We start from the raw sequence: 71,305 nt of genomic DNA, 5'->3' as shown, positions 1-71,305 counted from the left end.
GAGCGATTTAGTGAACATTTGCCTTTTCATGTCGTATTTGGACTAGTGTTGTTTACTGTAGATAATAATTTCAATGTCGAATCCTAAATACCACGCTCATGGTGCACTCAATGCAACATCCATAGGCAAGGGTGGGCGACAACGCCCTGACGAGTTCGTAGATGACATCGAGCAGATGCAAGATGAATTTGCAGATGGGAACACTATCAGTAATTTTGTAAGTATTTGTCCACTATCAATTTCTAGGTCATCGGTTTGTATGTTTTGAAGTTCGTAAATTTGTGCAACCAGACAATGTGTGATTTTGTCAATTACATTCAGAGCAACCCAACGAGCAATACAGTACGCATCATCAGCCCTTATTTCATGGTATGTCTGGGCCGCTGTTGTTTTGTTTGCTTTTATGACGTACTCACGTTTCTTGGTGGTTAAACCTTACTATTTCGTGCAACAGATGTACGTCCGGCGAAAGCCATACGACATTGGATTCGCAGATGCACTACCTTGTTGGAACAGCGATGATGAGTGCGTAGACATTTCGAAATTTGGAAAGGTAAGTGAACAAACCTCTTCTCCAAGGTTTAGTCGTAACATCCCCATCACGATATATCTCTGGAATGAAAAATTATTTTATCGATTCGCAGATTTTACTTCCTACACTCTGGCAAAATCCTGACCATTGGGTCCTATACGAGATGAATTTTCAGGAAAAACAACTATGGTGCTACAACTCATTGGACTGCCACAGTGGCGTAGAACGCGACGCTATGCATTTGGTAAGCTTGTGCCCAAAGGTGAATCATAGCTATTCGAGGTGGATCAGACTGTAATATATTATCCCTTTATCACAGGCGGGATTCCTTAACGGGCTTATGGGTGTCGACATTGCCGAGTGGATGTTGCTCTGTGCTGACGATGCTCCGTTACAAAGTAATGGGGTCGATTGTGGCATATTCGTAATGAAGCATATTGAAGCAATATACAATGGAGAAGAACCTTGTTTCCACGCTGTATGAGCTTTGTATCCGATGTTATTGGGTATTCCTGTTATATATTGGTTTCACATTACCTGTTTTGTTGCAGGAACATATGCCGGTAATACGCGACGAAATATGCGGAAAATTGATTGAGTTTAAAAAGAACGGCAGACAAAATATGTAAAGTGAAACCTATTGATTGATGTCTATACAACCTAACGAGCCCCGCCATCACCGTTCTCGCCCTCCTCCTCGACAGCAACCCAGTCGGTGCAGTCGCGCTGAGGGTGGCCAGCAGGAGCTCCACCACGTCCTCTTCCTTTCCCTAGCGAGGAGGTCTCAGCGGAGCTGTCGTTCCGATGACGGGTGTTCATCTCGTTCCGGTGACGGGTGTTCTATGAAAAGTAAATCGTATTCAGAAATAGTTTTGTGTTGTATACGCATAACCAATGCTGGTAAAGTTGTTCTTCAGCAATGAAAAATACTGTACGGCGAAAGATATTTCTAAATATCGCATTCCGTGTATTGCTGAACCGACGATAATGTACACCTAAGGCGATTTCTTGGGACGCGTGTGGACGTACTTGTGGATTTATTTGAGATCCAAAAACTTGGTCCAATCGCATTGATTACGATTGAGAATAGCCCTCTGGCATGACATTGTTCAATTTCATTAATGCGGAGTGCATTTTTACTTAAGATTTGCTTTTGGTTTAATGAAACTGACGTATATACTCGAAAACTGACGGAGGGTGATAGAACGTTTCATTAATATTTGAATGACACAACACATAGTTCCACTTTGCTTCGCGAATAAGGAACCGACAAATCAACAATTTCTGCATAAACGACTTGTTCTTGAATCGAGTATATAGGCGGCTTCGACGCAGTTGTCGTATCCGTCTATACTTTTTTCATATGTCTGCAAGATCATAATTGAAGAAAACGTCGTTTAAAATTCAAGAAATTTTCAAATTCTTACACAAGTTTTCATGGTGGTAGCAGTGTAGTTGACGTTAGACCACCAAGCGTATCGCTTTGTACTATTCGTAAATTACGAAAGTGACATTAATGGCTGTTATTCACCACTTTTTTCATATGTCAGCTATAAAGTGATGTTTAAGCATACAACATTTCATAGCGATGTTGAATATTATCATTTCGAACATTACAAGTCTTTGTTCATTGCATACATCGCAGTCTCACTCTACGACTGTCAATCACGCGGGTTCAACGCACATCTTTTATCAATTACAAGCCTTTTAGATCCTCGCGACGCCTCCGTCAGTTTCTCCTCCGCAATTAGAAAGGATGTCAATTTTTTGCAGAGTTCTTCGCAGAATCCGGGTATATCAACCTGCAAAAACAGATTGTAAAGTAGAAGCAATAGACATGCACTTAATCCCTAATAACAAAGGCCAAGAAATGGCATACAGCGTCGAAACAGGGTTCTGCACCATTGTATATCGCTTCAATGTACTTCATTACAAATACGCCGCAATCAACGCCATTATCTTGTAAAGGAGCATGGTATGCCGTGCGATAGATCCACTCGCTAACATCGACTCCCAAAATGGCTTTGAGGAAACCGATCTGAGAATAATGCGGCCGACAGTAAATTCATGACCCCAGTACACGACACGATACTCATATAGATGGAATCTTACGAGATGGGAAATGTCTAGCCGTAAACCACTGTCAACTTCCAACGAATTGTAACACCATAGTTGTTTTTCGTGTAAATCCATCACGTATAAGACCCAATGCTTTTCAGATTGCCAGAGTGTAGGAATCAATATCTGCAAATAGATCAAAAAAATGTTGTTAGCACTGTTATGCTGTAATATTGCACTGTAGGTTTGTTTGCTTACCTTTTCACTTGACAAAAGGTCTCTGTAGTGATTACCGTTAACCCAATAAGGTATGCCGTCTTGAAATCCACAGAAGTATGGCAAACGGCGTAAGATAGTCTGCAAACCGAAACATTGCTAACACCAACGTTAACATACGAATCAATTGGACTAAATCAATAATGAAAAGTAACATAAAATACAACCGATATACCATGAAATACGGGCTGACGACGCTTACAGTCTGGCTTGGTGCGTTGCTTTTAATATAACTGACGAAATCAGATATAGTCTGTTTGCAGCAAATATGGTGTTGTTAACGCACGTACACATGGCTTACGTATATAGACAACTGCTACTAGTTTCATACTAACAAAATTATTGATCATGTTGTATTGTGCGAATTCACTGCGCATTCGGTTGATGTCCTCCAGGAGTGATTGACTAAGTTTTCGCCCAACTTCGTCGGTGGATGTTCGACTGAAATGAATGCAGACATTGCAACGAACGATACTGAAATTACATTATATAGTACACAAAAACAAATCGCAAAAACGACATGAAAGAGACGGATTTTGCTGAACATGTAGACGATGTGTAGACAATATACCCATGATTCGCCATCGTTGGTCGTGTAGTTGTCTTCGTCTGCCTCACCCACTACAATTTTCTATGTTCGAGGGCGGATCTCCAGGTTTATGAAGGAACCGTCGGTTTGATTGTTGCTGGTTCACGAAGTAGAAGACAAACACACCTTCCAATACTTGTGCGACTATTTATGACCTAAAAGATGTACTGCTCAACCAACATGATCGATGAATACTGTACGACAAATCAAACATTTATGGTTATCTGTTGGAACTGCGTAATTCGACTTCATATTCGCTGCATAGCGAGTTGTGGTTATCGCGGTAAAGCGATTTGTGCAGCAATACTCGGCCTTTGTAAAGGGTGTTAGTCAACACCGAATTGCGGTGTTAAACGATACTAGTATAACGCGATAATAAACGTTTGTTGATAAAAACCCGACGAATCGGAAAGATCCCACGGGTTGAACTACATAGCGATTGTGAGAAATTGTGGAGTATCACTCACACTTGCACTTCCACTGTTAAAGCGAGCAAAGTTCCCCCCTGTACCAGATGAAGAGGTTTACTTACCTCTTAAGAAATGAGGTGGGGAAGAGAAAAGACACATTGAGTAGCCTTTTATTTATAATATATGGATAAAACTTTTCACAAGGTAACAATAATGATTTTAAAAGGCAATTGGAGGTGTCGGGAACACGAAAGATTTGCTGGAGAAGAAGTTGAATCGACGCTACGTCATAGCTTTGCCAACTAAAGTTGGTAAATTGAACGGAATTCCTTTTTTGTTCCATGATTGATCTCTCTTCGTCCAGGCATGGCACCGATGTTGTGTAAGCTTCAATTAGTGCTTATCGCTTGGAGCTGCGTAAGTAGAGTTCGTATTCCCTGCGTAGCCAGTTGTGGTTATCGCGGGAAAGCGAATGTGCTGTCAGCTGGACAAGGATTTGTTGCCATCGCTGGATACTTTGTGTTGTGAGTCAGACAGCAATTTATGAGTAGCGGCTGTTAGCGATTTTTTGCTTCTGCAGGAAGTCGATTGATGACATCTCTGTATGGCGATTTGTGGTTATCGTTGAATAGCGATCTGTGGCATCGCAGCATATTGATTTGAGGGTATTGTTCGACTGTGAATCTAAGCGAGATGAGAAAGGTTGGTCAAGTAAGCTTTTTTGGGGCATTGAGCAAGGTTGTGCTTCATTTTATGATCTAAGTAGGCTTTCAACTGCGCAGGTGATAGAATACTTAGATCATAAGATGAACTGCAACCTTGCTCATTGCCCGAAAAAAGCTTACTTGAACAACCTTTATCATCCCGCTTTGATTGACATTCGAACAATACACTCAAATCACTACGATGCGATGCCACATATCGCTAATCAACGATAACCACAAATTGCCATACAGTGATGTCATCAATCGACTTCCTGCAGAAGCAAAAAATCGCTATCTATCGATTTAAGCAAATCCAACCACGAACCGCAAGAGGCATTGTGGAGATCGGGTCATGCAAAGAGGCATGACAACTAAATTAATAGCCCACACGAGATTCATGCGTCCCATACCTATCTGTCGAATGCATCAGAGCCTGTCATGAAAGATAAAATATTAGACACTGAATTAAGTTTCACAAGAAATGCATACCTCCTCGCAACATTGATTACATACCAAAAGACTTGTAAAACTGTAGCGATCGTTGCCAGAAACTTGGTAGGGAGGAATGTAGGTTTGAACGTTTGGTGGTACTTCTGCAGGGTATTGCTGCATGATGGACATTACACGAGTTAGCTATTTGACAAGCTTCACGCAATGGGAAGCAATATAATGTTTTACATACCTGTTCATTCGAGGGGCTTTATTGTCTTTTATTACAGGTTGGTTGTTTCTTAGTCCTGTTCTTGCCAACCAATTCTACTACACCCTTTGCCCTCCGACGACTGCGATCAGAGGCAGGTTTTCTTTTGATACCCTTCGCTTCATGAATATGTCCATCATAATCAACAACATTCACTATTGACTTGTTGAAGATAATGTTTACGCTTTGGCGCAACTTCTCGGGAGTGTCAAGCGAAACATGATTTTGACCTACGTTGTTCGATCCCATTATCTTCGGCTGGTATTCATTGGCTGCAACGGACTTAATGTGAATTAACTCCACGTTTTCAAGTAACTCCGTTGCAGCTTTTTTCACACATGCATAGCCTTCTTCACTTCTCGATGCCAAATCAGCAACATGCATGAATGACCTACACAATTGTTGGTAACGGGAGGCTATGTGGCACTTCTCGTCAACACCAGATTTACTCGCATTGTCCATAACGAGCTTTTCAATCTTCGCGCGTCTCTTCCATCTTCGCATTACGTAAGACTCAGGTATTTCTTGTATCTTCTCTTGATTGAGGGCCTATTATGTTCAGTTCTCTCTCTTTATATAAATATAGAGCGAGAGAACTGAACATATGGGTCCGGTCTACATCAAGTCAACCATTCCATGGCCGGATAGGATCATAGATCAGTTTGGAATTGGGTTGGGTATATATATATATATGGTCATGCATTATGGGTCTGGTCGACATCAGGTCAACCATTCCATGGCCAGATATGATCATAGATCAGTTTGGAATTGTATACAAATAAATCTGGGTCTATAGCTGTTGAGTTTTTTGGTTTGATCGGGAATGAAGCGAGTAGGTTGCCAAGTGGCATGGGTTCACAACCAGTCCGATAGGTGAAAATTGAGATGAAACCTAACAAAACTTTAGTGTTTATTAACAGAATTAGAAAAGTATCGTATAGATAAATTCATACAATTAGTAGGAATACGAATGAATTCATAAAAGTTTAAATCGGTTCAGGTATAAGGCTGTCAACGGGTTGGGTACCCGACCCACAGCGTATAATCAAACCCCTTCCAAATAACATATTGCCGGGTTTGGGTTTTGTCAGGTCACAAAATGGAATCCCAAACCGGAAGCGGCATAATTTCAGAAATTGATTTTTACTGAAAATACATATAAAACACTTGAGTCAGGTCAGGTACCTAGCAAAAAATCATAAACCAAACCCGGCCCATATATTAGTTGGGTCAGGTTTGGGTTGACCCCAATATTTTTAGGATCAGCACTTTTCATTACCATACCTGAAGATTCACGTTCGGGGGTACCCGGTATAAACCCAACCCATTGACAGCCCTAATATAATCGATTAATTTTTTTAATCATTCAATTCAAGTATGAATTAGTCGAGTCCTTGTCGGTTCACGTACAAATCGGACATAAGGTTTTGTTTGGGAACTGGTGGTCACAGGGAGTTTATGAATTTGAAAAAGTGGTAGCTGCCAACTTCTGGAATTGACAGCTAATAACTGTAGGAGGCCGTAAGATTTTAGTGCAAATACAAACGGGGAGACTGGTAGCTTAGTAAAAAAAAATCTTTTTAAAGGCAAGTTGAGACTCCTACCAGATATCTCTTAAGCCCCCATGTGGCAGAGGGATTCGAACCTCGGCCTTCAGCTTGGAACAGGACCCCGCTTACCACATGGGATACCACCTCGGTGGTAGCTTAGTAAAATTTTGCCAATAAATAAACTCCTAAATTGAATTCGGATATATACATGTCTCGGTAGAAATTGGTTTGGGGACAGTTCGAGTGTTTATCTTGAAGAACCAATATGATATCAGTTTCTAGCCAAGGAACCTGGGGAGGGCGAGCTACGCCCTCTCTTTCTTTGCAAGCCTACTATTAGAACCAACATCGGCTCCGCATGACTAGTAAGAGCAGTTAGTGCATGTCACCTTGTGTTGGGATGTTGCAAGTTGGAATCCAAATGGTATAATTGTATAACTGGTATGGGTCGGACTAACCCCAGCTTTCTCTGTCAAAAAAAAAACTACTATTAGAAAGAGAATAGAGAAACCTTATAGGAATTGATCCATGGATCGATTCAGACAACGTGAGGACACTCTCCCCACAATGGATGACTCATCAGATCTTAAATTTTCATGCACAATATCTAACCAACTACCTGTCCATGTCTAGTATCCAACCTAACTCATGGGTGTTTTAATTATAAAAAGGTCGGATCAGGTCTAATCAATTTGGTTTCTTGGTTGGATTCAGGTTTACACAGCCCAGTCCCACCCTACATAATACACCTCTAACAAATCTGCATTTTTGTTTCATTTTTAAGGTCTGTAGAGCATCACTCTGGAGTGCTTTGAGGACAATCATCAACTCCCTACTACAGTGAAGGGTAGTAACCATAAGCTTGGCTTTCCCTTTTCTTTTTTCTTGCTACTAAATCCAGGGACAGGCTCCGATCCTTATTCTAAACTTATTTTTCAATTGCTACAGGTCCTCAGAAGGTTCGACACCAGTCCACAGCAGGAGATTCCATCCATCTGCCTGATTCTCAGAAGGTTAGCCTGTAAGATTTCACTGCTCTCTGATTCTGTCTCTGAAAGTGTAATGTGGAGGTATCAGAAGGTTAGCTCATTAGACATGGAAGCCCATTCGTGGTTTGTTTTAGAATTATTTTATGATGATGATCTGGGATTTGGACACCTATATATATAATGATGTTTTAAATTTCTTGAGATTATTGGACTCCTATATATGCACCCCTACAAGTAGACAACGCTGACAAAAGACATGGATATTGATGCAGCAGCATATTTATAACCCTCCCCTGGCAGATGAGTTGCAATATGATTGCATAAATATTTGTGCATTAATCACCTGATCACCCCTTCAATTTTGGGGACAGGCCTGTCAGGTGTGGGGGCCCAAGACCTGATGGAGGGCGATCGGGTGCTTAATGCACCATTTTTGTGCAATCATATTGCACCTGATCCTGACTCTTTGAGCGGAGATGAGATAGGAAATGGGAATGAAAATGGGTGATGAGAGTGGAGTTGACAGCTACGTCCCCGTGAAGAGTCCCCGTCAAGATGGAAGCTCCGTTTGGAAACTGGCAGTCGGATGAAAATTATGGATTTGAAAAAGTGGCAGCAGCTACCAAACTCCATTCTTTTGTGTAAATACAAAAGAGAGAGGACCTCACTTCCCATCCCAAATCCATAAACACCCATCCCGGCTAACAGCTGTCAAACGTCCACCACCAAGGTTTTTCTATCTATTGCATTACCAAACAGTGCCGTAGTTGAAGAGGGAAAATCAAAAGCAATTTCCACTACCATCACCCAAATCCGAGTTCCCAACCAGCAGCAGGGATAAGCGTATTAAGTGAATCCCCAAGTCTCTCTCAAATCAAGCTCCTAAACAGAGCCTTTAACATGTATGGAAATACTACCGGCAACCAGTGACAAATATCACGAGATTTATGAAAATCTCTCGCAAAAAAATTGCCTGAAAGTTTAAAACAGCAATTTCTTGCAAGATTTACAAAATATCGTGAGATTTATAAAAAAACATAAATACCACAATTTAAACACGATATTTATGTTTTAAAGGGCTATTTATCGCAAAAAAAATTTATGTATCTTTATTTTTAAATAATTTTTATTAATATTTTCTTATAAAAAATATTTTTTATATTTTAAATTAATTTTTTTATTGCCAAGATTTTGCAAAAAAAAAATGCGAGATTTATGGATTTTTTTCAATTTCTTGCAAGTTTTTGAAAAACAAGAAATTGCCGATAAAAACGTTTGTCACTACGCCAGCAACAACTGATCCTTTCAATGCCAATTGGCGCTCAAATGCCTATGCAACAGAAGCCGGGTTACAGTGCCCCCCATGTGGCATCTTGCAGATAAACTTGAGAAGATTCACAACACCATACAGCCAAACACAACGCATGAAACACGAGTAGAATTGCAACACAAGGCGATGCAACAAATATCTGTGGATACTTCAATGGACGATATAATGCTTTAAAAAAGGCGATATTTTCAAAACAGGTGATATTACCTATTCTGAAAATATCAAATTCTTACCATTATATCAATGCAATAAGAAACATTTTATATTATTTATGCCCAAGATTTTGCCTCGCCCAGATTTTCCTAATAACAAAGCTTGTGACATTGACAAGAGGATTTCAAAGACTGCCTAGCAAAATTTGGAAATACATTGCTTCACGCAGAATCTTCAGTATGAAAGAATGCGATGTGAGAGTGCTAAGAAGACTAAACACTAATAACCAAAGAAAACTCAATCATAGCTCAAGGAACAATATCCAAATAGGAGACAGAAAGGCAATAGTTTTCAGTAGGGACAACTCATGAATGCCACGGAGTTGATGGCACATCACCGGTTTGAAACCCACCCGGACGGGCATCTTCTGCCACAAGACCAAAGTTGGGTGTACTCACCGGTGGACAAGGGGACCTATTGTTTATGCCAATGAACTCAATAAGTGAGGCAGTCTCCGCCAATTACCTAGATTGCCTAAACAAATCACCAAAGAAAATGCACATGGGACGTTTGCCCCGGAAATAATAGCATCACCAGCAAAAAGAATCGAGATAAATAGGTTCATGACTAGAGAAACAACAAAAGAATGGAAGTCGCAGATACCATCGAATCTTGTGATTCAAATAATTTGAAGGATCTTCACTATGATTGCATCTAAAGATGCCGCTCAAAAGCAGCTAGAGGGACAGTACTATCCAACAATGATCATCCTAACAGCACATTTAGCAATAGGATGAACAACCAGAACTTAAAATCAAGCACATTGACATGATGCAACTTGCATGAAACGACTTATTTTAGAAATCTGAAAAGGATGGGGTAGATTTTGGGAAAAATCTTTCAAACCTCAGGCAGTGGTTGGGGCCTACTACTTCACAAATCTAACAGTGCAGTTGCATATTCGTTTTCTAGGCACATCTACAAGATATCATTGCTTTTCATCAAATAAGCATTTCCAAGTCTGGACCACGAAGATCTATGCATAGCTAGAAGACTTGAGAACCAGTACACTTGGATACAAACATAATCCCCCATAATTCAATGAAGGTCAAAAGCACTAGAATGGGTAGCAATTTGGAATAGTAGTCTAAAACTAGAATCTATAAGACATGAACAGAACCTATTTATGTTTATGTTTAGAACGCATGACAGCAAAGACCAAATTCAGAGACCATTCCATAAAACCAACCAAAGAAGCTAACAATCTAAAAAGAACATATAAATAGAAAACACAAGATGACAGAATGTTTGTAGGTCTCGTTAAAAAATACAACAACATGAACCCTATCTGAGATCTTTCTCAGGGGAGATCCGATTCATGATCTGCAAAATACAGTGGATTCATGGAGAGATCTAGTATTTTTCTGGATTTTTCTGATAAAAATTGCAATCTTTCAAAAATCTGGTTTTACAGACCATTGCATCATGTATGTTACAGGTTGTCAGAGCCTTTGATCAACTTAGGTCGATCGTGGCTCATAGCCTGTAAGTCATATGTTCAGTCTGTCAAAAGAGGAATTGATCATCATGATGTCCTTTGTCATTTCTCAAAGTTTCGGGATTTAGGATTTAGAGTTCTTTCTTTCCTAGATTTTAAAAGTTTACATGCCGATTTCCTGTTATTATAGTTTCATTAGATTTAGGGGTCTGATAATCTAGTGTGTCCTCTGCAACCATAGGTCCAATGGCAAAACTATAAAAAGTGGATATGCTTCTCTGTTTGTCTGCAATTCTCTTTTAAAATTTTAAGAATTTTGGTTAGTGTTTACTATTTTTTCCCTAATTTTTATGAAAGCTTGTTAGTTTGCCATCAATTTTAAACTCATCGGATTCTAATCGATATTGTCGGAGTTGTAATTCTTCGACCATAGGTTGAATCCTAAATCCATAAAAGGCAAAACTCATTGTCTAACTGTCTACTGTCACCTTGTAAAATTTGGTGAATTTCTATGATAGGTTAGTACCCAAAATCAGGTTGTCATTAGAGCGGGTACATACTTATAGGCAAAATCAAACATTTTTAGAGTTTTTTTATTAATTTGATTTTATTATATCAAAAAAAATAAAATGATCAATATGATTTTAAATAATACCAAAAGAAAAGAAGGTTTTTTTTTAAATAATACAAAAAAAGTGATTTCATTATTCTCTTTCATTTTTAGGGTCAATATGATTGTTCAAGCCAAATTTGGTGTGATTTTGAGTTCAATTGTCATGTGTGTTAGTTAAACTGTTAAAAGAAAGGCAAAATTCATGCGAAATTTAATGTCTTGGCGATATTTTTGCAATTTTAAGGTTTTAGCATGCATATAATCATATCATATCATCTTATGTTTGATTTTAATCTCATTTGCATTCATTTGAATTTCAAAATTCTCATTTTTACAAAATTTCTTTCTAAAAACCCTAATTTCAAAGTCATAGTCTTGTTATCAGGGGCATTTTGGTCACTTTTACCTCAATTTCGATTTTTCAAACTTTATTTTCATATTTTTATACATTGACATCTTTTATTTCTCATATTTATATCAGGGAGGTATGAATCATGGTTTATATCTGGATAAAATATGATAATTTCCCGATATTGTCGGATAAATCTAGAAAAACCTACATATTTGTGCTAACTCATTTTCTAGTTTTGCAGGGATAGTCAGAAGGAAGATTTTACTTATTTTTCTTTTATTTTATTGATGTAAAAGCAAATGTAATATTGGAATAAGAGTTACATTTCTGCGTAGAATAAGATGTATTGCATATAGTTTGCTTTCGTAAATTCTGATATCTGATGAATGACAATTTATGCATTTTCTAAATCCAGTATGATTGACACGAATGGCACGCGCACGATATTTTAGGGAGTCGACAAACTTGGTGGAACTCGTATTTATGGTCATAGTCAGAATACTAATGAGACCCAGATTTGTCATCTTCGTATTAGCCACATTCAGCCCACACTCTTAGGCTATTTTGAAATCTACTACATTTCTCAAATTCTTCAGAAAATATTCTTTGAATTTACATTCATTCATCCATTCATTCATATTGGCTAATTTGCATCATAAAAGCATTTCAAAGAGCCAAAACCTCTTTTATTGATTTATTTCAATAAGAAATTGATTTTCTCAGAAAGAATATTCTGGTTATTCCAAAAATTGATTTTCTCAAAAATCTTTGAATTACCTCTGAAATTGGATTTCTCAGAATTCTCAAATCTTCGTTAGAGATCAATTTTCATTTCAACAGGCAAGCTTCAAAGTGATCCATGATTTCTAAGGAATTCCTTTTTCAAACATCAAAATCAAACATCATCTTTTCAAAATGTGCATTTTTCAAAAACTTTATAGCACATGCCTGATTCTTTGTGTAATTAGAAAATAGAGCGTGATTTAGATATTTAAGCCTAGTTGAGCACACTTTTGATCATTGGTTCAATTACCTCTGGTAAAGGCGTCCGGAACAGTTGAATCTCGTACCGACAAACGAGTCTTATTCTATAAAATTTTCTCGCAAATTTCAAAAATGGAGGCGAGTTATTTTCAAAAATAATTTTCAAACTTTGGTCGAGTTTGACTCGCAGAATAGTTTCTCTCTCTCGTAGAGGGAGAAAAAAAATTGCAATGATAACATTGATTTAAAGTGAGTTTTTCTTTCTTTCATTATATAATAGATCATGGGATGTATTTACGGGTGTCAATGGGCCCTATAGGCTTCGGGTATGGTGATAAATAAGAAGACTCGATTAAGACCTGGGTCTAAACCCGAAGGTCCGATTAATACATGGGCCCAGGTATAATTTGTGAAATTTTAAAAGAGACCCAAATTCCAATTAAGACCCACAATTTTTCACTGCAAAAATGATAAAAAATATGGTTTTACAAGGTATGGTACAGGTTTGATTCATGTAGTTCTTATATGGTCCAAGTATGGTTTTTCTTGTAGTGAAGTACCCAATTAAACCCAAATCCGAACCCGATACCATACCCGCTGATCTAAGTCTGGTTCCACCAAGGTCCAAACTAAAATCGACCCATTGACACCCGTAGATGTATTCAATCCCCAATGTATATCTCACCTGTTTTTGTACACCAGACTTGGGAAGCAGATCAGGTCATGCTGAACATGAGCATTTTTGCTCATGGCGACATTGTGGCGGTCTGTTTGCATTTTGGATGAATGTCATGTGGTTTTGTTGACTTTTGAGCTTTTTGAAATGCAAATCGGATGGCCACGATGTCGGCATGAGCAAAAACGCTCATGTTCAACATGACCTGATCTACTTCCCCAGACTTGAGACATGTGAGAGTGAGGCCCACACACACCTCTATCCAAATAGAGATGTGTTGTGTCAAACTGAAGGCTCAGGATCCCGTTGGCGCATGGGAACTGCTGAAGCTTTATCACGGTTGAGATACGTAAGGTTGGGTGGTCGTGTTCTCAACCCAGGGATTTACGCGTTCTCAACCCGGGGTTTTACCTTGCGAGGAAGTGGGCCGATTAAGTGACCCAGTTTGAATAAGGGTTTTCCATTGTCATTAAAAAAAATAGATTGGGATGTGTGGTGACTATGGAATGTAACTTCATATATATATATATATATATATATATATATATATATATATATATATATATATATATATATATATGTACAAGCTGACCTGATCAGTTCGGGTTGGCGTAGTGGGGTGGGGCTTGGCAACCCTTCGCGGACAGTTCCGTCATAAAAAAACAAGGACACCAAGTAACAACCATGGCCCTTCTACTAAAATACCTCACATGCATGTCCCCGCTACCTGTCTAAGGAATTAATGAAGCTCTGTGCTGAAACAATGGAAAACAACAGAGCCATTTTTACCAATAAAAATGGCTTGATGATTCAGTCACGAAACAAAAAGTTTTCATCATATAAATTTGTCAATCTTGAAAGTAAGAAAAAAAGGGTAATCATATTGATAATTTTAAAACATTACAAAATACTTTCATTTTATGGCTATTAAGGAGGAGCAAAACATTTTGGAGAGAGGGAAAAGAGAGAAGGGGTAGAGAGAGAAAGCATTTCTAAATAGTAACACATTAATTTTTGAAAAAAAATACAAGGTGCCATGTAACTCTTTGTTTTTTTGTTGAAACACTATGAAAATTCCTAATTTTTAATCACATTTTCAACTCACATGGCAATAGTATCTATTAAGAAAAAGTTATAAAGCTTCTAGTTTTTTACACATAAAAAACAGCATGTCCCTAAATCCCTTTGGCGTATCCGTGTAACCTAATTTTATCAACACAAAAAAATATCTTGAGAAGTCCGGGTGTTGCACTTTTTTTTTTTAACGGGCAGTCAAGGTTTTATGTCCAAGTGCATGTCAGGAGAATTAATATCTACTTTGTGTCGTGAATATCATTAAACAGTTAAATATGATCAGAGTTAGCCTTAAAACCCTATAATGGGGCTTGACTTGGCTCTTGTACACTTCTCTCATCACTTACTCGTTCGGACAACTACGAATTGATTAAGTCGAAATTTAAATATAGTTGAGCATGATTGACAGCTAGCGACCGAAGCCCCCGAGTGAATGTCGACAGCTGCTACTATAACCGTCTTAAGGTAGCGAAATTCCTTGTCTGGTAAGTTTATATCAGCACAAAAGGCATAATGATCCGGACACTGTTGCGGAGAGAGGCTCAGTGAAACAGACATGTCCGTGAAGATTTAGACTACCACATGGATAGAAAGATCCTATGAAGCTTGACTTGAATAGGGAGTGATTTGACTTCGACTTAACCATACTCATACTCGAATTAAGAATAATCCTACTTGCAAGAAACAACAACCAACCCGTGAACCCAACTAGGGTGATCTTTGGGACCAACTTGGTCATTCTTCCGTCGTCTTAGCCATGAAAGAATTTTTACTTTATTGGTTATAAAAGATTGAGAGGAATCAACCATATCCTTTGGTTAAACTGAAAATATTTTAACGCCCAACGAGATACATTGTGCATGTTATCATAATCATCACTTCTGATAAACTTTAACATTTGGACCATGGAAGGGGGAGACCCTTCCTTTCCTTATATCAGACCAACGGTAACTATTGGTCTCAACTTGGGAGCTGGTGTTGGATATTAGAGATGGGAGAGGTGATAAGAGTGGAGATGAAGATGGGCTATGAGCTTAAGTCTTGGCTCCCCAAAGGAGCAGCAGTGACAGAAGATCCAATGAATCCACCGGTTGTCAGTAATTAGTGGTTACAGCTTGAATACCACTGGTTCACCAACTGACCTAAAATCAGTTATCCTTGACTTGACTCTTAATAAGGACACTTCACCTATCATATTGAATGTGGCTAGTGGCTCATCTAGGCTTTGCTTAGAGAGTCTGAGGGGGATAGCTCAACTGGATATCAATGAGTTTGGTTCTAGTGTGAACACTGAACATATAAAAAAAGAGAGGTTCTCTTTTTTTTCTTTTTACAAGCCAGCTCAGGTTGGGCTCGCACCAGCTGGACGAGTTTAGCCCGATGGGTTCATTTGGCTTGTTTACTGGCCCGTGTGAGAGAGAGAGAGAGAGAGAGAGAGAGCAAACCAAATCAGCAGATAGGAAAAAAATCCATTTAAGTTGCTTGAAATCGGACTACAAGGAAACGTGTATATATATATATATATATGGTTAAGTAGAAAGCCATCTAGCGGTATAGTCGGATGAGCTTTATTATAAGCAAGAGATGATCTGGGTTTCCATTCTCACTATGGACCCTTTAGCTAAAGTTTTCTCCTTTTTTGATAATTTAAATGGGCCAAATGAAGCGTGGCTCAGACTCGTACAAGCTCGAGCTCTGCGCTCAGTTCACATGAACGCAAGCAGTACCTGGATGTGAAGGAACCAAGCCAGAGCAATCCATATATATATTTAAGTGTAATATATAATTAAAAAGCAGCTTGCATAAAATATATATTCAAATAGAAAGATGGACAAGATATATACATAAAATATGAACTATTAGGTGTAATATATAAAAAAAATTTATTTTAAGTATAATATATAAATATAAATATATATTATCCAGAATAATAAGATTTGAAAAGTTCAACTCTTACATGCCTGGGGCCAAGAAGTCATTAATGTCCAAATTGGGCATTATAATAATGAGATTAAATGATCCAACTGCCACCTAACAATGTAGGGCCTGTTTGGAATCTGTAGCTGCGATGGGCATTTATGGAGTTTATGCATTTGAAGAAGTCGCAGCTGCAAAAATCGTGGATTTGGTAGATACCAGATCCATGACTTAGCGTAAATACAAAGGAGAAAGAGTCTTACTTCCCATCCCAAATGCATAAACGCCCACCCAAGAGCCCGATTCCAAACAAGATCACCAAGGTAGCTTGACCAAGATTTTACCTCATCCATACAGTTTGGAAAGTGCTATTTTTTTTTTGAGAAACCTAAAGAAGAAAAGTGCATCAATTGCTTAGTCTTATCAAGAAGTTTCAACAAGCTTGCATCTTCCTTTTAGTGATTGAATACAGAACCAGCTAGCTATGATGCCAACAAGTGCTGGATAATGGTTAGAAATTTCTATTTAAAACACGTCTTTTTCTAGAAAACTCTAAAAAAAAATGTTTTGAAAAAATTGCAAAAGCACATACTTTTTTATAGAAATGTTTACAGTATGAAAAATTGTATTTTAGAAAATACTTTTCTTAAAAAAAAAAACATATGCAAATCAGACAAAAATTACACAAACAAAACCCAGTCCATGCCTAGTAAAGTTTTTTTAGTTTTTTACATTAAGAAATTGTGAATCTTAATCAGAACTTGGGTTAGATCCGCGTTTGGTATAAAATTTCATAAACCATGTCCGTCCCATTTAATAATGGACCTAATGGCTCGGATCAAAATAAGTTAATTAGACCCCTTTGTAACCAAACCCTGATTCTACTAGATCCAATCTGGGTTGGGATCCGACCCTTGACATACCTTGGCATAGACGCTACCGATGTATATGGTACAAGTTTAAGTCAGATATCCGACTGACCTTAACCTGTTAAGTCGGGTTTGGTAAAAACATTTAAATTCGATTGAAAAATCACATATTTCAAACACTTGACACTAAAGAGGTTTGAACTTGGGACATGAGGTAAAAAATGCACCTCTAACTAGCTTATATAACCACATGACCATTCACACACTTGTAAATAATCCCACACATTATTTTTTAATATATAGTAAAAATGTCAGGGTAGCCAGAAACCTTGTATTGGATATTTCCTGGTCAAGCATTCAGCCCTTGTACTATGTGAGTTCCACTTGCAACTTTAAATTTTATTTAGGAAAATAGGGGAAGAGGACACAAATTTTTTAACAATTTAATTAAAAATGTTTTTTGATTATTTAATATTAAAAAACATTTTTATTGAAATAATATGAAAACATATTACAAATATTAAAATAATAGCAATACATGCCAATGTTTGTATGTCTACGCATGTCCACTATATATGAACGCGCATCCAAAATGCCTTGTCTCATTAACCTAGCTTCTATGGCATGACTGGACCAAATTCATAGGAGTTTCGAAGGTCAGACTAAGATTAAACCCAGTAGCTAGCCTGGGTTTAGCATCTATTCAACCTACATGTTTGATTGTGCATCCCCCACATCGTGCGGGGTGCGGCGGATGCGTGAGACGCTATCACAATAAAATAGTGGATGTGGTGGCATCCCAAGAACAGTGAAACACTTTTTCACCCAGAATAGATGGGTCACGGGCGGATCCATGGGGGGCGAGGAGGGGATCCTAAAGGTTTACAATTTTCAACCTAGGAGATCAATGCAAAATAAAAATGAAAAAATAAAATAAATATTTCATTATAACTAACTTAAGCAAAACAAACTCAAAACAAATAAAAATTTAAAAAAATTAAAGTGAAAATAAATTTACAGCACAAGTCATTGAATTAAAAAAGTACTTGCAATTTTACTAATTCAAAAAACAAACATAATTAAACCTACTAGAAAAACAAACACAGTTTCACTTACAATTTCCCATATTTAACAAAATAGAAAATTTCAACAAAAAATTAGTAACATGTCCCGCATTTTACTATAGCAAATTGACATAAAAAAAAGTGCATTGCTCCTAATTTGATCAAAGACACAAAAACTCTAAACAAAAGTCAAACCAAGATTAAAAATTTCTTACAATACGAATTGCTAGTTGAATTGCATGCACTATCCCCAATTCAAGTAACAAACACAATTAAAACTGAGACTCGGTCCGATCCTCCACATTTCTCTCCAAACATTAAACCTAAAATCATAAAATTGCTAGTAAATTTTTGATTTACTGTTTTTATATTAACATAAACAAATAGTTTATGGTTCTAGAGTTTTTGTGTGTGTTTTAATTACCATTATGCACAACTTGATGAAATTTGTGTGATTTGATTTTGGTTAGAATATTAGGTTTTTTTATTAATTAGCATAAATCATAATTATTGATGTCTGTTGGAATTGACATTTTGATTTATATTTTTAGAATGACATAATATTTGGTTATGGTTTAAATTTATGAAGCTTGTAGGATTAGAGTTTTGATTTTTTTTTTTTAAATATCATGAATTAGTATAATTTATTAGTAATTATTTTTTATTTTGCATTTGTGCTCACCCTAGGTTAGAATCCTAGCTACGCTACGGGATGGGATTCATGTGAATTGAAAAAAAAAACTAATCGGGGTAGGATGGTTGTCCCCCTTCATGCATCTCTCTCTTTTTTCTTCTTCTTCTTGGATCCTCTCTCTCTCTCTCTCTCTCTCTCTCTCTCTCTATATATATATATATATATATATATATATATATATATATATATATATATATATTAAGGCTTTTCAAATTACCTCACATGCATGTCCCCGCTACCTGTCTAAGGAATTAGTGAAGCTCTGTGCTGAAACAATTGAAAACAACATAGCCATTTTTTACCATTAAAAAAGGGCTTGATGATTCAGTCTGGAAACAAAAAAAGTTTTCATCATTTAAATTTGTCAATCTTGAAAGTAAAAAAAAAAAAAGGTAATCATATTGACAACATTACAAAATACTTTTATTTTATGGCTATATATTAAGGAGGAGCAAAACATTTCGGAGAGAGAGAGAAAAGAGAGAGAGAGAGAGAGAGCATTTATAAACAGTAACACATTAATTTTTGAAAAAAAATACAATGTACCATGTAACTCTTTGTTTTTTTTTGTTGAAACTCTATGAAAATTCCTTTACAAATTTTTAATCACATTTTCAACTCACATGGCAATAGTATCTATTAAGAAAAAGTTATAAAGCTTCTATTTTTTTACACATAAAAAACAGCATGTCCCTAAATCCTTTAGGCGTATCAGTGTAACCTAATTTTATCAACACAAAAAAAATATGTTGAGAAGTCCGGGTATTGCACTTTTTTTTATGAGCGCAGTCAAGGTTTTATTTTCATGGGTGTCACCCCTACGCGCAAGTCAATGCATAGCATAGGCCCTGGCGGCAGGGGTCCTAGGCTCGAAGTAATACGTTTCGGCATGACGACCGTATGTATGTCTGGCTGAAACAGCACGACCAGATCTTCTGCCGCGTGTTGTGTATTCAGGTTATAAATTTTAAGAAATAACTAATAAAAAATGAAAAAAAATGAAAATGAAAAACGAACGAGCTGTCGTATGACAAAGACAGGAGGAAGAGGGAGTGATCAACTTGCAAATGGCGGAGCCCACTGCCTGCGGCTTCTTTCTTTGTAAAGAAGCTGAGAGGAAACAAAAGACGAGGAGTAGGCACACAACCAAGAGGCATACCTATTTATGTGAAGCCGAGGAACAGACCCTCTGCAGGATGGCCGAGTTTGTGATCGAGCTTCTGTTGTGCAAGCTTGTCCGCCTTCTTCAAGAGGAGGCTGTCTACCTAAGTGAGGTAGACAAGGATGTCAGATGGATTCAAAGAGAGCTGAAGCTGATGAAGGGATTTCTGAGAGATGCAGAGGGCAAGAGTAAGGACGAACAAGTGAAGAATTGGGTGGATGAGATACGACAGGTAGCCTTCGATGCTGAGGATGCTATCGATAATTTCGTCTTGAAGATGGCGAGCTGGAACAAGAGTGGGTTCTTCTCATCTGTGAAAGGGTATGTTACAATATTATGACCTTCAACCAGTCCAGCAATAGTCTCTCTCTCTCTCTCTCTCTCTCTCTCTCTCTCTCTCTCTCTCTCTCTCTCTCTCTCTCTCTCTCTGCGCGTAGTGAGAAACCTCCTTGTGAAAAAACTGACCTTTTGGATCATGTTCTTTTAGTTTTTTTTTTTTTTTACATCTGACCCTTATGATGTGATCTATATATTTAGTATAAACTGACTTTTGGATCATCTTTTTTTTAGTATATGTCAGATTTTACTAGAGTTGATACCAAAATTTTAAACCTCAAAAAAATATATTTTTATGTCAAAAACTATGATCTAAAGGTTGAATCCTACTATTTTGACTGAGGTCGAATTTGGTTAAAACAACTTCCCTATGTGTTCCAACTAGGGGTTTCTTACCCACCAGGGTAGCAGGCATTCATGCGGTCTGACCCATATCGTAGAAATTATGGTGCTCGGGGAGTGCTGACACCCACATCGTAGAAACTACGGGTGGAGGATGCACCCTCTTAATCAGACCACATGAATGTACTCAATATAGTTTGTTTGATAGGAATCGATCATGTTTTTTAATATAAAATATGATTTTTCAAGCCATGCATACAGCAATTGCTATGGTACTACTGTGGAAGTGCCAACACCCACATCATAGAAATTATGGGTGGAGGCTGCATCTTCTCAATGAGACATCATGAATTTACTCAGCATAGTTTGTTTGATAGATCATGCCTTTTGAATTAAAATATGATTTTTCAAGCCATGGAATTTTGTTATATTGTAAGTCATTGAAATTTGAAGATCTTAAAAAACCTACATGAACAACATAATTATATGATCCAAAACTTATTTTTTACTAAGAAATGTATGTACAAAAAACATATAAGCGATTAAGAACAAATTTGCTTTTGGGTAGGTGGGTGTAGGTGCTCCGGGAGCATGTGATAACCATTCACCGGTCAGTACCTTCCATCCCTGAGCACCAGGCCAGCATTATTTAGCTAGTCTGGTTTTTCCAAAAAAGAGGACATATTTAGCCTAGTTTTGGTAAGACACAAACATAAAAATGCCCAAACTAGTACCGTTGGGTAACAATGGTACTACCAATGTTATCAGTATTGGTGTGTATCGGCCTGTATCATATATGGAAAGAATTTTGATACAATTCAGGGCCGATTCAGCTATTTTTTAATAAATATAAAAATATAAAAATATTATTTTTAATTATTTTAATGGTTTTAACACGTGTTACATTATGATTGACACGTAATAGTTTTTTATTAATTTTGAGCTGATACAGAACGATTTAGCTGAGTAGCTGAATTAATCTTCAGCCCAAGGATTCAGGGCCGATACCGATACTGACAACATTGGGTAATACACAGCTAATTTTTGGTTAGTGGGTGGCCAAAAAATAACAAGGTTAACGGTTAGACATAGGGTACTTTTTTCAAGAGAAAAAATCAAACTGTTTAATTCATTCTTGGCCAAACATCTATAGGATGCAAAATGACCGACAGATACCTTTGTTTTTTCCTGACAGTAGTAGCAAAAAATCTCTAGAATGTGTGGTGTGGAGGGGGTTGTGATGATCGTGCATAACACTGTGGATGTGGGGCCAGGAGGGATGTACCCCTAAGAAACGTTGTTGAAAAGTCTATGCTCACTTTGGTTTTCAGAAATCAGATCTTGAGATAAACCTAGTTTATGAAAACCAAATGTTGTGTCACCCAAACAGGGTAACATGATTTATGATCTTAAACAAGCTTTCCAGGCTTTTGGTGTCATCTAAAATGGCTACTTAATTTAGTCCATCATCTGTAATATAATATATATAGGGAAATGAAAACCTACCCAATGGAAAACCCTCCCAAAGCTTCTCAATGGACATTTTATTGGTTTTTTGTCATTTTCAAAATATTGACCGTACAGATGTGATCTATATGTTTGTTTTCGTAGGAATCTTGGAGCATTTGATTATGATGCATGGATAGGTTTTATAAGTTTCAAAATCAATGGTATAAAATTTTGTTAAATTTTTTAGGCTCCAAAGACCATTTTTTCTATCCAAAATTCATGTGTCAATTTTCAGAATTTTGAAAAAAAACAACAAAAAAATTCCATTTGGGAGGTTTTCATTCCCCTATATATATAATGTGTGTGTGTGTGAGAGAGAGAGAGAGAGTATGTGCTGGTTCTGCCGAATTCTCGTTCTGCCCCGTTAAGCCCCTTCAAAAAGCACAGTTTTTGGAATTTTTCTCACATCTAACACCACAGATGTGATTCATAGGTTTTTGGAATCTAACCTGTATATAGGTTTTTCGGTGATCCAATATCAACGGCTACGGAAGGCATCCATTTTTTCTGGCTCATAAAAATATATTTTTCTGTAAAAAAAATGATTCAAGCGTTGATTCCCACTAAATAGAGCATGTTAAACACATCTAATGGTTCAGATATATCATAAAACCTATGTCACAGGGATTCGGCTAGCAGGGTGCCGCACCCGCGTCGACGCGACTCGACGCGGGTGCGGGTGCGGCACCGGGTGCGGTCAACCCGATCCTGGGTGCGTTGAGCGCACCCAGGATCATTTAGGTCCATTTTCTTTTTTGGATTTTTTTTTTTTTAAATTTGCCCTATGAAATGAGCTGCGAAATTTTTTTAAAAAAAAATTTGCTGACAGCTGCTGACAACAGCTTCTGTCAGCTGCTGAGCTGCGAAATTTAAAAAAAAAAAATTCTGCTGACAGCTCCTTTTTGCTGCTGTCAGCTCTTTTTTTTCGTAAAAGGTTTTCTTTGCTGACAGCTACTGTCAGCTGAGCTTCGAAATTTTTAAAAAAAAAAATTCTACTGTCAACTGCTGACAACTCCTTTTTGCTGATGTCAGCTCCTTTTTTTCGTAAAGGGTTTTCTCTGTTGACAGGAGCTGTCAGCTCCTGTCAGCTGCTGCTTTTCAAATCCTTTTTTCGTAAAGGATTTTCTCTCTCCCTTTTATATATATATATATATATATATATATATATATATATATATATATATATATATATATATATATATATATATATATATATATATATATATATATATATATATATATATATTTACATTTTTGCCCCTGCCGCACCCCCGCACCCGGGTTTTTTGGAAGTGCCGAATCCCCGCACCCGCACCCGCACCCGCACCCATGTGACATAGCATAAAACACTTCAAACTATAGGGCCTAATATGTTCAGATCTCATTTTAAATATATATATATATATATAATTTATTTATTTGTTTGTTTGTTTATATTTTTATATATATCAAAATTACAGAACATTTCAAATATCAAAATTAAGGCCCTGTTTGGATAGGTAAGACCAAGTTTCTCAAAGACCTAGTTATGCCTTAAAACTTTGCTTTTTGGTAAACTTGGTTTATAGGCCTCATTTTCTGGCCAACCACCGACAAAAAAATAGTTTGACTAGTGCTTTCCTTCTCTATAGGCATCAAATTAGTCCTTTTCCTACCAGTAGTTGGCTGGAAAATGAATGGCCAATTCAAAAATGAAAAAAAAAAAGGAATTTCCAGCTAACCACTAGTCTAAAATGGTGGTTGTGTTACTTTGACAAAGTATAACGAGGATGAGAGGAAATACAGAAGTTTTGTGGAACAGGGGTAACCTATAAACCGAGTTAATTAGCCATATGAGAAAACTACATCTACCCAGTTTTTTCAAAACATACTTTAAAGAAGGTTTTGCCAAATCTAGTTTTCATTTTGAAACAGGCACCAAACTTGATTTTTTGGCAAAGACCTGGTTTTGGGTGACATCGGGGCCAAAAAAGTCAAAGCAGGTTATATGTTCCCCCCCCCGAACAGGGCCGGTACTGAGATCTCATGTTCGGGGGTTCCAAATAGCGCCACGTATAAGATGCAGACCAGCATGTGTGACCGCATCATATTGCATCGTAATTTGGTGCCGCAGCAAAGACTTAAGTACCCTTTACCGCCATTCGCATCCTCTTCCTCGAACGGACATAAATGCCCTCCTTCTAGAAAACTGAATCGTCGGTTCGTGAAAATGACAAAACTTCCCTCCATCGTTATCGCACCAAAACGTTTCGCAGAGTTTGCGTATGTAGCAAGCGTTATGTTGTAGGATTCAAATAGTTCAAAACAATCCATTCTCGCTCTAAGCACTCTACCGGAGATTCTTTGCTTTCATCTGGAGTCGCTGGAGCATCCTTTCCTTTGTTTCAGAGCATCGGTTTTCGTCTTATGCGCAGTCGCAGCATCGTTGCCACCTTCGTTTGCGTATTAGTTGTTACTGTTGCTTACTCTACAGTTTGAATATCCAAAATCCCATCGTTTCGGTGAGTTTCGTGTAAGGTTTCTTTCTTCAATCTGAAGATTGCTTCTTATACAACGATTTGTACTTATGAACCCAAATATTCCGACGATTTCTAATCATGATGATCGTGTAATGTGTTATGCAGGTTAGCAATGTCTGCGCCTCATCAGATTAGAGATACCCCGTCGTTCTATGGGTTGTCTATTAGAGAAGTGATCTGCCAGTCCCATCTATCTAAGGTTTTTGAAAGATACCAAAATATACTTAAGATTGAGAACGATGAAGACAGGGAAAAAGCCTTGGAATCGTATTATGCGGAGGATTATCCATCAGATATCGAGGCTGCGGACCAAAGGAAGAACTCTGAAGAACGAAAGATGCAGAACAAGGATGACGAAAAGAAGGCAAAGGCAAGAAATATTGATGAGAATATAAATAGAAGGCGGAGGATTAACGCACAACAGATAGAAAGGAGGAAGAAGAATGTGGAGGAGTGGGAAAGGTATTTTAGCAATATAGTGGAGGAGACTAAGGCGGAAGCTCAGAGGAGCGACTTGGAGCGTAGAGCAATGCGAAACAAGGCAAGGCTACTCAAGGAGTCGGAGGAGAGGCGAAGGCAAATGAATAAGGAGGAGGAAGAGAAGGAACAGAATATTCCTCAGTATGAGGAAGAAAAGGAAAGGCGAAGGAGGGAGAAGGAGTTTGAGGAAGCTAAGGAAATGCAAAGGCAGGAGAAGGAGAATGAGGAAAAGAAGGAAAGACAACGGAAGGAGAAGGAGGAGGAGGAGGAAGAAAAGGAAAGAGAAAGGAAGAAGCAGGAGGAAGAATTGCAGGAAAGAAGGAAACAAGAACTGGAAGAGAAAGAAAGGCTGCAGAAGGAGGAGGAAGAAAAGGAAAGGGAAAGGAAGAAGCAGGAGGAAGAATTGCAGGAAAGAAGGAAACAACTGGAAGAGAAAAAAAGGCGGCGGAAGGAGAAGGAGGAGGAAGAAAAGGAAAGGGAAAGGAAGAAGCAGGAGGAGGAAGTGCAGGAAAGGGAAAGGAAGAAGCAGGAGGAAGAGGCGAAAAGGGAGAGAGAAAGGAAGCAGAAGGAGGAGGAGAAAAAGGAGAGAGAAAGGAAGGAGAAGGAGGAGGAGGCAAAAAAGGAGAGAGAAAGGATGCTGGAGGAGAAAAGGGAGAGAGAAAGGAAGAAGCAGGAGGAGGAAGTGCAGGAAAGGGAAAGGAAGAAGCAGGAGGAAGAGGCGGAAAGGGAGAGAGAAAGGAAGCAGAAGGAGGAGGAAAAAAAGGAGAGAGAAAGGAAGGAGAAGGAGGAGGAGGCGAAAAAGGATGCAGGAGGAGAAAAGGGAGAGAGAAAGGAAGCAGAAGGAGGAGGAGAAAAGGGAGAGAGAAAGGAAGCAGAAGAAGGAGGAGGAGAAAAGGGAGAGAGAAAGGAAGGAGAAGGAGGAGGAGAAACGGCAAAGAGAAAGGAAGGAGAAGGAGGAGGAGAAACGGCAGAGAGAAAGGAAGGAGAAGGAGGAGGAGAAACGAGAGAGAGAAAGGAAGCAGAAGGAGCAGGCGAAAAAGGAGAGAGAAAGGAAGCAGAAGGAGGAGGAGAAACGGGAGAGAGAAAGGAAGGAGAAGGAGGATGAGAAAAGGAAGGATAGAGAAAGGATGGAGAAGGAGGGCGAGAGAAAGGCATGCGATGGTGGAGCCGGTAGAGATGGAGATTGAAAGACAGTTGGAGGCAGTGGACCCACCAGAAAGTCCCAGGTTGGAGGGAGAACAGGAGAAAATAGCGACCAAGGTAAATATATCTGTCCTGTCTGTGAAGATTTAATAATATGTTTAGCGATTTTGGTATAGCGATTACTGTGTTAGGTATTAATATGTATAGCGATTACTGTGATAGTCTGTCTGCAACCAATATTATTTATAGCGGTTAGTAGAATAGTCTTTATAAGTACAAATAGAACTAATTTACAATTGGTAGGAATAATATGTTATTTTGTGTTACAGGGAGGTCAAAGAAGAAGTAGAGCACCAGGTGAAAAGCTCGAAGGTCGGTGTCAATGGCATGTAGTTCTGTCGTGGTATGGTCAGCTGAGTGCATATCAGAAGGACCGATTGCGAAATATGCACTTCGGTGGCCTTTTGGACCAGCAATATTTTGAAACTTGCTGGAATACCATGACCCACCTGGTAAATAAGTGGAATGATAAGACGAACACATTCCAGTTTGATTCTTTTGAGATCACCATGACTCTAGAAGATGTGGCGAGGATCACTGGTCTTAAGTGCTATGGCAGTGTTGTCCTATTACGGCATTCAAACTATAACGCAAGGGAAAAATGCACGGCCCTTTTAGGAATGTCGATGGACGAATGGAGTCAATGTATTTCAGGTGGAATCAATTCCACATCAATGAAAGTCTCATTTTTTTGTAATAAATGGGAAGGCCACTCCGCTACTTGTGCATCTGAAATAGCTGACCAAGAGTTGCGCGGCTTCCTTCTATATTTTTTTGGTCTTACATTATTTTCCGATTGTTCTGGTTCGAGAATAAGTTTCATGTGGCTGCAGTACCTGACAGACTTAGACGAAGTCGACAACTATGCCTGGGGTGCCGCTATGCTCGCACACTTGTACAGTCAACTCCACCGTGCGAGTAATGGTACGAAAACAGTTGGGGGATTTTGGCCATTTGTTTAGGTATTTGTTGATTACATACTTAGTAATTGTAGACAAATCTCATTGCAGGTTGTGGTGTAGCTAATAATATTGTTTTTGTTAGGCCTGGGCGTTGGAACATATTATCCCATTGCGTCCACGTTGTGGCCCTCCGATTTGTGGTTTTCCAAAGATCGGTCGCTGGGCTAGAATAAACGTCACAGTTTATAATGCTAAGTCCATTTTAGATGGGCTGCAACTAAACGAGGTAAACGTTCTAAAATTGTTTACAATAGCGTCAGCATTTACCATTGAGTATTATAAATCGTTGTAATGTTTAGTATTCTTAAGTATCCATCACTACAGGATTGTCTTCCGTAGTACATATCGTTGTTGCCATATCATGCGTAAATAAATTTTAATATATTTGTCATTCGTTATTAAAAAGAATTACCAATGTACAGGTTTTGTGGAGACCTTATCGAGATGGGGAGGACGACGATGAAGACGTTGTTGCGGAGGCTGCCAGATTGTCTGACCGCGATTTGTGGCTATTCTGCAATTTTGAAGCCGAGTTGCAGCAAGGTAGTCGAGTTCTCCTACAATCTGGCTTGGGGCAGTCTATCCCAAATAAGCCTTTGGAAGTGAGAAGGAAGATGAATAGTGATAGGGGCAGGAACGTGAATTGGCGCGATCGCTACAGGGACGAATTATTAAATTGAAACTGAGGTGGTTTCCCTGCCGTATCGTATGATCATGAAGGACGATAATTTGATCCCTTCTACTTCGAAAGCTATTGGGAACCAATGCGGCGAAATTGGAAGATTGAGAAAATTGTGAACCCATGCCTCCCAACTGCCCCTTCTCATGTTGCAGCCCAGCCACTACAGCCAAAACGTCGTCTCGCTCTGGTTACTACGACTAGTCCCTCAGTAACAAAGCCCGAGGAAGAGCAAACACTTGCTCCAAAAGAGAACATTGTCTCTGCCGCAAGGTTCGAACTTATGGAGAGGGAGAATAAGAAATTAAAGACAGAAGTAAGCACTATGAGAATTCAATTGAACGCAGTGGTAGAGATGATGACCAGTTTTCTTAAGAAAGGTTTCGCAACCAAGAAGCCACGCAGGATAGACAGTCCACCAATAAAAAGTGAGAGACAAGTCTATGATATTTCATCTGATTCGTCCAGTGCCTCGGAATAAATCCTTGATTTTCATTTTTATCACGCTAGGTTTTTGTTGTAATTGTATAATGAGTTGTAGTAACGTGAAATTCTTTTATTGTTTAATTTTTTATTATTACATCTTTTCGTCTGTGGATCTCGGTAATAAATAAACTTTAATCGAAAATAGATATTTGTTCAGAAATCGTGGCATTGCCTAACCTCTTTGGCATCGCTAAGATATAGCATTTCTGTTTAGCAATCGCTGTATTTGTCTTCGCCTCGAAAGAATATCGCAAAAAGGATTGGCACTGTAAGCCATGAACAATAATTTAACGAGTTCTGACGGCGTAAATGATAACAGTCAATAGCGATAAGAAAAGGTTGATGCTCCAAAATCTGTACGATACGGTTCCCGGTCAGCAATTGTTCATCTGGCAGAGATACCTTCAATTCAAACCGCGATAATGAACGTTTGTTGTTAAAAAATCGATAAGGAAAGTATGTTGCATAAATATATCGATGTATCCATATACGATAATCAATAGAATAATCGTGAAAGAGTATTCATACCTGGAAAACGGGTTTGTTCGGGTCGTGTCAATCTCCCACTGAAAGATTTGTATAATGCGACCGACAAACGACAGATTTTTTTAATTATTTAAATTTCAATCATTTAATTTGTGGGGTGTTTCCGAAAAAGGCCGCTATGGGAAACGACGTATTTTTAAATATTTAAAACTTAATGAGCGGCTTCGAAAGACGTATTTAAAACTTAATCATTTAATTTGGCGGCGGTTATCAAAAAAAGGTGGCATGCGAAAAGACGTATTTTTATTTATTTAAAACGCAATCATTTAATTAGCGGGCTGTTTTCGAAAAAGGGCGGCACGTTAAAGGACTTTACCTTTGTATTTGACTGAGGACGGCGTTTCCGTATCTGCGTTGCAAAGGTGCCATCGATATCTCCGTCCAGGCATGGCGCCGAAGAAGGGGACAATCGGAGCAGTACGACCAGCCATGGCGGCCAAGAAGAGGACGATGGGAGCAATACGACCCGGCACGACGCCAAAGATGATGAGAGCACTACGACCAGGCACGGCGGCAACGGAGAGGACGATGGGGGCAAAACGACCAAGCACGACGCCACAGGAGTGGACGATGGGAGAAAAACGACCAGGCACGGAGCAAACGGAGAGGATGATGGGAGCAAAACGGCCAGGCACGGTGCCGAACAAGAAGACAACCACATCCACAGTACCAAGACTAGCGCTTAAGACGTATATTTTTTGAAACGCCTGAGCGATTTAGTGAACATTTGCCTTTTCATGTCGTATTTGGACTAGTGTTGTTTACTGTAGATAATAATTTCAATGTCGAATCCTAAATACCACGCTCATGGTGCACTCAATGCAACATCCATAGGCAAGGGTGGGCGACAACGCCCTGACGAGTTCGTAGATGACATCGAGCAGATGCAAGATGAATTTGCAGATGGGAACACTATCAGTAATTTTGTAAGTATTTGTCCACTATCAATTTCTAGGTCATCGGTTTGTATGTTTTGAAGTTCGTAAATTTGTGCAACCAGACAATGTGTGATTTTGTCAATTACATTCAGAGCAACCCAACGAGCAATACAGTACGCATCATCAGCCCTTATTTCATGGTATGTCTGGGCCGCTGTTGTTTTGTTTGCTTTTATGACGTACTCACGTTTCTTGGTGGTTAAACCTTACTATTTCGTGCAACAGATGTACGTCCGGCGAAAGCCATACGACATTGGATTCGCAGATGCACTACCTTGTTGGAACAGCGATGATGAGTGCGTAGACATTTCGAAATTTGGAAAGGTAAGTGAACAAACCTCTTCTCCAAGGTTTAGTCGTAACATCCCCATCACGATATATCTCTGGAATGAAAAATTATTTTATCGATTCGCAGATTTTACTTCCTACACTCTGGCAAAATCCTGACCATTGGGTCCTATACGAGATGAATTTTCAGGAAAAACAACTATGGTGCTACAACTCATTGGACTGCCACAGTGGCGTAGAACGCGACGCTATGCATTTGGTAAGCTTGTGCCCAAAGGTGAATCATAGCTATTCGAGGTGGATCGGACTGTAATATATTATCCCTTTATCACAGGCGGGATTCCTTAACGGGCTTATGGGTGTCGACATTGCCGAGTGGATGTTGCTCTGTGCTGACGATGCTCCGTTACAAAGTAATGGGGTCGATTGTGGCATATTCGTAATGAAGCATATTGAAGCAATATACAATGGAGAAGAACCTTGTTTCCACGCTGTATGAGCTTTGTATCCGATGTTATTGGGTATTCCTGTTATATATTGGTTTCACATTACCTGTTTTGTTGCAGGAACATATGCCGGTAATACGCGACGAAATATGCGGAAAATTGATTGAGTTTAAAAAGAACGGCAGACAAAATATGTAAAGTGAAACCTATTGATTGATGTCTATACAACCTAACGAGCCCCGCCATCACCGTTCTCGCCCTCCTCCTCGACAGCAACCCAGTCGGTGCAGTCGCGCTGAGGGTGGCCAGCAGGAGCTCCACCACGTCCTCTTCCTTTCCCTAGCGAGGAGGTCTCAGCGGAGCTGTCGTTCCGATGACGGGTGTTCATCTCGTTCCGGTGACGGGTGTTCTATGAAAAGTAAATCGTATTCAGAAATAGTTTTGTGTTGTATACGCATAACCAATGCTGGTAAAGTTGTTCTTCAGCAATGAAAAATACTGTACGGCGAAAGATATTTCTAAATATCGCATTCCGTGTATTGCTGAACCGACGATAATGTACACCTAAGGCGATTTCTTGGGACGCGTGTGGACGTACTTGTGGATTTATTTGAGATCCAAAAACTTGGTCCAATCGCATTGATTACGATTGAGAATAGCCCTCTGGCATGACATTGTTCAATTTCATTAATGCGGAGTGCATTTTTACTTAAGATTTGCTTTTGGTTTAATGAAACTGACGTATATACTCGAAAACTGACGGAGGGTGATAGAACGTTTCATTAATATTTGAATGACACAACACATAGTTCCACTTTGCTTCGCGAATAAGGAACCGACAAATCAACAATTTCTGCATAAACGACTTGTTCTTGAATCGAGTATATAGGCGGCTTCGACGCAGTTGTCGTATCCGTCTATACTTTTTTCATATGTCTGCAAGATCATAATTGAAGAAAACGTCGTTTAAAATTCAAGAAATTTTCAAATTCTTACACAAGTTTTCATGGTGGTAGCAGTGTAGTTGACGTTAGACCACCAAGCGTATCGCTTTGTACTATTCGTAAATTACGAAAGTGACATTAATGGCTGTTATTCACCACTTTTTTCATATGTCAGCTATAAAGTGATGTTTAAGCATACAACATTTCATAGCGATGTTGAATATTATCATTTCGAACATTACAAGTCTTTGTTCATTGCATACATCGCAGTCTCACTCTACGACTGTCAATCACGCGGGTTCAACGCACATCTTTTATCAATTACAAGCCTTTTAGATCCTCGCGACGCCTCCGTCAGTTTCTCCTCCGCAATTAGAAAGGATGTCAATTTTTTGCAGAGTTCTTCGCAGAATCCGGGTATATCAACCTGCAAAAACAGATTGTAAAGTAGAAGCAATAGACATGCACTTAATCCCTAATAACAAAGGCCAAGAAATGGCATACAGCGTCGAAACAGGGTTCTGCACCATTGTATATCGCTTCAATGTACTTCATTACAAATACGCCGCAATCAACGCCATTATCTTGTAAAGGAGCATGGTATGCCGTGCGATAGATCCACTCGCTAACATCGACTCCCAAAATGGCTTTGAGGAAACCGATCTGAGAATAATGCGGCCGACAGTAAATTCATGACCCCAGTACACGACACGATACTCATATAGATGGAATCTTACGAGATGGGAAATGTCTAGCCGTAAACCACTGTCAACTTCCAACGAATTGTAACACCATAGTTGTTTTTCGTGTAAATCCATCACGTATAAGACCCAATGCTTTTCAGATTGCCAGAGTGTAGGAATCAATATCTGCAAATAGATCAAAAAAATGTTGTTAGCACTGTTATGCTGTAATATTGCACTGTAGGTTTGTTTGCTTACCTTTTCACTTGACAAAAGGTCTCTGTAGTGATTACCGTTAACCCAATAAGGTATGCCGTCTTGAAATCCACAGAAGTATGGCAAACGGCGTAAGATAGTCTGCAAACCGAAACATTGCTAACACCAACGTTAACATACGAATCAATTGGACTAAATCAATAATGAAAAGTAACATAAAATACAACCGATATACCATGAAATACGGGCTGACGACGCTTACAGTCTGGCTTGGTGCGTTGCTTTTAATATAACTGACGAAATCAGATATAGTCTGTTTGCAGCAAATATGGTGTTGTTAACGCACGTACACATGGCTTACGTATATAGACAACTGCTACTAGTTTCATACTAACAAAATTATTGATCATGTTGTATTGTGCGAATTCACTGCGCATTCGGTTGATGTCCTCCAGGAGTGATTGACTAAGTTTTCGCCCAACTTCGTCGGTGGATGTTCGACTGAAATGAATGCAGACATTGCAACGAACGATACTGAAATTACATTATATAGTACACAAAAACAAATCGCAAAAACGACATGAAAGAGACGGATTTTGCTGAACATGTAGACGATGTGTAGACAATATACCCATGATTCGCCATCGTTGGTCGTGTAGTTGTCTTCGTCTGCCTCACCCACTACAATTTTCTATGTTCGAGGGCGGATCTCCAGGTTTATGAAGGAACCGTCGGTTTGATTGTTGCTGGTTCACGAAGTAGAAGACAAACACACCTTCCAATACTTGTGCGACTATTTATGACCTAAAAGATGTACTGCTCAACCAACATGATCGATGAATACTGTACGACAAATCAAACATTTATGGTTATCTGTTGGAACTGCGTAATTCGACTTCATATTCGCTGCATAGCGAGTTGTGGTTATCGCGGTAAAGCGATTTGTGCAGCAATACTCGGCCTTTGTAAAGGGTGTTAGTCAACACCGAATTGCGGTGTTAAACGATACTAGTATAACGCGATAATAAACGTTTGTTGATAAAAACCCGACGAATCGGAAAGATCCCACGGGTTGAACTACATAGCGATTGTGAGAAATTGTGGAGTATCACTCACACTTGCACTTCCACTGTTAAAGCGAGCAAAGTTCCCCCCTGTACCAGATGAAGAGGTTTACTTACCTCTTAAGAAATGAGGTGGGGAAGAGAAAAGACACATTGAGTAGCCTTTTATTTATAATATATGGATAAAACTTTTCACAAGGTAACAATAATGATTTTAAAAGGCAATTGGAGGTGTCGGGAACACGAAAGATTTGCTGGAGAAGAAGTTGAATCGACGCTACGTCATAGCTTTGCCAACTAAAGTTGGTAAATTGAACGGAATTCCTTTTTTGTTCCATGATTGATCTCTCTTCGTCCAGGCATGGCACCGATGTTGTGTAAGCTTCAATTAGTGCTTATCGCTTGGAGCTGCGTAAGTAGAGTTCGTATTCCCTGCGTAGCCAGTTGTGGTTATCGCGGGAAAGCGAATGTGCTGTCAGCTGGACAAGGATTTGTTGCCATCGCTGGATACTTTGTGTTGTGAGTCAGACAGCAATTTATGAGTAGCGGCTGTTAGCGATTTTTTGCTTCTGCAGGAAGTCGATTGATGACATCTCTGTATGGCGATTTGTGGTTATCGTTGAATAGCGATCTGTGGCATCGCAGCATATTGATTTGAGGGTATTGTTCGACTGTGAATCTAAGCGAGATGAGAAAGGTTGGTCAAGTAAGCTTTTTTGGGGCATTGAGCAAGGTTGTGCTTCATTTTATGATCTAAGTAGGCTTTCAACTGCGCAGGTGATAGAATACTTAGATCATAAGATGAACTGCAACCTTGCTCATTGCCCGAAAAAAGCTTACTTGAACAACCTTTATCATCCCGCTTTGATTGACATTCGAACAATACACTCAAATCACTACGATGCGATGCCACATATCGCTAATCAACGATAACCACAAATTGCCATACAGTGATGTCATCAATCGACTTCCTGCAGAAGCAAAAAATCGCTATCTATCGATTTAAGCAAATCCAACCACGAACCGCAAGAGGCATTGTGGAGATCGGGTCATGCAAAGAGGCATGACAACTAAATTAATAGCCCACACGAGATTCATGCGTCCCATACCTATCTGTCGAATGCATCAGAGCCTGTCATGAAAGATAAAATATTAGACACTGAATTAAGTTTCACAAGAAATGCATACCTCCTCGCAACATTGATTACATACCAAAAGACTTGTAAAACTGTAGCGATCGTTGCCAGAAACTTGGTAGGGAGGAATGTAGGTTTGAACGTTTGGTGGTACTTCTGCAGGGTATTGCTGCATGATGGACATTACACGAGTTAGCTATTTGACAAGCTTCACGCAATGGGAAGCAATATAATGTTTTACATACCTGTTCATTCGAGGGGCTTTATTGTCTTTTATTACAGGTTGGTTGTTTCTTAGTCCTGTTCTTGCCAACCAATTCTACTACACCCTTTGCCCTCCGACGACTGCGATCAGAGGCAGGTTTTCTTTTGATACCCTTCGCTTCATGAATATGTCCATCATAATCAACAACATTCACTATTGACTTGTTGAAGATAATGTTTACGCTTTGGCGCAACTTCTCGGGAGTGTCAAGCGAAACATGATTTTGACCTACGTTGTTCGATCCCATTATCTTCGGCTGGTATTCATTGGCTGCAACGGACTTAATGTGAATTAACTCCACGTTTTCAAGTAACTCCGTTGCAGCTTTTTTCACACATGCATAGCCTTCTTCACTTCTCGATGCCAAATCAGCAACATGCATGAATGACCTACACAATTGTTGGTAACGGGAGGCTATGTGGCACTTCTCGTCAACACCAGATTTACTCGCATTGTCCATAACGAGCTTTTCAATCTTCGCGCGTCTCTTCCATCTTCGCATTACGTAAGACTCAGGTATTTCTTGTATCTTCTCTTGATTGAGGGCCTATTATGTTCAGTTCTCTCTCTTTATATAAATATAGAGCGAGAGAACTGAACATATGGGTCCGGTCTACATCAAGTCAACCATTCCATGGCCGGATAGGATCATAGATCAGTTTGGAATTGGGTTGGGTATATATATATATATGGTCATGCATTATGGGTCTGGTCGACATCAGGTCAACCATTCCATGGCCAGATATGATCATAGATCAGTTTGGAATTGTATACAAATAAATCTGGGTCTATAGCTGTTGAGTTTTTTGGTTTGATCGGGAATGAAGCGAGTAGGTTGCCAAGTGGCATGGGTTCACAACCAGTCCGATAGGTGAAAATTGAGATGAAACCTAACAAAACTTTAGTGTTTATTAACAGAATTAGAAAAGTATCGTATAGATAAATTCATACAATTAGTAGGAATACGAATGAATTCATAAAAGTTTAAATCGGTTCAGGTATAAGGCTGTCAACGGGTTGGGTACCCGACCCACAGCGTATAATCAAACCCCTTCCAAATAACATATTGCCGGGTTTGGGTTTTGTCAGGTCACAAAATGGAATCCCAAACCGGAAGCGGCATAATTTCAGAAATTGATTTTTACTGAAAATACATATAAAACACTTGAGTCAGGTCAGGTACCTAGCAAAAAATCATAAACCAAACCCGGCCCATATATTAGTTGGGTCAGGTTTGGGTTGACCCCAATATTTTTAGGATCAGCACTTTTCATTACCATACCTGAAGATTCACGTTCGGGGGTACCCGGTATAAACCCAACCCATTGACAGCCCTAATATAATCGATTAATTTTTTTAATCATTCAATTCAAGTATGAATTAGTCGAGTCCTTGTCGGTTCACGTACAAATCGGACATAAGGTTTTGTTTGGGAACTGGTGGTCACAGGGAGTTTATGAATTTGAAAAAGTGGTAGCTGCCAACTTCTGGAATTGACAGCTAATAACTGTAGGAGGCCGTAAGATTTTAGTGCAAATACAAACGGGGAGACTGGTAGCTTAGTAAAAAAAAATCTTTTTAAAGGCAAGTTGAGACTCCTACCAGATATCTCTTAAGCCCCCATGTGGCAGAGGGATTCGAACCTCGGCCTTCAGCTTGGAACAGGACCCCGCTTACCACATGGGATACCACCTCGGTGGTAGCTTAGTAAAATTTTGCCAATAAATAAACTCCTAAATTGAATTCGGATATATACATGTCTCGGTAGAAATTGGTTTGGGGACAGTTCGAGTGTTTATCTTGAAGAACCAATATGATATCAGTTTCTAGCCAAGGAACCTGGGGAGGGCGAGCTACGCCCTCTCTTTCTTTGCAAGCCTACTATTAGAACCAACATCGGCTCCGCATGACTAGTAAGAGCAGTTAGTGCATGTCACCTTGTGTTGGGATGTTGCAAGTTGGAATCCAAATGGTATAATTGTATAACTGGTATGGGTCGGACTAACCCCAGCTTTCTCTGTCAAAAAAAAAACTACTATTAGAAAGAGAATAGAGAAACCTTATAGGAATTGATCCATGGATCGATTCAGACAACGTGAGGACACTCTCCCCACAATGGATGACTCATCAGATCTTAAATTTTCATGCACAATATCTAACCAACTACCTGTCCATGTCTAGTATCCAACCTAACTCATGGGTGTTTTAATTATAAAAAGGTCGGATCAGGTCTAATCAATTTGGTTTCTTGGTTGGATTCAGGTTTACACAGCCCAGTCCCACCCTACATAATACACCTCTAACAAATCTGCATTTTTGTTTCATTTTTAAGGTCTGTAGAGCATCACTCTGGAGTGCTTTGAGGACAATCATCAACTCCCTACTACAGTGAAGGGTAGTAACCATAAGCTTGGCTTTCCCTTTTCTTTTTTCTTGCTACTAAATCCAGGGACAGGCTCCGATCCTTATTCTAAACTTATTTTTCAATTGCTACAGGTCCTCAGAAGGTTCGACACCAGTCCACAGCAGGAGATTCCATCCATCTGCCTGATTCTCAGAAGGTTAGCCTGTAAGATTTCACTGCTCTCTGATTCTGTCTCTGAAAGTGTAATGTGGAGGTATCAGAAGGTTAGCTCATTAGACATGGAAGCCCATTCGTGGTTTGTTTTAGAATTATTTTATGATGATGATCTGGGATTTGGACACCTATATATATAATGATGTTTTAAATTTCTTGAGATTATTGGACTCCTATATATGCACCCCTACAAGTAGACAACGCTGACAAAAGACATGGATATTGATGCAGCAGCATATTTATAACCCTCCCCTGGCAGATGAGTTGCAATATGATTGCATAAATATTTGTGCATTAATCACCTGATCACCCCTTCAATTTTGGGGACAGGCCTGTCAGGTGTGGGGGCCCAAGACCTGATGGAGGGCGATCGGGTGCTTAATGCACCATTTTTGTGCAATCATATTGCACCTGATCCTGACTCTTTGAGCGGAGATGAGATAGGAAATGGGAATGAAAATGGGTGATGAGAGTGGAGTTGACAGCTACGTCCCCGTGAAGAGTCCCCGTCAAGATGGAAGCTCCGTTTGGAAACTGGCAGTCGGATGAAAATTATGGATTTGAAAAAGTGGCAGCAGCTACCAAACTCCATTCTTTTGTGTAAATACAAAAGAGAGAGGACCTCACTTCCCATCCCAAATCCATAAACACCCATCCCGGCTAACAGCTGTCAAACGTCCACCACCAAGGTTTTTCTATCTATTGCATTACCAAACAGTGCCGTAGTTGAAGAGGGAAAATCAAAAGCAATTTCCACTACCATCACCCAAATCCGAGTTCCCAACCAGCAGCAGGGATAAGCGTATTAAGTGAATCCCCAAGTCTCTCTCAAATCAAGCTCCTAAACAGAGCCTTTAACATGTATGGAAATACTACCGGCAACCAGTGACAAATATCACGAGATTTATGAAAATCTCTCGCAAAAAAATTGCCTGAAAGTTTAAAACAGCAATTTCTTGCAAGATTTACAAAATATCGTGAGATTTATAAAAAAACATAAATACCACAATTTAAACACGATATTTATGTTTTAAAGGGCTATTTATCGCAAAAAAAATTTATGTATCTTTATTTTTAAATAATTTTTATTAATATTTTCTTATAAAAAATATTTTTTATATTTTAAATTAATTTTTTTATTGCCAAGATTTTGCAAAAAAAAAATGCGAGATTTATGGATTTTTTTCAATTTCTTGCAAGTTTTTGAAAAACAAGAAATTGCCGATAAAAACGTTTGTCACTACGCCAGCAACAACTGATCCTTTCAATGCCAATTGGCGCTCAAATGCCTATGCAACAGAAGCCGGGTTACAGTGCCCCCCATGTGGCATCTTGCAGATAAACTTGAGAAGATTCACAACACCATACAGCCAAACACAACGCATGAAACACGAGTAGAATTGCAACACAAGGCGATGCAACAAATATCTGTGGATACTTCAATGGACGATATAATGCTTTAAAAAAGGCGATATTTTCAAAACAGGTGATATTACCTATTCTGAAAATATCAAATTCTTACCATTATATCAATGCAATAAGAAACATTTTATATTATTTATGCCCAAGATTTTGCCTCGCCCAGATTTTCCTAATAACAAAGCTTGTGACATTGACAAGAGGATTTCAAAGACTGCCTAGCAAAATTTGGAAATACATTGCTTCACGCAGAATCTTCAGTATGAAAGAATGCGATGTGAGAGTGCTAAGAAGACTAAACACTAATAACCAAAGAAAACTCAATCATAGCTCAAGGAACAATATCCAAATAGGAGACAGAAAGGCAATAGTTTTCAGTAGGGACAACTCATGAATGCCACGGAGTTGATGGCACATCACCGGTTTGAAACCCACCCGGACGGGCATCTTCTGCCACAAGACCAAAGTTGGGTGTACTCACCGGTGGACAAGGGGACCTATTGTTTATGCCAATGAACTCAATAAGTGAGGCAGTCTCCGCCAATTACCTAGATTGCCTAAACAAATCACCAAAGAAAATGCACATGGGACGTTTGCCCCGGAAATAATAGCATCACCAGCAAAAAGAATCGAGATAAATAGGTTCATGACTAGAGAAACAACAAAAGAATGGAAGTCGCAGATACCATCGAATCTTGTGATTCAAATAATTTGAAGGATCTTCACTATGATTGCATCTAAAGATGCCGCTCAAAAGCAGCTAGAGGGACAGTACTATCCAACAATGATCATCCTAACAGCACATTTAGCAATAGGATGAACAACCAGAACTTAAAATCAAGCACATTGACATGATGCAACTTGCATGAAACGACTTATTTTAGAAATCTGAAAAGGATGGGGTAGATTTTGGGAAAAATCTTTCAAACCTCAGGCAGTGGTTGGGGCCTACTACTTCACAAATCTAACAGTGCAGTTGCATATTCGTTTTCTAGGCACATCTACAAGATATCATTGCTTTTCATCAAATAAGCATTTCCAAGTCTGGACCACGAAGATCTATGCATAGCTAGAAGACTTGAGAACCAGTACACTTGGATACAAACATAATCCCCCATAATTCAATGAAGGTCAAAAGCACTAGAATGGGTAGCAATTTGGAATAGTAGTCTAAAACTAGAATCTATAAGACATGAACAGAACCTATTTATGTTTATGTTTAGAACGCATGACAGCAAAGACCAAATTCAGAGACCATTCCATAAAACCAACCAAAGAAGCTAACAATCTAAAAAGAACATATAAATAGAAAACACAAGATGACAGAATGTTTGTAGGTCTCGTTAAAAAATACAACAACATGAACCCTATCTGAGATCTTTCTCAGGGGAGATCCGATTCATGATCTGCAAAATACAGTGGATTCATGGAGAGATCTAGTATTTTTCTGGATTTTTCTGATAAAAATTGCAATCTTTCAAAAATCTGGTTTTACAGACCATTGCATCATGTATGTTACAGGTTGTCAGAGCCTTTGATCAACTTAGGTCGATCGTGGCTCATAGCCTGTAAGTCATATGTTCAGTCTGTCAAAAGAGGAATTGATCATCATGATGTCCTTTGTCATTTCTCAAAGTTTCGGGATTTAGGATTTAGAGTTCTTTCTTTCCTAGATTTTAAAAGTTTACATGCCGATTTCCTGTTATTATAGTTTCATTAGATTTAGGGGTCTGATAATCTAGTGTGTCCTCTGCAACCATAGGTCCAATGGCAAAACTATAAAAAGTGGATATGCTTCTCTGTTTGTCTGCAATTCTCTTTTAAAATTTTAAGAATTTTGGTTAGTGTTTACTATTTTTTCCCTAATTTTTATGAAAGCTTGTTAGTTTGCCATCAATTTTAAACTCATCGGATTCTAATCGATATTGTCGGAGTTGTAATTCTTCGACCATAGGTTGAATCCTAAATCCATAAAAGGCAAAACTCATTGTCTAACTGTCTACTGTCACCTTGTAAAATTTGGTGAATTTCTATGATAGGTTAGTACCCAAAATCAGGTTGTCATTAGAGCGGGTACATACTTATAGGCAAAATCAAACATTTTTAGAGTTTTTTTATTAATTTGATTTTATTATATCAAAAAAAATAAAATGATCAATATGATTTTAAATAATACCAAAAGAAAAGAAGGTTTTTTTTTAAATAATACAAAAAAAGTGATTTCATTATTCTCTTTCATTTTTAGGGTCAATATGATTGTTCAAGCCAAATTTGGTGTGATTTTGAGTTCAATTGTCATGTGTGTTAGTTAAACTGTTAAAAGAAAGGCAAAATTCATGCGAAATTTAATGTCTTGGCGATATTTTTGCAATTTTAAGGTTTTAGCATGCATATAATCATATCATATCATCTTATGTTTGATTTTAATCTCATTTGCATTCATTTGAATTTCAAAATTCTCATTTTTACAAAATTTCTTTCTAAAAACCCTAATTTCAAAGTCATAGTCTTGTTATCAGGGGCATTTTGGTCACTTTTACCTCAATTTCGATTTTTCAAACTTTATTTTCATATTTTTATACATTGACATCTTTTATTTCTCATATTTATATCAGGGAGGTATGAATCATGGTTTATATCTGGATAAAATATGATAATTTCCCGATATTGTCGGATAAATCTAGAAAAACCTACATATTTGTGCTAACTCATTTTCTAGTTTTGCAGGGATAGTCAGAAGGAAGATTTTACTTATTTTTCTTTTATTTTATTGATGTAAAAGCAAATGTAATATTGGAATAAGAGTTACATTTCTGCGTAGAATAAGATGTATTGCATATAGTTTGCTTTCGTAAATTCTGATATCTGATGAATGACAATTTATGCATTTTCTAAATCCAGTATGATTGACACGAATGGCACGCGCACGATATTTTAGGGAGTCGACAAACTTGGTGGAACTCGTATTTATGGTCATAGTCAGAATACTAATGAGACCCAGATTTGTCATCTTCGTATTAGCCACATTCAGCCCACACTCTTAGGCTATTTTGAAATCTACTACATTTCTCAAATTCTTCAGAAAATATTCTTTGAATTTACATTCATTCATCCATTCATTCATATTGGCTAATTTGCATCATAAAAGCATTTCAAAGAGCCAAAACCTCTTTTATTGATTTATTTCAATAAGAAATTGATTTTCTCAGAAAGAATATTCTGGTTATTCCAAAAATTGATTTTCTCAAAAATCTTTGAATTACCTCTGAAATTGGATTTCTCAGAATTCTCAAATCTTCGTTAGAGATCAATTTTCATTTCAACAGGCAAGCTTCAAAGTGATCCATGATTTCTAAGGAATTCCTTTTTCAAACATCAAAATCAAACATCATCTTTTCAAAATGTGCATTTTTCAAAAACTTTATAGCACATGCCTGATTCTTTGTGTAATTAGAAAATAGAGCGTGATTTAGATATTTAAGCCTAGTTGAGCACACTTTTGATCATTGGTTCAATTACCTCTGGTAAAGGCGTCCGGAACAGTTGAATCTCGTACCGACAAACGAGTCTTATTCTATAAAATTTTCTCGCAAATTTCAAAAATGGAGGCGAGTTATTTTCAAAAATAATTTTCAAACTTTGGTCGAGTTTGACTCGCAGAATAGTTTCTCTCTCTCGTAGAGGGAGAAAAAAAATTGCAATGATAACATTGATTTAAAGTGAGTTTTTCTTTCTTTCATTATATAATAGATCATGGGATGTATTTACGGGTGTCAATGGGCCCTATAGGCTTCGGGTATGGTGATAAATAAGAAGACTCGATTAAGACCTGGGTCTAAACCCGAAGGTCCGATTAATACATGGGCCCAGGTATAATTTGTGAAATTTTAAAAGAGACCCAAATTCCAATTAAGACCCACAATTTTTCACTGCAAAAATGATAAAAAATATGGTTTTACAAGGTATGGTACAGGTTTGATTCATGTAGTTCTTATATGGTCCAAGTATGGTTTTTCTTGTAGTGAAGTACCCAATTAAACCCAAATCCGAACCCGATACCATACCCGCTGATCTAAGTCTGGTTCCACCAAGGTCCAAACTAAAATCGACCCATTGACACCCGTAGATGTATTCAATCCCCAATGTATATCTCACCTGTTTTTGTACACCAGACTTGGGAAGCAGATCAGGTCATGCTGAACATGAGCATTTTTGCTCATGGCGACATTGTGGCGGTCTGTTTGCATTTTGGATGAATGTCATGTGGTTTTGTTGACTTTTGAGCTTTTTGAAATGCAAATCGGATGGCCACGATGTCGGCATGAGCAAAAACGCTCATGTTCAACATGACCTGATCTACTTCCCCAGACTTGAGACATGTGAGAGTGAGGCCCACACACACCTCTATCCAAATAGAGATGTGTTGTGTCAAACTGAAGGCTCAGGATCCCGTTGGCGCATGGGAACTGCTGAAGCTTTATCACGGTTGAGATACGTAAGGTTGGGTGGTCGTGTTCTCAACCCAGGGATTTACGCGTTCTCAACCCGGGGTTTTACCTTGCGAGGAAGTGGGCCGATTAAGTGACCCAGTTTGAATAAGGGTTTTCCATTGTCATTAAAAAAAATAGATTGGGATGTGTGGTGACTATGGAATGTAACTTCATATATATATATATATATATATATATATATATATATATATATATATATATATATATATATATATGTACAAGCTGACCTGATCAGTTCGGGTTGGCGTAGTGGGGTGGGGCTTGGCAACCCTTCGCGGACAGTTCCGTCATAAAAAAACAAGGACACCAAGTAACAACCATGGCCCTTCTACTAAAATACCTCACATGCATGTCCCCGCTACCTGTCTAAGGAATTAATGAAGCTCTGTGCTGAAACAATGGAAAACAACAGAGCCATTTTTACCAATAAAAATGGCTTGATGATTCAGTCACGAAACAAAAAGTTTTCATCATATAAATTTGTCAATCTTGAAAGTAAGAAAAAAAGGGTAATCATATTGATAATTTTAAAACATTACAAAATACTTTCATTTTATGGCTATTAAGGAGGAGCAAAACATTTTGGAGAGAGGGAAAAGAGAGAAGGGGTAGAGAGAGAAAGCATTTCTAAATAGTAACACATTAATTTTTGAAAAAAAATACAAGGTGCCATGTAACTCTTTGTTTTTTTGTTGAAACACTATGAAAATTCCTAATTTTTAATCACATTTTCAACTCACATGGCAATAGTATCTATTAAGAAAAAGTTATAAAGCTTCTAGTTTTTTACACATAAAAAACAGCATGTCCCTAAATCCCTTTGGCGTATCCGTGTAACCTAATTTTATCAACACAAAAAAATATCTTGAGAAGTCCGGGTGTTGCACTTTTTTTTTTTAACGGGCAGTCAAGGTTTTATGTCCAAGTGCATGTCAGGAGAATTAATATCTACTTTGTGTCGTGAATATCATTAAACAGTTAAATATGATCAGAGTTAGCCTTAAAACCCTATAATGGGGCTTGACTTGGCTCTTGTACACTTCTCTCATCACTTACTCGTTCGGACAACTACGAATTGATTAAGTCGAAATTTAAATATAGTTGAGCATGATTGACAGCTAGCGACCGAAGCCCCCGAGTGAATGTCGACAGCTGCTACTATAACCGTCTTAAGGTAGCGAAATTCCTTGTCTGGTAAGTTTATATCAGCACAAAAGGCATAATGATCCGGACACTGTTGCGGAGAGAGGCTCAGTGAAACAGACATGTCCGTGAAGATTTAGACTACCACATGGATAGAAAGATCCTATGAAGCTTGACTTGAATAGGGAGTGATTTGACTTCGACTTAACCATACTCATACTCGAATTAAGAATAATCCTACTTGCAAGAAACAACAACCAACCCGTGAACCCAACTAGGGTGATCTTTGGGACCAACTTGGTCATTCTTCCGTCGTCTTAGCCATGAAAGAATTTTTACTTTATTGGTTATAAAAGATTGAGAGGAATCAACCATATCCTTTGGTTAAACTGAAAATATTTTAACGCCCAACGAGATACATTGTGCATGTTATCATAATCATCACTTCTGATAAACTTTAACATTTGGACCATGGAAGGGGGAGACCCTTCCTTTCCTTATATCAGACCAACGGTAACTATTGGTCTCAACTTGGGAGCTGGTGTTGGATATTAGAGATGGGAGAGGTGATAAGAGTGGAGATGAAGATGGGCTATGAGCTTAAGTCTTGGCTCCCCAAAGGAGCAGCAGTGACAGAAGATCCAATGAATCCACCGGTTGTCAGTAATTAGTGGTTACAGCTTGAATACCACTGGTTCACCAACTGACCTAAAATCAGTTATCCTTGACTTGACTCTTAATAAGGACACTTCACCTATCATATTGAATGTGGCTAGTGGCTCATCTAGGCTTTGCTTAGAGAGTCTGAGGGGGATAGCTCAACTGGATATCAATGAGTTTGGTTCTAGTGTGAACACTGAACATATAAAAAAAGAGAGGTTCTCTTTTTTTTCTTTTTACAAGCCAGCTCAGGTTGGGCTCGCACCAGCTGGACGAGTTTAGCCCGATGGGTTCATTTGGCTTGTTTACTGGCCCGTGTGAGAGAGAGAGAGAGAGAGAGAGAGAGCAAACCAAATCAGCAGATAGGAAAAAAATCCATTTAAGTTGCTTGAAATCGGACTACAAGGAAACGTGTATATATATATATATATATGGTTAAGTAGAAAGCCATCTAGCGGTATAGTCGGATGAGCTTTATTATAAGCAAGAGATGATCTGGGTTTCCATTCTCACTATGGACCCTTTAGCTAAAGTTTTCTCCTTTTTTGATAATTTAAATGGGCCAAATGAAGCGTGGCTCAGACTCGTACAAGCTCGAGCTCTGCGCTCAGTTCACATGAACGCAAGCAGTACCTGGATGTGAAGGAACCAAGCCAGAGCAATCCATATATATATTTAAGTGTAATATATAATTAAAAAGCAGCTTGCATAAAATATATATTCAAATAGAAAGATGGACAAGATATATACATAAAATATGAACTATTAGGTGTAATATATAAAAAAAATTTATTTTAAGTATAATATATAAATATAAATATATATTATCCAGAATAATAAGATTTGAAAAGTTCAACTCTTACATGCCTGGGGCCAAGAAGTCATTAATGTCCAAATTGGGCATTATAATAATGAGATTAAATGATCCAACTGCCACCTAACAATGTAGGGCCTGTTTGGAATCTGTAGCTGCGATGGGCATTTATGGAGTTTATGCATTTGAAGAAGTCGCAGCTGCAAAAATCGTGGATTTGGTAGATACCAGATCCATGACTTAGCGTAAATACAAAGGAGAAAGAGTCTTACTTCCCATCCCAAATGCATAAACGCCCACCCAAGAGCCCGATTCCAAACAAGATCACCAAGGTAGCTTGACCAAGATTTTACCTCATCCATACAGTTTGGAAAGTGCTATTTTTTTTTTGAGAAACCTAAAGAAGAAAAGTGCATCAATTGCTTAGTCTTATCAAGAAGTTTCAACAAGCTTGCATCTTCCTTTTAGTGATTGAATACAGAACCAGCTAGCTATGATGCCAACAAGTGCTGGATAATGGTTAGAAATTTCTATTTAAAACACGTCTTTTTCTAGAAAACTCTAAAAAAAAATGTTTTGAAAAAATTGCAAAAGCACATACTTTTTTATAGAAATGTTTACAGTATGAAAAATTGTATTTTAGAAAATACTTTTCTTAAAAAAAAAAACATATGCAAATCAGACAAAAATTACACAAACAAAACCCAGTCCATGCCTAGTAAAGTTTTTTTAGTTTTTTACATTAAGAAATTGTGAATCTTAATCAGAACTTGGGTTAGATCCGCGTTTGGTATAAAATTTCATAAACCATGTCCGTCCCATTTAATAATGGACCTAATGGCTCGGATCAAAATAAGTTAATTAGACCCCTTTGTAACCAAACCCTGATTCTACTAGATCCAATCTGGGTTGGGATCCGACCCTTGACATACCTTGGCATAGACGCTACCGATGTATATGGTACAAGTTTAAGTCAGATATCCGACTGACCTTAACCTGTTAAGTCGGGTTTGGTAAAAACATTTAAATTCGATTGAAAAATCACATATTTCAAACACTTGACACTAAAGAGGTTTGAACTTGGGACATGAGGTAAAAAATGCACCTCTAACTAGCTTATATAACCACATGACCATTCACACACTTGTAAATAATCCCACACATTATTTTTTAATATATAGTAAAAATGTCAGGGTAGCCAGAAACCTTGTATTGGATATTTCCTGGTCAAGCATTCAGCCCTTGTACTATGTGAGTTCCACTTGCAACTTTAAATTTTATTTAGGAAAATAGGGGAAGAGGACACAAATTTTTTAACAATTTAATTAAAAATGTTTTTTGATTATTTAATATTAAAAAACATTTTTATTGAAATAATATGAAAACATATTACAAATATTAAAATAATAGCAATACATGCCAATGTTTGTATGTCTACGCATGTCCACTATATATGAACGCGCATCCAAAATGCCTTGTCTCATTAACCTAGCTTCTATGGCATGACTGGACCAAATTCATAGGAGTTTCGAAGGTCAGACTAAGATTAAACCCAGTAGCTAGCCTGGGTTTAGCATCTATTCAACCTACATGTTTGATTGTGCATCCCCCACATCGTGCGGGGTGCGGCGGATGCGTGAGACGCTATCACAATAAAATAGTGGATGTGGTGGCATCCCAAGAACAGTGAAACACTTTTTCACCCAGAATAGATGGGTCACGGGCGGATCCATGGGGGGCGAGGAGGGGATCCTAAAGGTTTACAATTTTCAACCTAGGAGATCAATGCAAAATAAAAATGAAAAAATAAAATAAATATTTCATTATAACTAACTTAAGCAAAACAAACTCAAAACAAATAAAAATTTAAAAAAATTAAAGTGAAAATAAATTTACAGCACAAGTCATTGAATTAAAAAAGTACTTGCAATTTTACTAATTCAAAAAACAAACATAATTAAACCTACTAGAAAAACAAACACAGTTTCACTTACAATTTCCCATATTTAACAAAATAGAAAATTTCAACAAAAAATTAGTAACATGTCCCGCATTTTACTATAGCAAATTGACATAAAAAAAAGTGCATTGCTCCTAATTTGATCAAAGACACAAAAACTCTAAACAAAAGTCAAACCAAGATTAAAAATTTCTTACAATACGAATTGCTAGTTGAATTGCATGCACTATCCCCAATTCAAGTAACAAACACAATTAAAACTGAGACTCGGTCCGATCCTCCACATTTCTCTCCAAACATTAAACCTAAAATCATAAAATTGCTAGTAAATTTTTGATTTACTGTTTTTATATTAACATAAACAAATAGTTTATGGTTCTAGAGTTTTTGTGTGTGTTTTAATTACCATTATGCACAACTTGATGAAATTTGTGTGATTTGATTTTGGTTAGAATATTAGGTTTTTTTATTAATTAGCATAAATCATAATTATTGATGTCTGTTGGAATTGACATTTTGATTTATATTTTTAGAATGACATAATATTTGGTTATGGTTTAAATTTATGAAGCTTGTAGGATTAGAGTTTTGATTTTTTTTTTTTAAATATCATGAATTAGTATAATTTATTAGTAATTATTTTTTATTTTGCATTTGTGCTCACCCTAGGTTAGAATCCTAGCTACGCTACGGGATGGGATTCATGTGAATTGAAAAAAAAAACTAATCGGGGTAGGATGGTTGTCCCCCTTCATGCATCTCTCTCTTTTTTCTTCTTCTTCTTGGATCCTCTCTCTCTCTCTCTCTCTCTCTCTCTCTCTCTCTCTCTCTCTCTCTCTCTCTCTCTCTATATATATATATATATATATATATATATATATATATATATATATTAAGGCTTTTCAAATTACCTCACATGCATGTCCCCGCTACCTGTCTAAGGAATTAGTGAAGCTCTGTGCTGAAACAATTGAAAACAACATAGCCATTTTTTACCATTAAAAAAGGGCTTGATGATTCAGTCTGGAAACAAAAAAAGTTTTCATCATTTAAATTTGTCAATCTTGAAAGTAAAAAAAAAAAAAGGTAATCATATTGACAACATTACAAAATACTTTTATTTTATGGCTATATATTAAGGAGGAGCAAAACATTTCGGAGAGAGAGAGAAAAGAGAGAGAGAGAGAGAGAGCATTTATAAACAGTAACACATTAATTTTTGAAAAAAAATACAATGTACCATGTAACTCTTTGTTTTTTTTTGTTGAAACTCTATGAAAATTCCTTTACAAATTTTTAATCACATTTTCAACTCACATGGCAATAGTATCTATTAAGAAAAAGTTATAAAGCTTCTATTTTTTTACACATAAAAAACAGCATGTCCCTAAATCCTTTAGGCGTATCAGTGTAACCTAATTTTATCAACACAAAAAAAATATGTTGAGAAGTCCGGGTATTGCACTTTTTTTTATGAGCGCAGTCAAGGTTTTATTTTCATGGGTGTCACCCCTACGCGCAAGTCAATGCATAGCATAGGCCCTGGCGGCAGGGGTCCTAGGCTCGAAGTAATACGTTTCGGCATGACGACCGTATGTATGTCTGGCTGAAACAGCACGACCAGATCTTCTGCCGCGTGTTGTGTATTCAGGTTATAAATTTTAAGAAATAACTAATAAAAAATGAAAAAAAATGAAAATGAAAAACGAACGAGCTGTCGTATGACAAAGACAGGAGGAAGAGGGAGTGATCAACTTGCAAATGGCGGAGCCCACTGCCTGCGGCTTCTTTCTTTGTAAAGAAGCTGAGAGGAAACAAAAGACGAGGAGTAGGCACACAACCAAGAGGCATACCTATTTATGTGAAGCCGAGGAACAGACCCTCTGCAGGATGGCCGAGTTTGTGATCGAGCTTCTGTTGTGCAAGCTTGTCCGCCTTCTTCAAGAGGAGGCTGTCTACCTAAGTGAGGTAGACAAGGATGTCAGATGGATTCAAAGAGAGCTGAAGCTGATGAAGGGATTTCTGAGAGATGCAGAGGGCAAGAGTAAGGACGAACAAGTGAAGAATTGGGTGGATGAGATACGACAGGTAGCCTTCGATGCTGAGGATGCTATCGATAATTTCGTCTTGAAGATGGCGAGCTGGAACAAGAGTGGGTTCTTCTCATCTGTGAAAGGGTATGTTACAATATTATGACCTTCAACCAGTCCAGCAATAGTCTCTCTCTCTCTCTCTCTCTCTCTCTCTCTCTCTCTCTCTCTCTCTCTCTCTCTCTCTCTCTCTCTCTCTCTCTCTCTCTCTCTCTGCGCGTAGTGAGAAACCTCCTTGTGAAAAAACTGACCTTTTGGATCATGTTCTTTTAGTTTTTTTTTTTTTTTACATCTGACCCTTATGATGTGATCTATATATTTAGTATAAACTGACTTTTGGATCATCTTTTTTTTAGTATATGTCAGATTTTACTAGAGTTGATACCAAAATTTTAAACCTCAAAAAAATATATTTTTATGTCAAAAACTATGATCTAAAGGTTGAATCCTACTATTTTGACTGAGGTCGAATTTGGTTAAAACAACTTCCCTATGTGTTCCAACTAGGGGTTTCTTACCCACCAGGGTAGCAGGCATTCATGCGGTCTGACCCATATCGTAGAAATTATGGTGCTCGGGGAGTGCTGACACCCACATCGTAGAAACTACGGGTGGAGGATGCACCCTCTTAATCAGACCACATGAATGTACTCAATATAGTTTGTTTGATAGGAATCGATCATGTTTTTTAATATAAAATATGATTTTTCAAGCCATGCATACAGCAATTGCTATGGTACTACTGTGGAAGTGCCAACACCCACATCATAGAAATTATGGGTGGAGGCTGCATCTTCTCAATGAGACATCATGAATTTACTCAGCATAGTTTGTTTGATAGATCATGCCTTTTGAATTAAAATATGATTTTTCAAGCCATGGAATTTTGTTATATTGTAAGTCATTGAAATTTGAAGATCTTAAAAAACCTACATGAACAACATAATTATATGATCCAAAACTTATTTTTTACTAAGAAATGTATGTACAAAAAACATATAAGCGATTAAGAACAAATTTGCTTTTGGGTAGGTGGGTGTAGGTGCTCCGGGAGCATGTGATAACCATTCACCGGTCAGTACCTTCCATCCCTGAGCACCAGGCCAGCATTATTTAGCTAGTCTGGTTTTTCCAAAAAAGAGGACATATTTAGCCTAGTTTTGGTAAGACACAAACATAAAAATGCCCAAACTAGTACCGTTGGGTAACAATGGTACTACCAATGTTATCAGTATTGGTGTGTATCGGCCTGTATCATATATGGAAAGAATTTTGATACAATTCAGGGCCGATTCAGCTATTTTTTAATAAATATAAAAATATAAAAATATTATTTTTAATTATTTTAATGGTTTTAACACGTGTTACATTATGATTGACACGTAATAGTTTTTTATTAATTTTGAGCTGATACAGAACGATTTAGCTGAGTAGCTGAATTAATCTTCAGCCCAAGGATTCAGGGCCGATACCGATACTGACAACATTGGGTAATACACAGCTAATTTTTGGTTAGTGGGTGGCCAAAAAATAACAAGGTTAACGGTTAGACATAGGGTACTTTTTTCAAGAGAAAAAATCAAACTGTTTAATTCATTCTTGGCCAAACATCTATAGGATGCAAAATGACCGACAGATACCTTTGTTTTTTCCTGACAGTAGTAGCAAAAAATCTCTAGAATGTGTGGTGTGGAGGGGGTTGTGATGATCGTGCATAACACTGTGGATGTGGGGCCAGGAGGGATGTACCCCTAAGAAACGTTGTTGAAAAGTCTATGCTCACTTTGGTTTTCAGAAATCAGATCTTGAGATAAACCTAGTTTATGAAAACCAAATGTTGTGTCACCCAAACAGGGTAACATGATTTATGATCTTAAACAAGCTTTCCAGGCTTTTGGTGTCATCTAAAATGGCTACTTAATTTAGTCCATCATCTGTAATATAATATATATAGGGAAATGAAAACCTACCCAATGGAAAACCCTCCCAAAGCTTCTCAATGGACATTTTATTGGTTTTTTGTCATTTTCAAAATATTGACCGTACAGATGTGATCTATATGTTTGTTTTCGTAGGAATCTTGGAGCATTTGATTATGATGCATGGATAGGTTTTATAAGTTTCAAAATCAATGGTATAAAATTTTGTTAAATTTTTTAGGCTCCAAAGACCATTTTTTCTATCCAAAATTCATGTGTCAATTTTCAGAATTTTGAAAAAAAACAACAAAAAAATTCCATTTGGGAGGTTTTCATTCCCCTATATATATAATGTGTGTGTGTGTGAGAGAGAGAGAGAGAGTATGTGCTGGTTCTGCCGAATTCTCGTTCTGCCCCGTTAAGCCCCTTCAAAAAGCACAGTTTTTGGAATTTTTCTCACATCTAACACCACAGATGTGATTCATAGGTTTTTGGAATCTAACCTGTATATAGGTTTTTCGGTGATCCAATATCAACGGCTACGGAAGGCATCCATTTTTTCTGGCTCATAAAAATATATTTTTCTGTAAAAAAAATGATTCAAGCGTTGATTCCCACTAAATAGAGCATGTTAAACACATCTAATGGTTCAGATATATCATAAAACCTATGTCACAGGGATTCGGCTAGCAGGGTGCCGCACCCGCGTCGACGCGACTCGACGCGGGTGCGGGTGCGGCACCGAGTGCGGTCAACCCGATCCTGGGTGCGTTGAGCGCACCCAGGATCATTTAGGTCCATTTTCTTTTTTGGATTTTTTTTTTTTTAAATTTGCCCTATGAAATGAGCTGCGAAATTTTTTTAAAAAAAAATTTGCTGACAGCTGCTGACAACAGCTTCTGTCAGCTGCTGAGCTGCGAAATTTAAAAAAAAAAAATTCTGCTGACAGCTCCTTTTTGCTGCTGTCAGCTCTTTTTTTTCGTAAAAGGTTTTCTTTGCTGACAGCTACTGTCAGCTGAGCTTCGAAATTTTTAAAAAAAAAAATTCTACTGTCAACTGCTGACAACTCCTTTTTGCTGATGTCAGCTCCTTTTTTTCGTAAAGGGTTTTCTCTGTTGACAGGAGCTGTCAGCTCCTGTCAGCTGCTGCTTTTCAAATCCTTTTTTCGTAAAGGATTTTCTCTCTCCCTTTTATATATATATATATATATATATATATATATATATATATATATATATATATATATATATATATATATATATATATATATATATATATTACATTTTTGCCCCTGCCGCACCCCCGCACCCGGGTTTTTTGGAAGTGCCGAATCCCCGCACCCGCACCCGCACCCGCACCCATGTGACATAGCATAAAACACTTCAAACTATAGGGCCTAATATGTTCAGATCTCATTTTAAATATATATATATATATATAATTTATTTATTTGTTTGTTTGTTTATATTTTTATATATATCAAAATTACAGAACATTTCAAATATCAAAATTAAGGCCCTGTTTGGATAGGTAAGACCAAGTTTCTCAAAGACCTAGTTATGCCTTAAAACTTTGCTTTTTGGTAAACTTGGTTTATAGGCCTCATTTTCTGGCCAACCACCGACAAAAAAATAGTTTGACTAGTGCTTTCCTTCTCTATAGGCATCAAATTAGTCCTTTTCCTACCAGTAGTTGGCTGGAAAATGAATGGCCAATTCAAAAATGAAAAAAAAAAAGGAATTTCCAGCTAACCACTAGTCTAAAATGGTGGTTGTGTTACTTTGACAAAGTATAACGAGGATGAGAGGAAATACAGAAGTTTTGTGGAACAGGGGTAACCTATAAACCGAGTTAATTAGCCATATGAGAAAACTACATCTACCCAGTTTTTTCAAAACATACTTTAAAGAAGGTTTTGCCAAATCTAGTTTTCATTTTGAAACAGGCACCAAACTTGATTTTTTGGCAAAGACCTGGTTTTGGGTGACATCGGGGCCAAAAAAGTCAAAGCAGGTTATATGTTCCCCCCCCCGAACAGGGCCGGTACTGAGATCTCATGTTCGGGGGTTCCAAATAGCGCCACGTATAAGATGCAGACCAGCATGTGTGACCGCATCATATTGCATCGTAATTTGGTGCCGCAGCAAAGACTTAAGTACCCTTTACCGCCATTCGCATCCTCTTCCTCGAACGGACATAAATGCCCTCCTTCTAGAAAACTGAATCGTCGGTTCGTGAAAATGACAAAACTTCCCTCCATCGTTATCGCACCAAAACGTTTCGCAGAGTTTGCGTATGTAGCAAGCGTTATGTTGTAGGATTCAAATAGTTCAAAACAATCCATTCTCGCTCTAAGCACTCTACCGGAGATTCTTTGCTTTCATCTGGAGTCGCTGGAGCATCCTTTCCTTTGTTTCAGAGCATCGGTTTTCGTCTTATGCGCAGTCGCAGCATCGTTGCCACCTTCGTTTGCGTATTAGTTGTTACTGTTGCTTACTCTACAGTTTGAATATCCAAAATCCCATCGTTTCGGTGAGTTTCGTGTAAGGTTTCTTTCTTCAATCTGAAGATTGCTTCTTATACAACGATTTGTACTTATGAACCCAAATATTCCGACGATTTCTAATCATGATGATCGTGTAATGTGTTATGCAGGTTAGCAATGTCTGCGCCTCATCAGATTAGAGATACCCCGTCGTTCTATGGGTTGTCTATTAGAGAAGTGATCTGCCAGTCCCATCTATCTAAGGTTTTTGAAAGATACCAAAATATACTTAAGATTGAGAACGATGAAGACAGGGAAAAAGCCTTGGAATCGTATTATGCGGAGGATTATCCATCAGATATCGAGGCTGCGGACCAAAGGAAGAACTCTGAAGAACGAAAGATGCAGAACAAGGATGACGAAAAGAAGGCAAAGGCAAGAAATATTGATGAGAATATAAATAGAAGGCGGAGGATTAACGCACAACAGATAGAAAGGAGGAAGAAGAATGTGGAGGAGTGGGAAAGGTATTTTAGCAATATAGTGGAGGAGACTAAGGCGGAAGCTCAGAGGAGCGACTTGGAGCGTAGAGCAATGCGAAACAAGGCAAGGCTACTCAAGGAGTCGGAGGAGAGGCGAAGGCAAATGAATAAGGAGGAGGAAGAGAAGGAACAGAATATTCCTCAGTATGAGGAAGAAAAGGAAAGGCGAAGGAGGGAGAAGGAGTTTGAGGAAGCTAAGGAAATGCAAAGGCAGGAGAAGGAGAATGAGGAAAAGAAGGAAAGACAACGGAAGGAGAAGGAGGAGGAGGAGGAAGAAAAGGAAAGAGAAAGGAAGAAGCAGGAGGAAGAATTGCAGGAAAGAAGGAAACAAGAACTGGAAGAGAAAGAAAGGCTGCAGAAGGAGGAGGAAGAAAAGGAAAGGGAAAGGAAGAAGCAGGAGGAAGAATTGCAGGAAAGAAGGAAACAACTGGAAGAGAAAAAAAGGCGGCGGAAGGAGAAGGAGGAGGAAGAAAAGGAAAGGGAAAGGAAGAAGCAGGAGGAGGAAGTGCAGGAAAGGGAAAGGAAGAAGCAGGAGGAAGAGGCGAAAAGGGAGAGAGAAAGGAAGCAGAAGGAGGAGGAGAAAAAGGAGAGAGAAAGGAAGGAGAAGGAGGAGGAGGCAAAAAAGGAGAGAGAAAGGATGCTGGAGGAGAAAAGGGAGAGAGAAAGGAAGAAGCAGGAGGAGGAAGTGCAGGAAAGGGAAAGGAAGAAGCAGGAGGAAGAGGCGGAAAGGGAGAGAGAAAGGAAGCAGAAGGAGGAGGAAAAAAAGGAGAGAGAAAGGAAGGAGAAGGAGGAGGAGGCGAAAAAGGATGCAGGAGGAGAAAAGGGAGAGAGAAAGGAAGCAGAAGGAGGAGGAGAAAAGGGAGAGAGAAAGGAAGCAGAAGAAGGAGGAGGAGAAAAGGGAGAGAGAAAGGAAGGAGAAGGAGGAGGAGAAACGGCAAAGAGAAAGGAAGGAGAAGGAGGAGGAGAAACGGCAGAGAGAAAGGAAGGAGAAGGAGGAGGAGAAACGAGAGAGAGAAAGGAAGCAGAAGGAGCAGGCGAAAAAGGAGAGAGAAAGGAAGCAGAAGGAGGAGGAGAAACGGGAGAGAGAAAGGAAGGAGAAGGAGGATGAGAAAAGGAAGGATAGAGAAAGGATGGAGAAGGAGGGCGAGAGAAAGGCATGCGATGGTGGAGCCGGTAGAGATGGAGATTGAAAGACAGTTGGAGGCAGTGGACCCACCAGAAAGTCCCAGGTTGGAGGGAGAACAGGAGAAAATAGCGACCAAGGTAAATATATCTGTCCTGTCTGTGAAGATTTAATAATATGTTTAGCGATTTTGGTATAGCGATTACTGTGTTAGGTATTAATATGTATAGCGATTACTGTGATAGTCTGTCTGCAACCAATATTATTTATAGCGGTTAGTAGAATAGTCTTTATAAGTACAAATAGAACTAATTTACAATTGGTAGGAATAATATGTTATTTTGTGTTACAGGGAGGTCAAAGAAGAAGTAGAGCACCAGGTGAAAAGCTCGAAGGTCGGTGTCAATGGCATGTAGTTCTGTCGTGGTATGGTCAGCTGAGTGCATATCAGAAGAACCGATTGCGAAATATGCACTTCGGTGGCCTTTTGGACCAGCAATATTTTGAAACTTGCTGGAATACCATGACCCACCTGGTAAATAAGTGGAATGATAAGACGAACACATTCCAGTTTGATTCTTTTGAGATCACCATGACTCTAGAAGATGTGGCGAGGATCACTGGTCTTAAGTGCTATGGCAGTGTTGTCCTATTACGGCATTCAAACTATAACGCAAGGGAAAAATGCACGGCCCTTTTAGGAATGTCGATGGACGAATGGAGTCAATGTATTTCAGGTGGAATCAATTCCACATCAATGAAAGTCTCATTTTTTTGTAATAAATGGGAAGGCCACTCCGCTACTTGTGCATCTGAAATAGCTGACCAAGAGTTGCGCGGCTTCCTTCTATATTTTTTTGGTCTTACATTATTTTCCGATTGTTCTGGTTCGAGAATAAGTTTCATGTGGCTGCAGTACCTGACAGACTTAGACGAAGTCGACAACTATGCCTGGGGTGCCGCTATGCTCGCACACTTGTACAGTCAACTCCACCGTGCGAGTAATGGTACGAAAACAGTTGGGGGATTTTGGCCATTTGTTTAGGTATTTGTTGATTACATACTTAGTAATTGTAGACAAATCTCATTGCAGGTTGTGGTGTAGCTAATAATATTGTTTTTGTTAGGCCTGGGCGTTGGAACATATTATCCCATTGCGTCCACGTTGTGGCCCTCCGATTTGTGGTTTTCCAAAGATCAGTCGCTGGGCTAGAATAAACGTCACAGTTTATAATGCTAAGTCCATTTTAGATGGGCTGCAACTAAACGAGGTAAACGTTCTAAAATTGTTTACAATAGCGTCAGCATTTACCATTGAGTATTATAAATCGTTGTAATGTTTAGTATTCTTAAGTATCCATCACTACAGGATTGTCTTCCGTAGTACATATCGTTGTTGCCATATCATGCGTAAATAAATTTTAATATATTTGTCATTCGTTATTAAAAAGAATTACCAATGTACAGGTTTTGTGGAGACCTTATCGAGATGGGGAGGACGACGATGAAGACGTTGTTGCGGAGGCTGCCAGATTGTCTGACCGCGATTTGTGGCTATTCTGCAATTTTGAAGCCGAGTTGCAGCAAGGTAGTCGAGTTCTCCTACAATCTGGCTTGGGGCAGTCTATCCCAAATAAGCCTTTGGAAGTGAGAAGGAAGATGAATAGTGATAGGGGCAGGAACGTGAATTGGCGCGATCGCTACAGGGACGAATTATTAAATTGAAACTGAGGTGGTTTCCCTGCCGTATCGTATGATCATGAAGGACGATAATTTGATCCCTTCTACTTCGAAAGCTATTGGGAACCAATGCGGCGAAATTGGAAGATTGAGAAAATTGTGAACCCATGCCTCCCAACTGCCCCTTCTCATGTTGCAGCCCAGCCACTACAGCCAAAACGTCGTCTCGCTCTGGTTACTACGACTAGTCCCTCAGTAACAAAGCCCGAGGAAGAGCAAACACTTGCTCCAAAAGAGAACATTGTCTCTGCCGCAAGGTTCGAACTTATGGAGAGGGAGAATAAGAAATTAAAGACAGAAGTAAGCACTATGAGAATTCAATTGAACGCAGTGGTAGAGATGATGACCAGTTTTCTTAAGAAAGGTTTCGCAACCAAGAAGCCACGCAGGATAGACAGTCCACCAATAAAAAGTGAGAGACAAGTCTATGATATTTCATCTGATTCGTCCAGTGCCTCGGAATAAATCCTTGATTTTCATTTTTATCACGCTAGGTTTTTGTTGTAATTGTATAATGAGTTGTAGTAACGTGAAATTCTTTTATTGTTTAATTTTTTATTATTACATCTTTTCGTCTGTGGATCTCGGTAATAAATAAACTTTAATCGAAAATAGATATTTGTTCAGAAATCGTGGCATTGCCTAACCTCTTTGGCATCGCTAAGATATAGCATTTCTGTTTAGCAATCGCTGTATTTGTCTTCGCCTCGAAAGAATATCGCAAAAAGGATTGGCACTGTAAGCCATGAACAATAATTTAACGAGTTCTGACGGCGTAAATGATAACAGTCAATAGCGATAAGAAAAGGTTGATGCTCCAAAATCTGTACGATACGGTTCCCGGTCAGCAATTGTTCATCTGGCAGAGATACCTTCAATTCAAACTGCGATAATGAACGTTTGTTGTTAAAAAATCGATAAGGAAAGTATGTTGCATAAATATATCGATGTATCCATATACGATAATCAATAGAATAATCGTGAAAGAGTATTCATACCTGGAAAACGGGTTTGTTCGGGTCGTGTCAATCTCCCACTGAAAGATTTGTATAATGCGACCGACAAACGACAGATTTTTTTAATTATTTAAATTTCAATCATTTAATTTGTGGGGTGTTTCCGAAAAAGGCCGCTATGGGAAACGACGTATTTTTAAATATTTAAAACTTAATGAGCGGCTTCGAAAGACGTATTTAAAACTTAATCATTTAATTTGGCGGCGGTTATCAAAAAAAGGTGGCATGCGAAAAGACGTATTTTTATTTATTTAAAACGCAATCATTTAATTAGCGGGCTGTTTTCGAAAAAGGGCGGCACGTTAAAGGACTTTACCTTTGTATTTGACTGAGGACGGCGTTTCCGTATCTGCGTTGCAAAGGTGCCATCGATATCTCCGTCCAGGCATGGCGCCGAAGAAGGGGACAATCGGAGCAGTACGACCAGCCATGGCGGCCAAGAAGAGGACGATGGGAGCAATACGACCCGGCACGACGCCAAAGATGATGAGAGCACTACGACCAGGCACGGCGGCAACGGAGAGGACGATGGGGGCAAAACGACCAAGCACGACGCCACAGGAGTGGACGATGGGAGAAAAACGACCAGGCACGGAGCAAACGGAGAGGATGATGGGAGCAAAACGGCCAGGCACGGTGCCGAACAAGAAGACAACCACATCCACAGTACCAAGACTAGCGCTTAAGACGTATATTTTTTGAAACGCCTGAGCGATTTAGTGAACATTTGCCTTTTCATGTCGTATTTGGACTAGTGTTGTTTACTGTAGATAATAATTTCAATGTCGAATCCTAAATACCACGCTCATGGTGCACTCAATGCAACATCCATAGGCAAGGGTGGGCGACAACGCCCTGACGAGTTCGTAGATGACATCGAGCAGATGCAAGATGAATTTGCAGATGGGAACACTATCAGTAATTTTGTAAGTATTTGTCCACTATCAATTTCTAGGTCATCGGTTTGTATGTTTTGAAGTTCGTAAATTTGTGCAACCAGACAATGTGTGATTTTGTCAATTACATTCAGAGCAACCCAACGAGCAATACAGTACGCATCATCAGCCCTTATTTCATGGTATGTCTGGGCCGCTGTTGTTTTGTTTGCTTTTATGACGTACTCACGTTTCTTGGTGGTTAAACCTTACTATTTCGTGCAACAGATGTACGTCCGGCGAAAGCCATACGACATTGGATTCGCAGATGCACTACCTTGTTGGAACAGCGATGATGAGTGCGTAGACATTTCGAAATTTGGAAAGGTAAGTGAACAAACCTCTTCTCCAAGGTTTAGTCGTAACATCCCCATCACGATATATCTCTGGAATGAAAAATTATTTTATCGATTCGCAGATTTTACTTCCTACACTCTGGCAAAATCCTGACCATTGGGTCCTATACGAGATGAATTTTCAGGAAAAACAACTATGGTGCTACAACTCATTGGACTGCCACAGTGGCGTAGAACGCGACGCTATGCATTTGGTAAGCTTGTGCCCAAAGGTGAATCATAGCTATTCGAGGTGGATCAGACTGTAATATATTATCCCTTTATCACAGGCGGGATTCCTTAACGGGCTTATGGGTGTCGACATTGCCGAGTGGATGTTGCTCTGTGCTGACGATGCTCCGTTACAAAGTAATGGGGTCGATTGTGGCATATTCGTAATGAAGCATATTGAAGCAATATACAATGGAGAAGAACCTTGTTTCCACGCTGTATGAGCTTTGTATCCGATGTTATTGGGTATTCCTGTTATATATTGGTTTCACATTACCTGTTTTGTTGCAGGAACATATGCCGGTAATACGCGACGAAATATGCGGAAAATTGATTGAGTTTAAAAAGAACGGCAGACAAAATATGTAAAGTGAAACCTATTGATTGATGTCTATACAACCTAACGAGCCCCGCCATCACCGTTCTCGCCCTCCTCCTCGACAGCAACCCAGTCGGTGCAGTCGCGCTGAGGGTGGCCAGCAGGAGCTCCACCACGTCCTCTTCCTTTCCCTAGCGAGGAGGTCTCAGCGGAGCTGTCGTTCCGATGACGGGTGTTCATCTCGTTCCGGTGACGGGTGTTCTATGAAAAGTAAATCGTATTCAGAAATAGTTTTGTGTTGTATACGCATAACCAATGCTGGTAAAGTTGTTCTTCAGCAATGAAAAATACTGTACGGCGAAAGATATTTCTAAATATCGCATTCCGTGTATTGCTGAACCGACGATAATGTACACCTAAGGCGATTTCTTGGGACGCGTGTGGACGTACTTGTGGATTTATTTGAGATCCAAAAACTTGGTCCAATCGCATTGATTACGATTGAGAATAGCCCTCTGGCATGACATTGTTCAATTTCATTAATGCGGAGTGCATTTTTACTTAAGATTTGCTTTTGGTTTAATGAAACTGACGTATATACTCGAAAACTGACGGAGGGTGATAGAACGTTTCATTAATATTTGAATGACACAACACATAGTTCCACTTTGCTTCGCGAATAAGGAACCGACAAATCAACAATTTCTGCATAAACGACTTGTTCTTGAATCGAGTATATAGGCGGCTTCGACGCAGTTGTCGTATCCGTCTATACTTTTTTCATATGTCTGCAAGATCATAATTGAAGAAAACGTCGTTTAAAATTCAAGAAATTTTCAAATTCTTACACAAGTTTTCATGGTGGTAGCAGTGTAGTTGACGTTAGACCACCAAGCGTATCGCTTTGTACTATTCGTAAATTACGAAAGTGACATTAATGGCTGTTATTCACCACTTTTTTCATATGTCAGCTATAAAGTGATGTTTAAGCATACAACATTTCATAGCGATGTTGAATATTATCATTTCGAACATTACAAGTCTTTGTTCATTGCATACATCGCAGTCTCACTCTACGACTGTCAATCACGCGGGTTCAACGCACATCTTTTATCAATTACAAGCCTTTTAGATCCTCGCGACGCCTCCGTCAGTTTCTCCTCCGCAATTAGAAAGGATGTCAATTTTTTGCAGAGTTCTTCGCAGAATCCGGGTATATCAACCTGCAAAAACAGATTGTAAAGTAGAAGCAATAGACATGCACTTAATCCCTAATAACAAAGGCCAAGAAATGGCATACAGCGTCGAAACAGGGTTCTGCACCATTGTATATCGCTTCAATGTACTTCATTACAAATACGCCGCAATCAACGCCATTATCTTGTAAAGGAGCATGGTATGCCGTGCGATAGATCCACTCGCTAACATCGACTCCCAAAATGGCTTTGAGGAAACCGATCTGAGAATAATGCGGCCGACAGTAAATTCATGACCCCAGTACACGACACGATACTCATATAGATGGAATCTTACGAGATGGGAAATGTCTAGCCGTAAACCACTGTCAACTTCCAACGAATTGTAACACCATAGTTGTTTTTCGTGTAAATCCATCACGTATAAGACCCAATGCTTTTCAGATTGCCAGAGTGTAGGAATCAATATCTGCAAATAGATCAAAAAAATGTTGTTAGCACTGTTATGCTGTAATATTGCACTGTAGGTTTGTTTGCTTACCTTTTCACTTGACAAAAGGTCTCTGTAGTGATTACCGTTAACCCAATAAGGTATGCCGTCTTGAAATCCACAGAAGTATGGCAAACGGCGTAAGATAGTCTGCAAACCGAAACATTGCTAACACCAACGTTAACATACGAATCAATTGGACTAAATCAATAATGAAAAGTAACATAAAATACAACCGATATACCATGAAATACGGGCTGACGACGCTTACAGTCTGGCTTGGTGCGTTGCTTTTAATATAACTGACGAAATCAGATATAGTCTGTTTGCAGCAAATATGGTGTTGTTAACGCACGTACACATGGCTTACGTATATAGACAACTGCTACTAGTTTCATACTAACAAAATTATTGATCATGTTGTATTGTGCGAATTCACTGCGCATTCGGTTGATGTCCTCCAGGAGTGATTGACTAAGTTTTCGCCCAACTTCGTCGGTGGATGTTCGACTGAAATGAATGCAGACATTGCAACGAACGATACTGAAATTACATTATATAGTACACAAAAACAAATCGCAAAAACGACATGAAAGAGACGGATTTTGCTGAACATGTAGACGATGTGTAGACAATATACCCATGATTCGCCATCGTTGGTCGTGTAGTTGTCTTCGTCTGCCTCACCCACTACAATTTTCTATGTTCGAGGGCGGATCTCCAGGTTTATGAAGGAACCGTCGGTTTGATTGTTGCTGGTTCACGAAGTAGAAGACAAACACACCTTCCAATACTTGTGCGACTATTTATGACCTAAAAGATGTACTGCTCAACCAACATGATCGATGAATACTGTACGACAAATCAAACATTTATGGTTATCTGTTGGAACTGCGTAATTCGACTTCATATTCGCTGCATAGCGAGTTGTGGTTATCGCGGTAAAGCGATTTGTGCAGCAATACTCGGCCTTTGTAAAGGGTGTTAGTCAACACCGAATTGCGGTGTTAAACGATACTAGTATAACGCGATAATAAACGTTTGTTGATAAAAACCCGACGAATCGGAAAGATCCCACGGGTTGAACTACATAGCGATTGTGAGAAATTGTGGAGTATCACTCACACTTGCACTTCCACTGTTAAAGCGAGCAAAGTTCCCCCCTGTACCAGATGAAGAGGTTTACTTACCTCTTAAGAAATGAGGTGGGGAAGAGAAAAGACACATTGAGTAGCCTTTTATTTATAATATATGGATAAAACTTTTCACAAGGTAACAATAATGATTTTAAAAGGCAATTGGAGGTGTCGGGAACACGAAAGATTTGCTGGAGAAGAAGTTGAATCGACGCTACGTCATAGCTTTGCCAACTAAAGTTGGTAAATTGAACGGAATTCCTTTTTTGTTCCATGATTGATCTCTCTTCGTCCAGGCATGGCACCGATGTTGTGTAAGCTTCAATTAGTGCTTATCGCTTGGAGCTGCGTAAGTAGAGTTCGTATTCCCTGCGTAGCCAGTTGTGGTTATCGCGGGAAAGCGAATGTGCTGTCAGCTGGACAAGGATTTGTTGCCATCGCTGGATACTTTGTGTTGTGAGTCAGACAGCAATTTATGAGTAGCGGCTGTTAGCGATTTTTTGCTTCTGCAGGAAGTCGATTGATGACATCTCTGTATGGCGATTTGTGGTTATCGTTGAATAGCGATCTGTGGCATCGCAGCATATTGATTTGAGGGTATTGTTCGACTGTGAATCTAAGCGAGATGAGAAAGGTTGGTCAAGTAAGCTTTTTTGGGGCATTGAGCAAGGTTGTGCTTCATTTTATGATCTAAGTAGGCTTTCAACTGCGCAGGTGATAGAATACTTAGATCATAAGATGAACTGCAACCTTGCTCATTGCCCGAAAAAAGCTTACTTGAACAACCTTTATCATCCCGCTTTGATTGACATTCGAACAATACACTCAAATCACTACGATGCGATGCCACATATCGCTAATCAACGATAACCACAAATTGCCATACAGTGATGTCATCAATCGACTTCCTGCAGAAGCAAAAAATCGCTATCTATCGATTTAAGCAAATCCAACCACGAACCGCAAGAGGCATTGTGGAGATCGGGTCATGCAAAGAGGCATGACAACTAAATTAATAGCCCACACGAGATTCATGCGTCCCATACCTATCTGTCGAATGCATCAGAGCCTGTCATGAAAGATAAAATATTAGACACTGAATTAAGTTTCACAAGAAATGCATACCTCCTCGCAACATTGATTACATACCAAAAGACTTGTAAAACTGTAGCGATCGTTGCCAGAAACTTGGTAGGGAGGAATGTAGGTTTGAACGTTTGGTGGTACTTCTGCAGGGTATTGCTGCATGATGGACATTACACGAGTTAGCTATTTGACAAGCTTCACGCAATGGGAAGCAATATAATGTTTTACATACCTGTTCATTCGAGGGGCTTTATTGTCTTTTATTACAGGTTGGTTGTTTCTTAGTCCTGTTCTTGCCAACCAATTCTACTACACCCTTTGCCCTCCGACGACTGCGATCAGAGGCAGGTTTTCTTTTGATACCCTTCGCTTCATGAATATGTCCATCATAATCAACAACATTCACTATTGACTTGTTGAAGATAATGTTTACGCTTTGGCGCAACTTCTCGGGAGTGTCAAGCGAAACATGATTTTGACCTACGTTGTTCGATCCCATTATCTTCGGCTGGTATTCATTGGCTGCAACGGACTTAATGTGAATTAACTCCACGTTTTCAAGTAACTCCGTTGCAGCTTTTTTCACACATGCATAGCCTTCTTCACTTCTCGATGCCAAATCAGCAACATGCATGAATGACCTACACAATTGTTGGTAACGGGAGGCTATGTGGCACTTCTCGTCAACACCAGATTTACTCGCATTGTCCATAACGAGCTTTTCAATCTTCGCGCGTCTCTTCCATCTTCGCATTACGTAAGACTCAGGTATTTCTTGTATCTTCTCTTGATTGAGGGCCTATTATGTTCAGTTCTCTCTCTTTATATAAATATAGAGCGAGAGAACTGAACATATGGGTCCGGTCTACATCAAGTCAACCATTCCATGGCCGGATAGGATCATAGATCAGTTTGGAATTGGGTTGGGTATATATATATATATGGTCATGCATTATGGGTCTGGTCGACATCAGGTCAACCATTCCATGGCCAGATATGATCATAGATCAGTTTGGAATTGTATACAAATAAATCTGGGTCTATAGCTGTTGAGTTTTTTGGTTTGATCGGGAATGAAGCGAGTAGGTTGCCAAGTGGCATGGGTTCACAACCAGTCCGATAGGTGAAAATTGAGATGAAACCTAACAAAACTTTAGTGTTTATTAACAGAATTAGAAAAGTATCGTATAGATAAATTCATACAATTAGTAGGAATACGAATGAATTCATAAAAGTTTAAATCGGTTCAGGTATAAGGCTGTCAACGGGTTGGGTACCCGACCCACAGCGTATAATCAAACCCCTTCCAAATAACATATTGCCGGGTTTGGGTTTTGTCAGGTCACAAAATGGAATCCCAAACCGGAAGCGGCATAATTTCAGAAATTGATTTTTACTGAAAATACATATAAAACACTTGAGTCAGGTCAGGTACCTAGCAAAAAATCATAAACCAAACCCGGCCCATATATTAGTTGGGTCAGGTTTGGGTTGACCCCAATATTTTTAGGATCAGCACTTTTCATTACCATACCTGAAGATTCACGTTCGGGGGTACCCGGTATAAACCCAACCCATTGACAGCCCTAATATAATCGATTAATTTTTTTAATCATTCAATTCAAGTATGAATTAGTCGAGTCCTTGTCGGTTCACGTACAAATCGGACATAAGGTTTTGTTTGGGAACTGGTGGTCACAGGGAGTTTATGAATTTGAAAAAGTGGTAGCTGCCAACTTCTGGAATTGACAGCTAATAACTGTAGGAGGCCGTAAGATTTTAGTGCAAATACAAACGGGGAGACTGGTAGCTTAGTAAAAAAAAATCTTTTTAAAGGCAAGTTGAGACTCCTACCAGATATCTCTTAAGCCCCCATGTGGCAGAGGGATTCGAACCTCGGCCTTCAGCTTGGAACAGGACCCCGCTTACCACATGGGATACCACCTCGGTGGTAGCTTAGTAAAATTTTGCCAATAAATAAACTCCTAAATTGAATTCGGATATATACATGTCTCGGTAGAAATTGGTTTGGGGACAGTTCGAGTGTTTATCTTGAAGAACCAATATGATATCAGTTTCTAGCCAAGGAACCTGGGGAGGGCGAGCTACGCCCTCTCTTTCTTTGCAAGCCTACTATTAGAACCAACATCGGCTCCGCATGACTAGTAAGAGCAGTTAGTGCATGTCACCTTGTGTTGGGATGTTGCAAGTTGGAATCCAAATGGTATAATTGTATAACTGGTATGGGTCGGACTAACCCCAGCTTTCTCTGTCAAAAAAAAAACTACTATTAGAAAGAGAATAGAGAAACCTTATAGGAATTGATCCATGGATCGATTCAGACAACGTGAGGACACTCTCCCCACAATGGATGACTCATCAGATCTTAAATTTTCATGCACAATATCTAACCAACTACCTGTCCATGTCTAGTATCCAACCTAACTCATGGGTGTTTTAATTATAAAAAGGTCGGATCAGGTCTAATCAATTTGGTTTCTTGGTTGGATTCAGGTTTACACAGCCCAGTCCCACCCTACATAATACACCTCTAACAAATCTGCATTTTTGTTTCATTTTTAAGGTCTGTAGAGCATCACTCTGGAGTGCTTTGAGGACAATCATCAACTCCCTACTACAGTGAAGGGTAGTAACCATAAGCTTGGCTTTCCCTTTTCTTTTTTCTTGCTACTAAATCCAGGGACAGGCTCCGATCCTTATTCTAAACTTATTTTTCAATTGCTACAGGTCCTCAGAAGGTTCGACACCAGTCCACAGCAGGAGATTCCATCCATCTGCCTGATTCTCAGAAGGTTAGCCTGTAAGATTTCACTGCTCTCTGATTCTGTCTCTGAAAGTGTAATGTGGAGGTATCAGAAGGTTAGCTCATTAGACATGGAAGCCCATTCGTGGTTTGTTTTAGAATTATTTTATGATGATGATCTGGGATTTGGACACCTATATATATAATGATGTTTTAAATTTCTTGAGATTATTGGACTCCTATATATGCACCCCTACAAGTAGACAACGCTGACAAAAGACATGGATATTGATGCAGCAGCATATTTATAACCCTCCCCTGGCAGATGAGTTGCAATATGATTGCATAAATATTTGTGCATTAATCACCTGATCACCCCTTCAATTTTGGGGACAGGCCTGTCAGGTGTGGGGGCCCAAGACCTGATGGAGGGCGATCGGGTGCTTAATGCACCATTTTTGTGCAATCATATTGCACCTGATCCTGACTCTTTGAGCGGAGATGAGATAGGAAATGGGAATGAAAATGGGTGATGAGAGTGGAGTTGACAGCTACGTCCCCGTGAAGAGTCCCCGTCAAGATGGAAGCTCCGTTTGGAAACTGGCAGTCGGATGAAAATTATGGATTTGAAAAAGTGGCAGCAGCTACCAAACTCCATTCTTTTGTGTAAATACAAAAGAGAGAGGACCTCACTTCCCATCCCAAATCCATAAACACCCATCCCGGCTAACAGCTGTCAAACGTCCACCACCAAGGTTTTTCTATCTATTGCATTACCAAACAGTGCCGTAGTTGAAGAGGGAAAATCAAAAGCAATTTCCACTACCATCACCCAAATCCGAGTTCCCAACCAGCAGCAGGGATAAGCGTATTAAGTGAATCCCCAAGTCTCTCTCAAATCAAGCTCCTAAACAGAGCCTTTAACATGTATGGAAATACTACCGGCAACCAGTGACAAATATCACGAGATTTATGAAAATCTCTCGCAAAAAAATTGCCTGAAAGTTTAAAACAGCAATTTCTTGCAAGATTTACAAAATATCGTGAGATTTATAAAAAAACATAAATACCACAATTTAAACACGATATTTATGTTTTAAAGGGCTATTTATCGCAAAAAAAATTTATGTATCTTTATTTTTAAATAATTTTTATTAATATTTTCTTATAAAAAATATTTTTTATATTTTAAATTAATTTTTTTATTGCCAAGATTTTGCAAAAAAAAAATGCGAGATTTATGGATTTTTTTCAATTTCTTGCAAGTTTTTGAAAAACAAGAAATTGCCGATAAAAACGTTTGTCACTACGCCAGCAACAACTGATCCTTTCAATGCCAATTGGCGCTCAAATGCCTATGCAACAGAAGCCGGGTTACAGTGCCCCCCATGTGGCATCTTGCAGATAAACTTGAGAAGATTCACAACACCATACAGCCAAACACAACGCATGAAACACGAGTAGAATTGCAACACAAGGCGATGCAACAAATATCTGTGGATACTTCAATGGACGATATAATGCTTTAAAAAAGGCGATATTTTCAAAACAGGTGATATTACCTATTCTGAAAATATCAAATTCTTACCATTATATCAATGCAATAAGAAACATTTTATATTATTTATGCCCAAGATTTTGCCTCGCCCAGATTTTCCTAATAACAAAGCTTGTGACATTGACAAGAGGATTTCAAAGACTGCCTAGCAAAATTTGGAAATACATTGCTTCACGCAGAATCTTCAGTATGAAAGAATGCGATGTGAGAGTGCTAAGAAGACTAAACACTAATAACCAAAGAAAACTCAATCATAGCTCAAGGAACAATATCCAAATAGGAGACAGAAAGGCAATAGTTTTCAGTAGGGACAACTCATGAATGCCACGGAGTTGATGGCACATCACCGGTTTGAAACCCACCCGGACGGGCATCTTCTGCCACAAGACCAAAGTTGGGTGTACTCACCGGTGGACAAGGGGACCTATTGTTTATGCCAATGAACTCAATAAGTGAGGCAGTCTCCGCCAATTACCTAGATTGCCTAAACAAATCACCAAAGAAAATGCACATGGGACGTTTGCCCCGGAAATAATAGCATCACCAGCAAAAAGAATCGAGATAAATAGGTTCATGACTAGAGAAACAACAAAAGAATGGAAGTCGCAGATACCATCGAATCTTGTGATTCAAATAATTTGAAGGATCTTCACTATGATTGCATCTAAAGATGCCGCTCAAAAGCAGCTAGAGGGACAGTACTATCCAACAATGATCATCCTAACAGCACATTTAGCAATAGGATGAACAACCAGAACTTAAAATCAAGCACATTGACATGATGCAACTTGCATGAAACGACTTATTTTAGAAATCTGAAAAGGATGGGGTAGATTTTGGGAAAAATCTTTCAAACCTCAGGCAGTGGTTGGGGCCTACTACTTCACAAATCTAACAGTGCAGTTGCATATTCGTTTTCTAGGCACATCTACAAGATATCATTGCTTTTCATCAAATAAGCATTTCCAAGTCTGGACCACGAAGATCTATGCATAGCTAGAAGACTTGAGAACCAGTACACTTGGATACAAACATAATCCCCCATAATTCAATGAAGGTCAAAAGCACTAGAATGGGTAGCAATTTGGAATAGTAGTCTAAAACTAGAATCTATAAGACATGAACAGAACCTATTTATGTTTATGTTTAGAACGCATGACAGCAAAGACCAAATTCAGAGACCATTCCATAAAACCAACCAAAGAAGCTAACAATCTAAAAAGAACATATAAATAGAAAACACAAGATGACAGAATGTTTGTAGGTCTCGTTAAAAAATACAACAACATGAACCCTATCTGAGATCTTTCTCAGGGGAGATCCGATTCATGATCTGCAAAATACAGTGGATTCATGGAGAGATCTAGTATTTTTCTGGATTTTTCTGATAAAAATTGCAATCTTTCAAAAATCTGGTTTTACAGACCATTGCATCATGTATGTTACAGGTTGTCAGAGCCTTTGATCAACTTAGGTCGATCGTGGCTCATAGCCTGTAAGTCATATGTTCAGTCTGTCAAAAGAGGAATTGATCATCATGATGTCCTTTGTCATTTCTCAAAGTTTCGGGATTTAGGATTTAGAGTTCTTTCTTTCCTAGATTTTAAAAGTTTACATGCCGATTTCCTGTTATTATAGTTTCATTAGATTTAGGGGTCTGATAATCTAGTGTGTCCTCTGCAACCATAGGTCCAATGGCAAAACTATAAAAAGTGGATATGCTTCTCTGTTTGTCTGCAATTCTCTTTTAAAATTTTAAGAATTTTGGTTAGTGTTTACTATTTTTTCCCTAATTTTTATGAAAGCTTGTTAGTTTGCCATCAATTTTAAACTCATCGGATTCTAATCGATATTGTCGGAGTTGTAATTCTTCGACCATAGGTTGAATCCTAAATCCATAAAAGGCAAAACTCATTGTCTAACTGTCTACTGTCACCTTGTAAAATTTGGTGAATTTCTATGATAGGTTAGTACCCAAAATCAGGTTGTCATTAGAGCGGGTACATACTTATAGGCAAA

At 38.7% G+C, this 71,305-nt stretch overlaps 2 protein-coding genes and 1 long non-coding RNA gene across 3 annotated transcripts; all 3 read left to right on the top strand.

Moving 5' to 3' along the window:
• Positions 1–5,625: 5,625 nt before the first annotated feature.
• LOC149810558 (uncharacterized) lies at positions 5,626–8,009 on the top strand. The gene is made up of 2 exons (XR_016429158.1): positions 5,626–7,666; positions 7,768–8,009. It is a non-coding gene; the product is annotated as an uncharacterized LOC149810558 (long non-coding RNA).
• A 12,090-nt stretch (positions 8,010–20,099) lies between these two features.
• Positions 20,100–38,363, top strand: LOC149810557 (uncharacterized). The gene is made up of 4 exons (XM_089994210.1): positions 20,100–20,515; positions 25,006–26,251; positions 37,733–37,864; positions 38,259–38,363. The coding sequence occupies exons 1-4, from the start codon at positions 20,100–20,102 to the stop codon at positions 38,361–38,363; spliced, it is 1,899 nt and encodes a 632-aa protein (XP_089850336.1).
• An 11,719-nt stretch (positions 38,364–50,082) lies between these two features.
• Positions 50,083–67,844, top strand: LOC149810556 (uncharacterized; the record flags this gene model as incomplete). Its single annotated transcript, XM_089994211.1, has 3 exons — positions 50,083–50,498; positions 54,986–56,231; positions 67,713–67,844. Coding segments are annotated over exons 1-3 (1,794 nt in total), but the record flags the coding sequence as incomplete, so codon positions are not given.
• Between the last annotated feature and the right edge of the window lie 3,461 nt (positions 67,845–71,305).

This window comes from Nuphar pumila, unplaced genomic scaffold (assembly GCF_984573655.1).
Source record: "Nuphar pumila unplaced genomic scaffold, dmNupPumi1.hap1.1 HAP1_SCAFFOLD_299, whole genome shotgun sequence".
Lineage (NCBI taxonomy): Eukaryota > Viridiplantae > Streptophyta > Magnoliopsida > Nymphaeales > Nymphaeaceae > Nuphar > Nuphar pumila.
Note: the sequence above shows the minus strand (reverse complement) of the source record. Positions and strands in the feature narration are given on the sequence as shown.

What these genes read in the sequence shown, in the direction of transcription:
- LOC149810557 (XM_089994210.1), top strand. Translation starts at nt 20,100, where the DNA reads ATGGCGGAGCCCACTGCCTGCGGCTTCTTTCTTTGTAAAGAAGCTGAG. An exon ending in TTCTTCTCATCTGTGAAAGG is followed by an intron (nt 20,516 to 25,005) that starts GTATGTTACAAT and finishes TGTGTTATGCAG; the next exon opens with GTTAGCAATGTCTGCGCCTC. An exon ending in AAAAGGGAGAGAGAAAGGAA is followed by an intron (nt 26,252 to 37,732) that starts GCAGAAGAAGGA and finishes CAATTGCTACAG; the next exon opens with GTCCTCAGAAGGTTCGACAC.